At 48.9% G+C, this 71,551-nt stretch overlaps 2 protein-coding genes and 1 pseudogene across 4 annotated transcripts; 1 reads left to right on the forward strand and 2 right to left on the reverse strand.

The window, feature by feature from the left end:
* Positions 1-5,103: 5,103 nt before the first annotated feature.
* On the reverse strand, positions 5,104-11,892 carry LOC103650306 (uncharacterized). 3 transcript variants are annotated; one of them, XM_008675913.4, is made up of 6 exons: positions 10,891-11,892; positions 10,723-10,778; positions 9,775-10,599; positions 9,611-9,681; positions 9,352-9,502; positions 5,104-5,451 (listed from the first exon to the last, which is right to left on the reverse strand). In XM_008675913.4, exons 1-6 carry the CDS (start codon positions 11,841-11,843, stop codon positions 5,375-5,377), a joined length of 2,133 nt encoding a protein of 710 aa, XP_008674135.2. In that variant the 5' UTR covers positions 11,844-11,892; the 3' UTR covers positions 5,104-5,374. The 3 variants fall into 3 exon arrangements, with proteins under 3 accessions (XP_008674135.2, XP_008674134.2, XP_008674132.2); XM_008675912.4 differs by having other exon boundaries at positions 9,775-10,602; XM_008675910.4 differs by having other exon boundaries at positions 9,775-10,778.
* Positions 11,893-12,573: 681 nt separating this feature from the next.
* On the forward strand, positions 12,574-14,568 carry LOC103652059 (pentatricopeptide repeat-containing protein At1g18900-like; annotated as a pseudogene).
* Positions 14,569-27,743: 13,175 nt separating this feature from the next.
* LOC100502231 (ATPase 4 plasma membrane-type) lies at positions 27,744-33,799 on the reverse strand. The gene is made up of 21 exons (NM_001323633.1): positions 33,384-33,799; positions 32,794-32,913; positions 32,608-32,706; positions 32,378-32,515; positions 32,138-32,272; positions 31,868-32,047; positions 31,569-31,775; positions 31,360-31,479; positions 31,166-31,285; positions 30,951-31,073; positions 30,723-30,827; positions 30,413-30,557; positions 30,026-30,190; positions 29,699-29,937; positions 29,586-29,618; positions 29,290-29,371; positions 29,041-29,201; positions 28,705-28,890; positions 28,452-28,634; positions 28,184-28,362; positions 27,744-28,081 (listed from the first exon to the last, which is right to left on the reverse strand). The coding sequence occupies exons 1-21, from the start codon at positions 33,435-33,437 to the stop codon at positions 27,985-27,987; spliced, it is 2,871 nt and encodes a 956-aa protein (NP_001310562.1). The 5' UTR covers positions 33,438-33,799; the 3' UTR covers positions 27,744-27,984.
* Positions 33,800-71,551: the final 37,752 nt, after the last annotated feature.

Consider the following 71,551-nt stretch of genomic DNA (forward strand, 5'->3'; position numbering starts at 1 on the left):
GAGCCAACTTCCTCAAAACCATATGCTTTTGCATGTGATGAAAGGAAGGGCAAAAAGAAGGCTCCCACTCCAAGTTCCTCAAGTGAAGAAGAGGAAGAAGAAGAAAGTGATGATGATGAAGATAATCAACCATGCACATCATCCTCCGAGGACGAAGAAACAATCCGACGCGTCGGAAAGGTAATGAGGATGATCCGCAAGATTAATCTAATGGGTGTGCCCCTACAGGTCGAGGATCTTCTCTTTAACAATGACAGGAAAAAGCAAAGGAAGAGAGGATGCTTCGCATGTGGGGAGAAGGGCCACTTCAGGGACAACTGTCCAAATATGGCCAAACCCAAAAAGAAGAGGAGCAAAGGCAAGGCGCTAACAAGTGTTAGAACTTGGGATGATTCTTCAAGTGAAGATGAACCTCCAAGGACGCGCAACCACCGGTCCTCATCACGCTCATCACGGTCATCACACAAATGCCTTATGGCAAGATGTAACAAAAGCATTCCATCCTCTAGTGATGATAGCAGTAGTGATGATGAAGGTGAGGGAAAGCCCTCCATAGATGAGCTTGCGGAAGCCGTTGAATTTTTTCAGGATGTTTGCACTAAACAAAAAGCTCAACTTAAAACCTTGAAAAATAAGTTGGCTAGCTCTCAAAATGATTATAAAGGTTTGCTAGAAAATTTTGAAACTTTTGCAAACTTAAATAGTGAGCTATCAACTAAAATTGAGCTATTAGAATCTAGTGCTCCATCCACCGCTACCGATGATAGTCTCATTAAAAAGAATGAAAAACTTAAGGCTAAGTTAGCTAGCTCCCAAGAAGCTATTGAAAATTTGCTAGAGAAAATGGAAATTCTTAGCATACACAATAATGAGCTAACTACTAAGCTAGAAAACATTTGTAGCACCCCTGCAGCATCTTTAGTTGAAATACCTGAAATAATTAAGAAAGATGCTTCTACTTCCTGCTTTGATTTAATTGATGATTCTAACCCCTGCAACCAAGTCATTGTTGAGAATATTATTGAAGAGACATGTTCGGATGAGGTTGCAAAGGAAAATGAACAATTAAAGCAAGAAGTGGCTCGCCTTGGCAAGGCTTTGTATGACAAGAAAGGCAAAGCCAAACAAATCCGACCTCCACAGGATAACACCACTACGGGAGTGAACAAGCCTATGAAGGAAGAAACTGTGATTTGTAGGCTATGCCACAAGGAAGGCCACAAGTCTTTCCAATGCAAGGCGATGACCGGGGATAAACAAAGGCAAAAGCTCAAGCAAAAGCCATCAAGCAAAATCTCCAACACCTACATCAAAAAGGTGAACAAAAAGGATGCTACACCATATTTGACCAAGAAGAAAAAGAATGGAAAGGTGATAGCAATCAAGGCCAACAAGCAAGCCAACAAAGGAAAAGGGGCCAAACGCATCTGGGTGCCAAAGGAAATAATTTCAACCATGAAAAGCACCAAGAAGGTTTGGATCCCGAAAGGGAAGTGAGTGGACCGAAGGTCTGTGGGAAATTTGGAGACTTGGCAAAGTTGGGATGTATATCATGGAATACATCATATTGGATCAAGTTTATTGCCAAGTGGGTTAGTGAAAATTTTGGACCCAAATTTCCCACCCATGACTAAGGTAACTAGATTTATTGTATCTCTTGTTTTTAGATATGCGTATCTATTTACCTTGTATCTAGTTTACCTTTCTTGCCTAGTATTACATTTGTTATTTACCTTTGTTTTAAATTATGCATACTAGGTGAATCATATGGTAGGATTGCTTGTTTTCAATTCATACGCTTAAGCAAACCTACATGGCTTAAAATATTTATTTAAGCATGGCACATGGCTTCTATATCATTCCATAGTAAATGATGCATCAATTGAAAATTTTGATTTCTACAAGTTGTATCATTTAACTTATATGTGCCAAAGTTCGGATTATAGATAATTTGCCCCTCTTGATATCAAATCAAAGTGCATGTCTCCAACAAGTATTCAAAACTTGTATGCACATCTTCAGGGGGAGGTTACTCTATAATCTAATACTTTGAGACTAACACCTTTTCAAGTCTATTTCATGTGATAGTCTCATTATAAGGAAAATGAGGTCCCCGGAGAAAGACAACAATCTTCCACTGCAAAATCTCCAAGAACTCTCATGTCTCTCAAGCTCGCCATTGAATTTCAATCGGTATCTTTTGAGACTACATCTAGTATCATTTACATGTCTTCTCCAGTATTTGATTAGACTATATTTCATATCATATACTTCCATGTTGCTAAAAATGCATAAGTGGTTAACTCATATTCTGTTACGTATGCATAAGGGAAGTTAGTCTTTTCAAATCATGTCTTGCACCTCTAATTTTTACATGCTTTTTCCAAAGATCTCTGTCAGGGGGAGCTTTTCTTCATCTCTAAAGGAGGAGAAAAACTCTTTCTAAAGGAGAATACTCATTTAGGGGGAGTAATATTTTGAGGACAAGCTTTTATTTACTTCCTACATGCTTTTAATGTCTTCCTTTTCGGTGGTTGATGCCAAAGGGGGAGAAGTTTAGTGACCAAAGCAATGAAAACTATATCAAACACCAAACACCACAAATTTAAAATTTTATATCTACAAATGTTATTTCAAGTGGTTTTGGTTATTTGGTCCTAAAATAGGAAGTAAGTGAATTATGGAGTTAGGGGGAGGCTTAAGTCCATAATATCACTAAGTGGGGATAAAACATGCATCCTAGCAAGTAGACTGCATATTTTCATTCAAATACTTGTATTATTTGCTTGCTTTGGTTGTGTTGTCATCAATCACCAAAAAGGGAGAGATTGTAAGGAAAATGGACCCCAGGCCTTTTGGCTAATTGAGTTTTGGTGTTTGATGATTAACACAACCTGTGGACTAATATGTTTGCTAGTGTTTATAATTATAGTTCACAGGATGCGAAGAGAATTGGACCAAGGCAATGAGGATGAAATATCTCAATAGAAGACATAAAAAGATGCATAAGAGTCCAATACTCAAGAACAAAAGAAGCCCGAAGAAATCAGCGAAGGGATCCAAGAAGCGGGCTGTCAGCCAGCGCCTGGTGGCGCACCGCACAGTGCTGTCTGGTGTGCACCGGACTGTCTGGTGGAGCACCGGACAGTCTGCGCAGAGAGGCCACAGACAGGCGCTCTCTAGACGTAGCACCGGTCTGTCCGGTGGAGCACCGGACTGTCCGGTGTGCACCGGACAGATGGCAACGGTTGGATCCAACGGTCGACTGCTACAGGCGCCAACGGTCGGCTGACGTGGCGTGCATCGGACACTGCACAGTGGCTGTCCGGTGGTGCACCGGACTGTCCGGTGCACCCGATGACAGAAAGCTATTGTTTTCTGTCCAACGGCTAGTTTGGGGATTGGAGGCTATAAATACCACCCCAACCGGCCATTCTTAAGTGTGGGAGCCCAAGCAACATACCAAGGCATATAGTGCACATTTCCAAGAGCTCAAACACCCAAGTGCTTAATAGAATCACTCGGTGATTAGTGTAGGTGCTTTGCGAAGTGCTTAGGTTAGTTAGACCGCTTTAGCGCTTGCTCTAGGTGAACCCTAGTTAGTTGAGTGGGTTTTGTAAAACCACACAACCCCTTGGCTCTTGCGTGAGTCGTTGTAATTGTACCGAGCGGGGTGAGAGTCTTGCGAGACCGTGACAACCGCGTTTGTGTCACGGCCGCCACCGTGTACCGGAGGGAACGAGGCCCGCGGCGTTTCAGCCGGAAGCTCGATAGTGGAGACGGCGGGGAGCATCCGAGAGGAGCCGGAAGCGGAGCACCACTTGCGCGTGGAGAAGGCCCGCGGATCTCTACGGAGTTACTCGACCGTGGTGCTTGGCCCTCGCGTGGGCTTCCCTTTGTGTAGGGGCACCAACGAGAATTAGTCGGAACCTTGCGTGGTTCCGGATACCTCGGTAAAAATACCAGCGTCATCCACGAGAGTTTGCATCTCTACTTTGCTCTTTAAGTTTCCGCGTTTATATTAAGCATTTAAGTTTCAATCTTGTATTCATACTTATTTAGTGTAGATTGAAACTTAGCCATTGCGGTAGAGATAGCAACAATTAGACAAAACCTAGTTTGCACATTCTAGTTTGATTATTTGCATAGGTTTTGCTCTAGGGATTTAATTGTGGTCTAGTTCAGTAAAATTTTTAGAAGTCCTAATTCACCCCCCCCCCCCTCCTTAGGCGTCACCCGTTTCCTACATATGCTTTTATGGTTTGAAAACATATTTTATTTACTCAAGTATAATGTTGTCATGGCTATCGTTTGGATGACAAGTCTCATCATTGCTAATATTGATATTATGACTAGTCATTACTACTTTATATGGTTTGATTGTCATCCACTTGCATTTCTAAATATTATTGGATTCTTCATCTTCAAAAATGGATGAAACACCATGATGTAATATTTGGTATCTTATGTTCTCTTATCCTTGTTTAGCCATAGCAAATAGATACTTGAAAACTCCATGGTTTAAAAGAATCTTAACAAACATTGCTGGAATATAAACCACAAACCTATTAATCACTTGAATTGTTAATCACAATGTAGATAGATTTCATATATCTACATGGAGGTACATGTACTGCCCAGAATGCTAGTAAAGAGAAGCACCTTCCCTACAACTTGCAATATGTTGTTTGATTTTGTTATTTACTCTTAGTTGGTAACATCTTCATTTCTTTGACTTGCTATCGTTTTTAGTTATTCTTTAGATTATGTCAAAAATAGCCTAAACTCAAAGGGGTGTGTTGTTTTGATCATTTTATATAATGTTATGAATCGATTTTGAAATTTAGAAATGAAACATCTAAGTGTTCGTAATTAATTTTAAGAGTTCTTACATATTATCAACTAATTTTCCAGCTCATGTTGAGGGCAAAGCAACTCGGCGCCCTAACTTTGTGTGCACGATCCTTCTATCTTAATGGATCAAGGTACGGTAGCACAGATGGAGCTTCATGCACATGCATAGAGGATGAGACTTATGCTCCAAAGTCTAACTACAAGTGCTATCAAGCAGAAGTCTCATTCAACCCACAAAACACCTGTGCGGATTCAGCCTCCTCTACAACATTTTATTGGAGCTACTGGCCACTTAGCTTTTTTTTTGGAAACAAAGAGTTCCGGCTTTTGCATCAAATGTGTACAGCCATTACACGTCAATTATTAACTCAATGAACATGTGCTTGAATAATAAAGCTAACTTGATAGAACTAAATATCGTGACTATGTATAACACTAGCCACACTCAAGTCTTGCATTTGATCGCCATCCATGATTCGCAAAGACTTCCATCGCCACCACTTCCAAGGCTTGACACACATCAAGAATTTGTTGATGTGTTTCCTTCTTCTGTAGAAGTCTCCAGAACCTTAACCAATGAGTACCTCTGAAAATGACCTGCACAATTGATGGGATTGGTTTGTGATTAAAAGTCACCTCATTTCGAGTAAGCTAAATAGACCACAATAAAGCTGATGTTCCAGTAAGAAGTAATTTTTTGTATCTCAGATCACTATTACTTGCCCAAGACCCGATAATATGATTAATGTTAATGGGCATTTCTATTTTTAGAGCAAAGTAAATTATTCTCCAAATATTTTTGGCAATATAGCAATCAAAAAAAAGGTGTTGTATACTCTCATTTCGGTTGCAAAAGCAACAAGTCAAGCTACCTTTCCATCGTCTTCTGGCTAAATTATCTTTTGTGAGGATTGCTCCTCGACCTAAATTCCACAGAAAGACTTTTATTTTCAAGGGGATCTTAAGCTTCCAAATCATCTTATTCCGATTGTTGCTAGGATTATACATCAACAAATGGTACATGGATTGGACTGAGAAAATTCCATTTTTATGCCCGTCCCAAACAAATTTGTCGCTAGATGGGTTCAAACTAACCGAACCTAGCAAATATAGCAAGTTTTGCCACTCCACTAATTTAATTCCCGTAATTGTTCTACGAAAAGATAAATTAAGGTTTGTATCTAGACAAACTTGTGCAACCAAGGCCGACTTATTACGCACTACATTAAAAAGGTTAGGGAATCGCTCACTAAGAGATCGGCTGGTTAACCATTTATCCTTCCAAAATCTGGTAGCTTGCCCATCCCTCACTTGGAAGTGGCCCCATCTAAGGAATTGATCCTTAATAGCCATTAGACCTGACCAGAAGTGGGAATCACCCGGTCTTCTGGATATTTGAGTAAGGGATTTATCTCCTAGATATTTATTTTTGAGTAATTGTTGCCACATCCCATCCTCATTAAGTAGTTTGTATAACCATTTGCTGAGTAAGCAAATATTTTTAACAGCCAGGTTAGAGACACCTAAACCTCGTAGCACTTTGGGTTGACAAACAACATGCCACCTAGCTAGCCTATACTTCATTTTACTGCTCCCCCCCTGCCAAAAAAATCTGGACCGAATGGTATCTAGTTTCTTCAAGACGCCCACCGGTAACTCAAAGAAAGACATCATGAAGATAGGTAGACTGCTTATCACAGAATTAAGCAAGACCAACCGTCCACCTGAAGATAAAAATTTGGCCTTCCATGTACTAAGCCTCTTTTCAAACCGATCAATAACACCGTGCCAGTCACTATTTCTTAGCCTTCGATGAATCATTGGAATTCCAAGATATTTGAAAGGCAATGTTCCAATTCCACAACTAAATAGATGTGAATATTGCAATTCATATTCCTTAGCCAATCCGTAGCAAAATAACTCACTTTTATGGAAGTTTATTTTAAGCCCAGACATTTGTTCAAAAACAGTCAAAAATAGCTTGATGTTCCGAGCATGTTCAAGATTGTGGTCTAAGAAAACCATCGTATCATCAGCATACTGAAGGATAGACAAACCCCCTCGAATCAGATGCGGAACAATTCCTTGGAATTGATTTTCCTCTTTCGCTCTTGCGAACAGAATTGCTAGCATGTCAGCAACAATATTGAATAAAATTGGCGACAAGGGATCCCCTTGACGAAGGCCCTTAAAAGTGCAAAAGAAAGGACCAACTACATCATTCACTTTAACATCAACATGACCTCCGGAAACAATTTTTTGGATCCAAGCACACCAAGATGGAGAGAAACCCTTCATACGCATTGCTTGCTGGAGAGAACTCCATTTCACTTTATCATAAGCCTTCTCGAAGTCTAATTTAATGATAACTCCATCTAACTTTTTCCTTTGTAACTCATGAATGGATTCGTGGAGGATAATAACTCCTTCTAGGATATTACGACCAGGCATAAAAGCTGTCTGTGAGGGGCTGACAATTCTGTCTGCTACTAGACCTATTCGATTTGTGAGAACTTTAGTAATGATTTTGAATGACACATTAAGTAAGCAAATAGGTCTGTAATCCTGTATTTTATTTGCATTGTCTTTCTTTGGAATTAAAGTGATTATTCCAAAATTTAAGCTGTGAACCGGTAGGGAATTTTTATGAAAGTCCACAAACAGCGCAAACAGATCAAACTTAATAATTTCCCAAAACACTTGATAAAACTCAGCTGGAAAACCATCTGGTCCAGGAGCTTTATTATGTTCCATATTAAATACTGCCTTTTTAACCTCTTCTATAGTAAAATTAGCAGTTAGTATTTCATTCTCAGAGTCCGAAACTTGGGGAATATCATGAGTATTAGATTCCTCAAGTTCGATCAATGTTGTGTCTGGTTTACTAAAGAGGTTTTTGTAATAACTCGTAATATGTTGTTTAAGCTCTTCCTCGTCTGATATACAAGAACCAGCATCATCCTCCAAAGAATAAATTCATTGTCTCCGATGCTTGCCATTAGCCACTAGATGAAAATATTTTGTATTATCATCCCCCTCGAGGAGATGATTGACCTTAGCCCTCTGGAAGAGTCGAACTTCTTCCTCTCTCATAATAGTGGCTAGCCTATCATTAGCAAAATCTTTAGTGCTCAACTCGTTAGGCGATAAGCAAGTAATTTCCGCCTTTTTATCAAGTTCATCAATCAACTCAGCAAGTTGCTTCTTTTCCTTTTTTATTAACCCTGCTGAATTCTTTGCCCATCCCCTTAGATATTGTCGTAAAGCTCTAATCTTGTTCTGCCATACTTGAATGGCAGTTTCTCCTCTATTTTCTTGTTGCCAAATAGAGCTAACCATATCATGAAAACCCTCTCTAATTAACCAGCCTAGCTCAAATTTGAACTCGTAGTAATTTCCTAGGTTCGTGGAGGTTTTGCCATTAAGTAGTAATGGTGTATGGTCAGACCGAGATCTATCAAGCGCATGGACTGTGACGTTAGGAAATTTAAGTTCCCATTCAGAGCTCATTAACACCCTATCTAGCTTTTCAAAAGTAGGTGGAGCCAAATCATTCGCCCAAGTAAATTGACGTCCCACCATTTCTATTTCCCGCAATTCTAAATTTTCTATGATAGCGTTAAACAAATTAGGCCATCGATAATTAAAATTTGCATTACTTTTGTCTTCCGCTCTTCGCATAATATTAAAATCCCCCCTATGATAAAAGGGTGTGGTTCAGCACTGCACACACCTGCAAATTCAGCTAAGAAATCGCTCTTTAAGTCATCTTGAGTTGGCCCATAAACAGCAAAAAGGGCCCAAATGAAGCCATCTTCTTTATTTCGAAGTCGGAACTTACAATAAAAATCTCCTTCGTCTATAGCTCCAATGTCATAGACACCCGGATTCACGCCTAACATCATCCCTCCTGACCTCCCTCTAGGTGGCATTAGGTGCCAAAGAAAATCAACACCACCACAGAAATGTCTCAAAGTGGATTCCGAGAAAGATCTACGACCCGTTTCCATGAGAGCAATAAAGTCGAGTCTATGTTCTCTAGCAAGTTGGGATAGGTAATTATGTTTGGCCAAATCCCCTAGTCCTCTACAATTCCAAAAAAATCCCTTCATTTCAAACTAATCTTGGAGGGTGTAACTGGCTTTTTGGAAGGGCGATTAACCTTCCCCTTTAAAATAGACCTATTCGCCTTCTTTCTACGCGGCGCCACAGTAAGCTCACAACATCGATCTAAGCCACACAACTCAGAATCATCGTCCCATCTATCAGTAATATGGGATAATTCATCATCTAACACGGCCTCCTCCTCATCGTGAAAATTATTCACACTAAAGGGTAATGTAGACTTTGCGGCTACCGTGAGCCTATCAATCTCAATATTTTTAATAGAAACTACGGACTGTAGCACCTTATTTTCAGTACTACCAAGAGTAATCCCAATCTTTTCACAATTTGAAGCAATGAATTTCGGATCAAAAGGAATGAAGGATAACTCACTGGTTTCCAGATTACGTTTTGCTCCCAAGCGCTGTGCTTTTGTCAATATATCTTCATCCGTATTAGTCCTCTTGACGCTTATTCTGGAATCCCCTTGACTAAGCTTTTCGGTCTTTACCCTCTTAGCAAGAGAATTAGACATAATTGCTTCCTGCAATGCCATTATTACATGATTATCTGATTGAGCCCTTAAAGAAAGTGCTTGTCTCATTTCATTATTTGTCATATTGGCCTTGATATTAAATTCTTTACATAATACCTGGAGGACAGAGCGAGGTACCTCAGCAAAGGAATTAACATCTCCCAGGTGAATGGCTCTCTCCTGTGTATCTGATTGAAATAACGGATTATCAGTATGATCAGACACGTGACAAAGCAATGAAGGAAAATTTGCAAAACCCTTCTGGTGATTAAGTAAATTACCAGTAGACATAATTAGTTCGTCGATCAACTCGTTGTCCACCTGGGAATTATTACTGGCATCAATTAAAGCCAAACCAGCACCACCACCACTAAGTGGCTTTGATGCAGCCTGGGTCTGCAAACTGTCATCAGCCAAATTCAGCCCGCCAGCACCATCCGTCATACCAGCAAGTATCGAACAGCTTGGAACCAGATCGTAAAGGCTGCTAAGATTCGCATCCTCGCCAACATTTTCTGGTGTCTGATCAAGATCACCAGGTGAGAGATCGGTAAGGCCAATTTTTGGTTCCAGAACGAGTGCTTCGGCAGACTTAGGTACTAGCAGAGCATACTGAGCAGAACAAGAGGAGGAAGTTGGCATCAAAGTTGTCGGCTCATTGAAAGTCGAATCTTCAGACTCAACACCTGTTCCTATCGTTGAGCCATAATTGTTCTGATTCCCTTGCAGAACCACCATCCCCATGACTAAAGCTCCATCGTTTGGCTTATTATGATCACTCTGTAAGGAATTATCCCGCATGACCGTGTCTTCTGCTACCTCCTCCATTGGAAAAGAATCATTTCCATGCTTTTCAGAATAATCTTCATTCTCTCCTTGTTCCTTATCATCTCCGTCCCGATAATCCATGTTATCCTTGTCAATCCATCTCCCATCTTTGAGAACCTTATCAACTTTGAAGAAGATCTCGTAAAGCCCTTCACCAACTATTATTTCTGCAGACTCCGGAATATGATTCACATCCGTCACTGCCACCAAAATACGGACCACCCCCATTTTCCGAGTGTATCGCATATCCACTTTCTGTGTTGCACCCAAAATAGATCCTACTGCCCACAAAGGAAGAAAGGAGCGGATCTCAAAAGGAACCCCATAAACATTCACCCAAGCTTTCTGCAGATAAGAAATTGGTTCTATTTTTTGGTTAACCTCCTGAATAACTAAAATACCTTCTCCACCCAGTGTATGAACATACTTCATAGCTATCATGCGTTGAAGCTCAACCCTGCATGGAAACGGTACTAGAAAACTGTCTGCATGCTTCTGAACTGACCAATTCCACTTCACTGGTATAAGTTTAGAGAGTTCAGACTTAACAAGTTCAGCAGTAACATTACCTTCCTTCACGGTTATGAATGCAGTTACACCATCCGACCTTGGAATAACACCCTTTGCACCCCCAAGTATGAATCTGGAAGAAACCAGACTCACCACCTGCAAAACCACATAGAGCTGCCTGCGGCTTCGGTCCGTTAAACACCGGGCACTCCTCGGGGACATGATTGTCTTCGCAAATTTCACAACAAAGTTCATCCCGTCGTTTCTTCCCCTTGTCAGCAACGCCGGATGTAACGTCTGCAACCTGTTTACAAGCCGGCTCGGTCTGCATACCACTACTGTGAGCTACAATCACCCTGGCATCAGAGCCGAACGACCCACCATACGTGTGAAACCGGTTGCCGCGGCGACGCCATGAACCACGCCCTCGAACTTCCCAGTTTTCCCGACCACGGGACGACCAACTGTCAAGACCCGAGGAACGACCACGTACCTGCTGGCGTCGGCGATCCATCACTCTCCAGCCCTCAGGATCAGTTTCCTCCTTAGCCATGTCACTAGAGTTGATGGCCGACTTGAGGACGTCGGCGTACGTTTTGAGAACAGGAAATGGCGGCTGGTGATAGAATGGCGAGAGAACAGGGTTCCCAGGTTTTGGCGTACTAAAAACTTTCTGACGGAGTAAATGAAGGCCAGGATTACGGCTGGCCCAGCAGAGAGTGGCTGACGCCAGAAAACACTGCGAACCCGTTTCCTTCTGCGGGCTCAATTCTTGCGCTGGTGTCTGGCCCACAGAGTAAGAAGGCTGGTACACAACACGCGAACGTGATCCCTCAGTAAAGTCGTCCAGCACACATGGCGGAATTAGCGGCACATACTGTTTCCTTTCCAAATGAACTGGAGAGATATTTGAATTTGAACGGCATAGAGGAATCAGATCGAAATGGCTGACTTCCTTCCTCAACGTCGGCGAGCAAATGCGTCGAGCAGCAGCCTTCTTTGCTGAAGCCATCACATGGCCGAGAGTAACGACCGGTGACGAACTTTGCTTCAGCAAGGAACCTTCCCAGGGATTGATCACAGCAGCAAGTTTTTGAGTACGTACCTTAGGCAACGCATGGCGCCCAACAGTCCGGCGAAAAAAATCCTCGCACCTCCTTGAAAACAGCTTCCTTGCCGCCTGGTCCTCCTCCAGACGGATTGCCGAACGCTTAATCCGCGCAAGGCGATGAGCTTCCGTCCACCAAAACCGAGGACGAGGTCCCACAAGCCTCCCACCGACTATCGCCATCGATGTCCTCGGTTATGAGAAACCTATCTGTTTCAAATACATTGCACACGAAAACAGGGGTGTATGTTGGAGAGAGAGAGATAGAGAGAGAGGGAGAGAGAGAAAGAGAGAGAGAGGGAGAGAGGGCTACTTAGCTACAGTTGTTCATGCCACTACCTCACCTCCAGGAAAGGAGCCTGCATCTAGTAACAGAAGCAATCATCCTCACAATCATCGTTAGAATATAGAAAATGATTATGTACGGCCATCTAAAGAGACAGACAGAAGCATTTCTCAACCTAGAATTGCTAGACCTGGTGTATATTCTGAGCTGGTTAATTTCAGGTCATCTAATAATGGAAGCACTCATTAGGCAACGTAGATGGGTACTAACTATTCTTATCAGATTTTATCCGATAGCGATTCTTCTAATAACAAGGCACATAGTCAACGTAACTTTCCTGAGGGAAAGATGGCTTATAACCCTTCTCTGAACAATGAACTCAGGAAGGGGTACCCAAAAGCTGGTTATGCAAAGCCAAAGCAGAGTTTTTTAGGACCATCTGTGATGAATTCCAGTTCACCATCATAAATAAGGAGTCAAGGGCATCGTAGCCTGCCCCATGCAAAACATCATTCTAATCATTTTAATTCAGATGTCAGGCGAGATGAAGTACAAACTCGGAATCCATCAGGTCCCAATACTTTTATTGGTTCTGGCAACAAAATTTAGGGTTCTACAGGAACGATAAAAGCTCATAGTGGAGGACCTCAATCTAACTTAAGATCATTGAAGTCATTGCGGTCAGTTGAGCAGTATTACCATACACTGCAGCAAATGAAATGGGGTCCAATGACCGAGCATGTTCTGGATAATCTTCATTACAAGATAGATGTGTTCTAGGCAAATCAAGTACTCAAGCTGCTTCATGACCACACTGTCGCTCTTGGTTTCTTTCAATGGTTAAAAAGGCAACCTAGATTCAAACATGATGGTCATACTTACATGATATGCATCATTGGACAAGCCAGACAATTCATCGCTTTGAAGAAACTTCTGGATGAGATGAGCCAAGCTCACTGCAAACCAACTTTGGTGACATACAACAGAATAATACATGCATATTGCCGTGCAAATTATCTTAAGGAGGATGTTAAAGTATTTGAGGAAATGCAGGAAGCTAGTTATGAGCCTGATTAGGTTACATATTGTACATTGATTGATATTCATGCTAAAGCTGGATACCTGGACATTGCAATGAATTTATACGGTAGGATGCAAGAAGTAGGACTCACTAGATACGTTCACCTACAGTGCCATGGTTAATTGCCTGGGTAAAGGTGGCTAATTAGCTGTTGCTTATAAGCTTTTCTGTGAGATGCTTGAAAATGGATGCACACCTAACCTTGTTACTTACAACATTATGATTGCGCTCCAGGTTAAAGCAAGAAATTATGAAAAAATTGTTAAATTGTACAAAGACATGCAGGTTGCTGGGTTCCATCCTGACAAAATAACTTACATCATTGTTATGGAAGTTCTTGGTCATTGTGGTCATCAGGATGAGGCTGAGGCTGTTTTCATTGAAATGAGGTGTGATTGGGATCCTGATGAGCTAGTATATGGACTTTTGGTCGATCTCTGGGGCAAAGCTGTCAATGTTTACAAAGCACAAGGATGATACCAAGCAATGCTTCAGGATAGTTTGCAGGCTAACATGCCTACCTGCAATTCTCTCTTGAGTGCTTTTCTGAAGATGAACAGATTTCGAGATGCCGACATTGTGCTCCAGAACATGCTTGTTTAGGGGCTCGTTCCAACGGTGCAGACTTATACCTTGCTGCTCAGCTGCTGCACCGAGGCTTAGGCATAAATGGGTTTGGGCTGCTAGCTCATGGCCATCACTGGACATCCAGCTCACATGTTCCTATTGTACTTGCCTGATGCAGAACCTGGTGGCCACAACGTCAGAGATCACATCGGGTATTTCTTGGACATGATGCATAGTGAGGACAGAGAGAGTAAAAGGGGTCTAATTGATGTTGTCATTGACTTCTTGCACAAGTATGGTCTCAAGGAGGAAGCAGGCCTTATATGGGAGGTTGCTGCGCAAAAGAACGTGTACCCAAATTCTGAGGGAGAAGAGCTCGATGTATTGGCTCATCAACCTTCACTTGATGTCTGAGGGCACAACAGTGACTGCTCTGTCCAGGACACTTGCCTGGTTCCATAGGCAGATTCGGACATCGGGCACTGGCCCTGAAAGAATTCACATTGTCACTGGCTAGGGCAGGAGGAGCAGGGTAACTGGATCTTTGTTTGTTAGGCAATCAGTTCAAAAGCTCCTAAACCTGTTTTAATTCTCGTTCTTCAACACCCGTGGAAATACTTAGCTGCTTCGTCGGTTGTGGGGAGCTAATCAACAAATGGTTGCACAATCTTGCACTTGTTGTAAGCTTGCAGTGAGGTCATTGAATTATTTAATTAGGCACGGTTTTATGGAAAAATCGGCTTGGGATATATAAAGATGTAAAATTTGCTATTTTGCTACTCTCGGTTTTGACTCTATGTTATTATGACATCTCGTATCTATGATTAGTATGACCATCTGTGTCTATGATTTGTGGGACTGATTGCATACTGGCGAAGCCCACAAATAATAATGGCAAAATTGCAAATGGCTCTATGAAGATGTGCGCCATATATAGTTAGCTCCATAGATCAGGTGTAGTTTGGTAGCCAAATAGTATATCTTGGAAACTATTTATTGTGATTGTGGTAACATATAGAGATGGCATTGTTCGTTTAGCATGAGATGGAATTTCTCTCAATTAGCCACTGAGGATTATTACTCCATGAGGTGTTCCATGTTCCAATTCTTCATTTAACTTAAGTGACAGGTTGCTAAAAACAAGTATTGGTTATAGGGAGTTGAGTAAGAAGAATCATCATATTTGGATGCACATTTTGATGGTCAAGTACAATTCACAACGTGTTTAACTAGATTTGTCATTCTAGATTGCACTTTGTACACCTAGATTGTTACTACTATCATGCAGAATGCTATATGTGCCCCATCTTAGGTAGTGTTACAATTCAATAGCAAATGTGAGCATGTATCTCTCTAATCCAGGTCATCTTGGAATATCATCATCTTGATTACAAATTTTTGTTGACATTCCTGAATCATTCCCAGATAATCCAAGGGGTCTGTTCATCACAAAATCAATTTCCTTCTCTGATACTTCCATGCAAACATGACTGTTGTTCTGGGAGATCGCTAGTCGATGCCAATGTGACTATGTGTAAGGAAAATGGACCCCGAGCCATTTGGCTCAATAGATTTTGGTGTTTGATGATCAACATAACATGTGGACTAATGTGTTTTGTGAGTGTTTATGTTTGTAGTTCACAGGATACTAAAGTTACTTGGACTAAGCCATTGAGGAAAGCAACACCTCAAAAGAAGAGATTATGAAGATCACAAGTGAAGGTCAACAAGTATTAAGCAAAGTCCAAGAAACGAAGAATAGTGTTACCATGGTGGACTGTTCGGCTGAGAGCACTGGACTGTCCGATGCCACACGTCGGACTGTCCGGTGCACCAGGGAATAGTAGCCCAACGGCTAGTTCCCAGTGGCACTGGCAGAGAGAAACCACCGGATTGTCTGGTGTAAAAGCCTGCAGCGCCAACGGTCACCTGCGGTGTCAGATATCCAACGGTTAGGTGCACCGGACAGGGGCACCGGACTACCTGGTGTGCCGCAGAGCAGCAGCTTTTCTCCAACGGCTGGAATCGTGTTGGGGCCTATAAATACCACCCCCAACAGGTCATTTCAAGGTGTGGGAGCCCAAACAACATACCAAGGCATAGTATAGACATTTTCAAGTGCTAATACACCCAAGTGCTTAATAGAATCACTCGGTGATTAGCGTAGGTGCTTTGCGAAGTGCTTAGGTTAGTTAGACCACTCTAGCGCTTGCTCTAGGTGAATCCTAGTTAGTTGAGTGAGTTTAGAAAAACCACACAACCCCTCGGCTCTTGCGTGAGCCATTGTAATTGTACCGAGTGGGGCGAGAGTCTTGCGAGACCGTGACAACCGCGTTTGTATCACGGCCGCCACCGTGTACCGGAGGGAACGAGGCCCGCAGCGTTTTCGGCCGAAAGCTCGATAGTGGAGACGGCGGGGATGAGAGCACCTAGAGGGGGGGGTGAATAGGTGATCCTGTAAAAACTTCAAACTTAAGCCACAAAAACTTGTTAAGTGTTAGCACGATTATTGCCAAGTGGCTAAGGTGAAGTCTCAACAAAACACAGTACCACAAGAGAATCAAGCACAGAGTGACACAGTGGTTTTATCCCGTGGTTCGGCCAAGACCAACGCTTGCCTACTCCGTGCACACCGGACAGTCCGGTGCTGTCTTCCGACCGTTGGCACGGCCACGTGTCCCGCGCGGATTGCGCGGCCGACCGTTGGCCCTGGCCGACCGTTGGCTCACCGGACAGTCCGGTGCACACCGGACAGTCCGGTGAATTTTAGCCGTACGCCGCCGGCCAATTTTCCGAGAGCAGCCAGTTCGAGACGCGCCAGCCTGGCGCACCGGACACTGTCCGGTGCACACCGGACAGTCCGGTGCTCCAGACCGAGCTGGGTCTTGGCAGCACACAGCCAAGTCCCTTCTCCTTTTCTCTATTCTTCTTCTTTCTGTTTCTAACACTTAGACAAATATATTAGTACTTAAAACCAATGTACTAAGGCTTAGAAACATACCTTTACTTCATGATTTTCACTTTGTTCATCCATGTACATAAATTCACATTTAGGCCCTTGTGTTTGCACTCAATCACCAAAATACTTAGAAATGGCCCAAGGGCACATTTCCCTTTCAATCTCCCCCTTTTTGGTGATTTATGCCAACACAACATAAAGCAAGTGGAACAAGTGCAAAATCACTTCAAATAAAAACTCAAATTGGTTTTGATTCAATTTTGGCATATATGGATCATCCTTTGCCACCACTTGGTTTGTTTTTGCAAATCAAACTCAAATCTCTATCTCTAAGTCAAACACACATGTTGAAGTATAGAGAGAGTCATTCCAAAAGAGATTGATCAAAGATTTCAAAAACTCCCCCTATTTCCCATAATCAATACTTCTCCCAACAAGGAGCCAACTTTTGACAAGAGAGACAATAAGAGACAATAAAAGCTTTTGACAAAACAAAAACTCTATTCTACTATTTTCAAAATCTCTCAAGTGGTAGCTGATCCATTTATCACTTTGGCCTTTATTTTCTCCCCCTTTGGCATCAAGCACCAAAACGGGATCAATCTTGGCCTATTAACCCCATTGCCTCACCAAAGTCTTCAATTAAGAGCAAATGGCAATAAGATTTCATGAGATGAACTTGGAATTAGTTACCCTCTCATCGGAGTGCAGTGGAAGTCTTTCATGGTCCAAGTCCACCTTTTCCCTTTCAATCCTCCTTCGAGACTAAATTATCAAACTCAAGCACATGGTTAGTCTTAAAGGGTCAAGTTGTAACACATCTCCCCCTACACATGTGCATCACTTTGCAACGGACTTGTGAGGTCCAGGGAGTGTTTGTACAACTTGAGCACCATAATAAGCAACATAATGCAAAAAGGAACATGATCAAAAGCATAACTACATGTATGCTACAATGCAATCCAGGTTCCGCGAATCTAAGACATTTAGCTCACTACGCAACCTGCAAAAGGTCTTCTCATCTAGAGGCTTAGTGAAGATATCGGCTAGCTGGTTCTCGGTGCTAACGTGAAACACTTCGATATCTCCCTTTTGCTGGTGGTCTCTCAAAAAGTGATGCCGGATGTCTATGTGCTTTGTGCGGCTGTGTTCAACAGGATTCTCCGCCATGCGGATAGCACTCTCATTGTCACATAGGAGTGGGACTTTGCTCAGATTGTAGCCAAAGTCCCTGAGGGTTTGCCTCATCCAAAGTAGTTGCGCGCAACACTGTCCTGCGGCAACATACTCGGCCTCAGCGGTGGATAGGGCAACGGAAGTTTGTTTCTTAGAGTTCCATGACACCAGGGACCTTCCTAAGAATTGGCACGTCCCCGATGTACTCTTCCTATCGACCTTACATCCAGCATAGTCGGAGTCTGAGTATCCAACTAAGTCAAAGGTAGACCCCTTTGGATACCAGAGCCCGAAGCAAGGCGTAGCAACCAAATATCTAAGAATTCGCTTCACCGCCACTAAGTGACACTCCTTAGGATCGGATTGAAATCTAGCACACATGCATACGCTAAGCATAATATCCGGTCTACTAGCACATAAGTAAAGCAAAGAACCTATCATTGACCGGTATGCTTTTTGATCAACGGACTTACCTCCTTTGTTGAGGTCGGTGTGTCCGTCGGTCCCCATCGGAGTCTTTGCGGGCTTGGCGTCCTTCATCCCAAACCGCTTTAGCAGATCTTGCGTGTACTTCGTTTGGGAGATGAAGGTGCCGTCCTTGAGTTGCTTCACTTGGAACCCAAGGAAGTAGTTCAACTCGCCCATCATCGACATCTCGAATTTCTGCGTCATCACCCTGCTAAACTCTTCACAAGACTTTTGGTTAGTAGAACCAAATATTATGTCATCGACATAAATTTGGCACACAAACAAATCACCATTACAAGTCTTAGTAAAAAGAGTTGGATCGGCTTTCCCAACCTTGAAAGCATTAGTAATTAAGAAATCTCTAAGGCATTCATACCATGCTCTTGGGGCTTGCTTAAGTCCATAGAGCGCCTTAGAGAGCTTACACACATGGTCGGGGTACCGTTCATCCTCGAAGCCAGGGGGTTGCTCCACGTACACCTCCTCCTTGATTGGCCCGTTGAGGAAAGCGCTCTTCACATCCATTTGAAACAACCTGAAAGAATGGTGAGCGGCATATGCTAGCAAGATTCGAATTGACTCTAGCCTAGCCACAGGAGCAAAGGTCTCCTCGAAATCCAAACCTGCGACTTGGGCATAACCTTTTGCCACAAGTCGAGCCTTGTTCCTCGTCACCACCCCGTGCTCGTCCTGTTTGTTGCGGAACACCCACTTGGTTCCCACAACATTTTGCTTCGGACGAGGCACCAGTGTCCAAACTTCATTGCGCTTGAAGTTGTTTAACTCCTCTTGCATGGCCAACACCCAGTCCGGATCTAGCAAGGCCTCTTCTACCCTGAAAGGCTCAATAGAAGAGACAAAGGAGTAATGTTCACAAAAATTGACTAATCGAGATCGAGTAGTTACTCCCTTGCTAATGTCACCCAGAATTTGATCGACGGGATGATCCCTTTGAATCATCGCTCGAACTTGGGTTGGAGGTGCCGGTTGCGCTTCTTCCTCCACCACAGGATCATCTTGTGCTCCCCCTTGATCACACGCCTCCTGTTGATGAACCTGTTCATCGTCTTGAGTTGGGGGTTTCACCATAGTTGAGGAAGAAGGTTGATCTTGCTCTTCTTGATCCTGTGGTCGCACATCACCAATCGCCATGGTTCGTATAGCGGCCGTCGGAACATCTTCTTCATCTACATCATCAAGATCAACAACTTGCTCTCTTGGAGAGCCATTAGTCTCATCAAATACAACGTCGCTAGAGACTTCAACCAAACCCGATGATTTGTTGAAGACTCTATACGCCTTTGTATTTGAGTCATAACCTAATAAAAACCCTTCTACAGCTTTGGGAGCAAACTTAGAATTTCTACCTTTCTTCACTAGAATGTAGCACTTGCTCCCAAATACACGAAAGTAAGATACATTGGGTTTGTTACCGGTTAGAAGCTCATACGACGTCTTCTTGAGGAGGCGATGAAGGTAGACCCTGTTGATGGCATGGCAAGCAGTGTTCACGGCTTCCGTCCAAAAGCACTCGGGGGTCTTGAACTCTCCTAGCATCGTCCTCGCCATGTCAATGAGCGTCCTGTTCTTCCTCTCTACCACACCATTTTGCTGTGGTGTGTAGGGAGCGGAGAACTCGTGCTTGATCCCTTCTTCTTCAAGGAACTCCTCCACTTGAAGGTTCTTGAATTCGGACCCGTTGTCGCTTCTTATCTTTTTCACTTTGAGCTCAAACTCATTTTGAGCCCTCCTGAGGAAGCGCTTGAGGGTCCCTTGGGTTTCAGACTTATCCTGCAAAAAGAACACCCAAGTGAAGCGGGAAAAGTCATCAACAATAACTAGACCATACTTACTTCCCCCTATGCTTAGATAGGCGACGGGTCCGAAGAGATCCATATGCAGCAGCTCCAGGGGTCTTGAAGTGGTCATCACATTCTTGCTGTGATGCGCTCCTCCCACCTGTTTCCCTGCTTGACAAGCTGCACAAGGTCTATCTTTTTCGAAATGAACATTGGTTAGACCTATCACATGTTCTCCCTTTAGAAGCTTGTGGAGGTTCTTCATCCCCACATGTGCTAAGCGGCGATGCCACAGCCAGCCCATGCAAGTCTTAGCCATTAAGCATGCATCTAGACCGGCCTCTTCTTTTGCAAAATCAACTAAATAAAGTTTGCCGTCTAATACACCCTTAAAAGCTAGTGAACCATCACTTCTTCTAAAGACAGACACATCTACATTTGTAAATAAACAATTATATCCCATTTGACATAATTGACTGACAGATAGCAAATTATATCCAAGACTCTCCACTAAGAATACATTTGATATAGAATGCTCATTAGAAATTGCAATTTTACCTAGCCCTTTTACCTTGCCTTGATTCCCATCACCGAATATAATTGAATCTTGGGAATCCTTATTTTTGACGTAGGAGGTGAACATCTTCTTCTCCCCCGTCATATGGTTTGTGCATCCGCTGTCAATAATCCAGCTTGAACCCCCGGATGCATAAACCTGCAAGGCAAATTTAGGCTTGGGTCTTAGGTACCCAACTCATGTTGGGTCCTGCAAGGTTAGCACAAATATCCTTAGGGACCCAAATGCAAGTTTTGTCTCCCTTGCATTTTGCCCCTAACTTCCTAGCAACAATTTTCTTATCCTTTCTACAAATAGCAAAGGAAGCATTTAAAGCATAATAAATTGTGGAAGGTTCATTTGCTATTTTCCTAGGAGCATGAATAACATTCCTTCTAGGCACATGATGAATAGCATTTCTTTTAGGAACAACATTTTTCCTAGTAACATTTCTATCATACACATAAGAGGAACTAGGAGCAAACATGGTATGAGAATCATAAACATATGAATCATAAGCATCATGACTTACATTTCTAGTTTGTCTTCTATCATGATACAAAAATGCATAGTTCCTTTTAGCACTAGTAGCCATAGGGGCCTTCCCTTTCTCCTTGGCGGGAATGGGAGCCTTATGGCTTGTTAAGTTCTTAGCTTCTCTCTTGAAGCCAAGTCCATCCTTAATTGAGGGGTGTCTACCAATTGTATAGGCATCCCTTGCAAATTTTAGCTTATCGAAATCATTCTTGCTAGTCTTAAGTTGAGCATTAAGACTAGCCAGTTCATCATTAAGCTTGGAAATTGAAACTAGGTGTTCACTACAAGCATTAATGTCAAAGTCTTTACACCTAGTACAAATTTCAACATGTTCTACACAAGAATTGGATTTGTTTGCTACTTCTAATTTAGCATTTAAATCATTGTTGACACCTTTCAAAGTAGAAATGGTTTCATGACAAGTAGATAGTTCAAAAGAAAGCATTTCATTTCTCTTAACTTCTAAAGCATAGGATTTTTGTGCCTCAACAAATTTATCATGCTCTTCATACAACAAATCCTCTTGCTTTTCTAAAAGTATATTCTTTTCATTCAAGGCATCAATTAATTCATTAATTTTGTCTATCTTAGATCTATCTAAGCCCTTGAACAAACATGAATAATCTACTTCATCCTCATCACTAGATTCGTCCTCACTTGAAGAAGCATAGGTAGAGTTGCGAGTACATACCTTCTTCTCTCTTGCCATAAGGCATGTGTGACGCTCGTTGGGGAAGAGGGTTGATTTGTTGAAGGCGGTGGCGGCGAGTCCTTCATTGTCGGAGTCGGACGAGGAGCAATCCGAGTCCCACTCCTTGCCTAGATGTGCCTCGCCCTGTGCCTTCTTGTAATGCTTCTTTCTTTTCCCTCTTGTTCCCCTTTTCCTGGTCACTATCATTATCAGGACAGTTAGCAATAAAATGACCAAGCTTACCGCATTTGAAGCATGATCGCTTCCCCTTGGTCTTAGTCTTGCTTGGCTGTCCATTGCGACCCTTTAGCACCGTCTTGAATCTCTTGATAATGAGGGCCATTTCTTCATCGTTGAGTCCAGCCGCCTCAATTTGTGCCACCTTGCTAGGTAGCGCCTCCTTGCTTCGTGTTGCCTTGAGAGCGAGAGGTTGCGGCTCGTTGATCGGACCATTCAAGGCGTCGTCCACATATCTCGCCTCCTTGATCATCATTCGCCCGCTAACAAATTTCCCAAGAACTTCTTCGGGCGACATCTTGGTGTACCTGGGATTTTCACGTATATTGTTCACCAAGTGAGGATCAAGAACGGTAAATGACCTTAGCATTAGGCGGACGACGTCGTGGTCCGTCCATCGCGTGCTCCCGTAGCTTCTTATCTTGTTGATAAGGGTCTTGAGCCGATTGTATGTTTGCGTTGGCTCCTCGCCCCTTATCATTGCGAACCGTCCAAGCTCGCCCTCCACCAACTCCATCTTGGTGAGTAAGGTGACGTCGTTCCCCTCATGAGAAATCTTGAGGGTGTCCCAGATTTGCTTGGCGTTATCCAAGCCGCTCACCTTATGGTATTCATTCCTGCACAAGGAAGCTAGAAGAACAGTAGTAGCTTGTGCATTCTTATGAATTTGTTCATTAATGAACATGGGACTATCCGAACTATCAAAATGCATTCCACTCTCTACAATCTCCCATATACTAGGATGGAGAGAGAATAGGTGACTACGCATTTTGTGGCTCCAAAATCCGTAGTCCTCTCCATCAAAGTGTGGGGGCTTGCCGAGTGGAATGGAGAGCAAATGAGAATGTGAACTTTGCGGAATACGAGAGTAATCAAAAGAAAAGTTCGAATTAACCGGTTTTCTTTTCTCGTAGTCGTTGTGGTCCTCGTCCTTTTGGGAAGAAGTAGACTCGTCGCTGTCGTAGTAGACGATCTCCTTGATGCGCCTGGTCTTCTTCTTCTTCCCTTCCTTCCGTCTTTGGCCCGAGCCGGAGTCGGTAGGCTTATCGTCCTTCGGCTCGTTGACGAAGGATTCCTTCTCTTTGTCGTTGATCACTATACCCTTCCCCTTAGGATCCATCTCTTCGGGCGGTTAGTCCCTTTGTGAAGAGAACGGCTCCGATACCAATTGAGAGCACCTAGAGGGGGGGGTGAATAGGTGATCCTGTAAAAACTTCAAACTTAAGCCACAAAAACTTGTTAAGTGTTAGCACGATTATTGCCAAGTGGCTAAGGTGAAGTCTCAACAAAACACAGTACCACAAGAGAATCAAGCACAGAGTGACACAGTGGTTTTATCCCGTGGTTCGGCCAAGACCAACGCTTGCCTACTCCACGTTGTGGCGTCCCAACGGACGAGGGTTGCAATCAACCCCTCTCAAGCGGTCCAAAGACCCACTTGAATACCACGGTGTTTTGTTTTCCTTTCACTATCCCGTTTGCAAGGAATCTCCACAAATTGGAGTCTCTTGCCCTTACAAGTATATGATCACAAATGAAACACAGAGTAAGGGAGGGAAGCAACACACACAAATCCACAGCAAAAGCGCACACACACGGCCAAGAATCGAGCTCACAAGACTATCTCAGAGTTCTCACTTAGAACAGAGCTCGAATCACTTAGAAACACAAACGAATGCGCAGAGACTTAGTGTGGATGATCAAGAATGCTCAAAGGTTGCTTGTGTATCTCCTCCATGCGCCTAGGGGCTCCTTTTATAGCCCCAAGGCAGCTAGGGGGCGTTGAGAGCAAATCCGGAAGGCCACCCTTGCCTTCTGTCGTCGGGGGCACCGGACAGTCCGGTGCACACCGGACACTGTCCGGTGCCCGATTTGTTTCCTTAAACGGCGAAGACGACCGTTGCAGACCGTTGGCAGATCTGGCGCTGTTGGCGCACCGGACAGTCCGGTGCTGTCTTCCGACCGTTGGCACGGCCACGTGTCCCGCGCGGATTGCGCGGCCGACCGTTGGCCCTGGCCGACCGTTGGCTCACCGGACAGTCCGGTGCACACCGGACAGTCCGGTGAATTTTAGCCGTACGCCGCCGGCCAATTTTCCGAGAGCGGCCAGTTCGAGACGCGCCAGCCTGGCGCACCGGACACTGTCCGGTGCACACCGGACAGTCCGGTGCTCCAGACCGAGCTGGGTCTTGGCAGCACACAGCCAAGTCCCTTCTCCTTTTCTCTATTCTTCTTCTTTCTGTTTCTAACACTTAGACAAATATATTAGTACTTAAAACCAATGTACTAAGGCTTAGAAACATACCTTTACTTCATGATTTTCACTTTGTTCATCCATGTACATAAATTCACATTTAGGCCCTTGTGTTTGCACTCAATCACCAAAATACTTAGAAATGGCCCAAGGGCACATTTCCCTTTCAGGGGAGCGTCCGAGAGGAGTCGGAAGCGGAGCACCACTTGCGCGTGGAGAAGGCCCGTGACTCTCTAAGGAGTTACTCGATCGTGGTGCTTAGCCCTCGCGTGGGCTACCCTTTGCGTAGGGACACCAACGAGGATTAGTCGGGACCTTGCGTGGTTCCGGATACCTCGGTAAAAATACCGGCGTCATCCACGAGAGTTTGCATCTCTACCTTGCTTTTTAGCTTCCGCATTTATATTAAGCATTTAAGTTTCAATCTTGTCTTTATATTTAGATTGTTTAGGATTGAAACTTAGACATTGCGGTAGAGATAGCAACACTTAGACAAAACCTAGTTTGCACATTCTATATTGTTTATTTCATAGGTTTTGCTCTAAAAATTTATTTGTGACATAGTTTAAAGAAAGTTTTAGAAGTCCTAATTCACCCCTCCCTCTCTTAGGCGTCACCTGTTTTCTTCACTATGCTTGTCCCAGCTATATACCCACCGGTCCATGCATTATGTGGAAACACGAAAACTAAAGCTGGTTTCAAACCTTCTCTTCTCACATTAAATATGAAATACTCTATCAAGTTTTCGTTGTTGTTGAAAAACAAGCATCGATTATTGTACGACTTACATGAAAATTGAATCCGCCTGTGACCCATCAACATTAAGAACCTTGAACAAGACCATCTGCAACTAGTTAAATAAACTTTAAGAACGTTTTGAGTTCAAGAACGATATATTACCTCTCCCGCAAACAACAGATTTGGTTGTTTCTTTCTTTCCACATTGTTGAGTGATATCTTTAACAGCAAGCCAGAAATTCTTATATTTTCATCAATCATCAAAACCAAAATAGGACTTAGATGTTTTCAAAATCTAATGCGGCATTTTAATAAAAATAGATGGAGTATAAACGGGACTGTGTCCGCACATTTGTAAACGGGCACAGTGTTGTCCATTTATATGTGAATGGTGGTAATGGGTCACAATTCAAATGTTTCTTCCTGATTCTTTTAGACCCTTAATTAATTTTAATTTAAAAAATGAATAAAAATAGGGTCTAATCCTTAAATTTTATTTTAAAATTTAGAGCTTATTACCATTGTGTGCCTGCCCACGTGTACGTGTGTCTATATAAAGCAGGGTTAAATAAACCATTTAACACCAGCGAAAATAAGAACCCAACCAGTTTTGCCAAAATTCAAATTTCCTGACCTATTTCAAATTTCAAATTCAAAAAATTGGTTTTCGTTTATCTCGATCGAGAAACCGGTAATCCCAACCGGAAACCCGTGTTTCCTAGTCGGTTTTCGTTTTTTTCTCAAAAAATTTAAATTTGAATTGGCAAATCGGGCAGGAAGTTCGAAATCCTCTGACAAATCATGAATCCTAGCCGAGAAATCGTGTTTTCATGGCGAATTTCGTTGTTTTTTAACAAAAAATGTTGATTACTTTTAAAAACTAAATAAATATGGGATATATCCGATTACTCAGAAAAAACATGTAGTTTTATCCAATTTTTTCCGAGCAGGCTAAACCAGCTGTTTCTCATGATTTTTTTAAACCCTGATATAGTAAAAGAAAGAATAAGGCCCCGTTTCAATTTCACGGGATAAACTTTAGCTTCCTGCTAAACTTTAGCTATATGAATTGAAGTGCTAAAGTTTAGCTTCAATTACCACCATTAGCTCTCCTGTTTAGGTTACAAATGGCTAAAAGTAGCTAAAAAAAAGCTGCTAAAGTTTATCTCGCGAGATTGAAACAGGGCGTAAGAAGTTGTGGTAGCAACTATCCTTACCATCGTTTGATTGATTCTCCGTACCATCACATTCTAGATCACTGCTTGCATTGACTTCACGTGAAGCGAACTTATCACCCAGATTGTATCTGTTTGGTTCGCTTCTCTAGACAGCCTGGTTGTGTGTGCCAGGACCGTCGGAGCCTAGCTCTGAAGATGCAAGCAATCTGCTCATATCTACAGAGTCTGGCCCAGAGTGCTTTAAGGATCGTACAAGCCTAGATCTAAATCTAGGTGCAGACAACTAAACACAGAGCTTGCACACGTAGAGCCTGGCTCACGGCAACCAAACAGTAATTACCAACATCCCGTAATGCAAGCACATCACGTAGGCTGGTCACGGATGCATGGCGCCATCGCTACAAGGGTCTTGTCGTCATGACTCTCAAACTCCCAAGTGAAGGACACGAATGCAGTCAAGAATAATCACAGAGATCAAAGTTGACTCTTTGATTGACTAGCCATGAACTTCTCTCAGACGATATCTTTGACCAGGATATTAGTCTACTAGTTGCATGACCCAAAAAATACAATAGTAAATGCATAGAATACCCTTTCCAGCAATCACACAGGACAGCTCAGAGCAAATCTAGCAGCTGGCCTAGCCTGCCCCAGCCAGTTGCAGCCGTCTTGCATTGCATCTTTGGCAGCAGGCAACATATGAGACCTAACTACAGTCTACAGGCCACAGATCTGCAGATCTGGAAGGAAAACCACATCAGTCCAGGGAGGAAGCATCTCAAGCTCACCTCCATATGCATGCAGGTGCAGGCAGGCACTCATTCATTGAAGCTCACATGCTACACACAGGACACAGCTGAGCCAATGGTACCATCGGCAGGTCAGGTTGAATTGAGTTCGACAGCAAGACAAGGATGAAGATGCACAGAATCTCTCTTTCTCATCAGGGAGGGAGCGACCGTCCTCTAAGTATTATATTAAGAGACCGAACCATGATTCTGGCCAAAAAAAAATCCCCGAACTCTAGCCCCCTCACTAGTGAACCGTCATCGCCCACTCTGCAACGGCCCCAGACGGAGGGTGGCGAAACCTAGGGACACAGCGAGAGGACTTTTTTTAACCAAGCCAGAAATTCGGCCTCGAGGAGATCAAACCTGGGACCTGAAGGTGCTACTCATAAGCCTTAACCATTATGCTACAGACCCTTTCGCAGAATCTCTCTTTGTGAAAACAAGCATGCACTCATTCCCATCAGTGGCCCAAAACCCTGCTCCCCTCTTCAAGCACTTATTTATATAGCCGAGCAAAGTTCATAAACTGGTTGGCATACCATGTGAGGAGAGGACAGAAGAAATCAGGGATTACAGCGAGGGGTCTGTCTGTCTCATTTCAGCTACTTGTCGGTGCTTGCAGCTCGGTTAAATAAATAAATAAAACAAAGAGAAGCCAGCCACCATCAAATTCACACGCCGGTGGGTAAAAAGAACAAGAAACTTCCTCTGGGAAGGGCAGGCAAAGTTACACTGTGTAGGACTGCTGGATGGTCTCGATGTCGAGTCCCTTCAGCTTCACAACAGACTCCACATGCCCCTTGAGTGTGTGAAGCTCCCGCAGCCTGTAACACAACACAACCACATGAATATGAATCCAATTCGCATCGCTGTAAAGCAACTTTAATAGCACACATAAGAATCCACAAAGTGGTCTGTGATCTCACCTTGCAATCTCGGCCCTCCTCTTCGCCTCTTCAGCCATCTGGTTCAGCTCATTGTACCCAGCCTTCTCTGGGAACATCTTGGCATCAGGTGCCTGTAGCCCATGGAGGGTCCTCTGTGCATGTGCCCACTTCAGCTCCCTCTCCTCCCTACCAAAGTCCTTTTTCCTTGTGAACGCAATCTAGTACAGAACGACGGTGCAAGTTAGTCACACACGTTCATGGTACCCAGACACTCTGATCGACACATGTGCAGCAACTAGTTTATTACCCTCTGCTCAATGACAAGATCCCACGCTTTCCCACTAAGAGCATATCTGATGAGGAACTTGATGATATCGAGAGGGAAGTAGAAGATGATGTTGTACAGCCACACAATGCCAGCCCAGCCCCACCCAATGCCTTTGATCGAAGTGAACGCCCAGTCGGCGTACACAGCAATCAGTGTGGCAATCTGCAATTAAACAGGAGATTTTAGCTGTGAATGCAAAAATACTTCACAAGGAAAGCGAGTAAGAGCTCACCAGCTGCGCAACCAAGAAAGCAAAGACCAATAGAAACCCTGGGCGCTCGACAAATGACCAGCTCCGGGACCTTGTCACGAAGATGAGGGCCTGGCTGATGGTGCTAACTTGCAGGTAAACAGCAGATGCAAGCTTTTGGAAATCATCTTGAGCTGTCTTCTCAAGGCTTTCCACATGAAATATTTTCTGAAATAATTCCATACCAGTAAGCAGAAATAAGGCACTAGAAGTAAACATAAGTTCCCTAGCCAATACTAGTGTTAAGAATAGAATTTACAATTGAGCTAAGATTCATCATCAATCCAAATGCAGCTAACCATTTGCAGGAATCCTTACTGGGAAAAAGTTTGTCTTGTATGCAGCCCAAAAGAAGATGACAGTCATCATTGCCTGATATCCACCAAGGACAACTCCAGTTGTGAAAATTTCAGCCAACTTCCAGCTGTCAGGTAATGGGGATGGCTTTACACGATCCTTGGATATAGTCATTATGGTACCTAAGTATCACATCAAATTGTCAAATAGCATTATAACCTTTTTGGGTTCGTACTTAGGCTTCTTTCAACGACAGAGAGAGGAAAGTACCATCATTTAGAATTGCAATGATTAGGACCATGAATGGGGGGAAATCAAATTTCCAAATGAGGGCAAGGAGCATAAATCCAAGCTGTCAAGATTAAGGGAAAAAGTGATAGTTAAACCCTCAAGCAATATTGCAGGATCCCTGTGTAATTTCAATGCTACATGAGTATAGGTATGCATGGGAATATCAGACAGTTTAGCTTCTGTTGAATTCAATAGAAATGTAATCCCAAACAGAATCAGCATGTGATGATCTAAAAGTTGCAGCTCAGAAGTCCTTACAGACAAATAAGACTTACCACAATACGAATGGTGATAGAGACAGCATAGATCTGCCATAATAAAAATGCATTATTCAAATAGCAGAAGGAAAAACATAGCATAATTGAGTGCATTTCAACTTCTAGCATACCGTGTAATTCTTCATACGCTGGAAAATTGCACGACTAGTAAGCACAGCACTAATGATCACACTAAGTCCAGGTTCTGTGAGGACAATATCTGAAGCACTCCTGGCTGCATCAGTTGCATCGGCAACAGCAATACCGATATCCGCTTTCTTCAGGGCTGGAGCATCATTTACTCCATCCCCAGTCATTCCACAGATATGCTTCCGTGCTTGTAGACGTTTCACGATCTCATACTTATGTTCTGCAACAAACATAATTTACTCAACTAATCCAGAATAAAAATGTTATGCCTCTTCCCAACAATATTTATTCCTCCTTAAAAACCATACCAGGGAATACACCAGCAAAACCATCGGCTTTCTCAATGAGATCATCAACTGGTAAAGCAGCAATAGACTCATCCTTGTTCTGTCCTAATAAAGCAGAAGAGGGGTACATATTTGTACCCATTCCTAGACGACGTCCTGTTTCCTTTCCGATTGCCAACTGATCCCCTGAACATGAGAAAATAAATCAAAACACTCGGACCGAGAGAGACAAAGAATAATATTGCCAGTGTAATGAAGCCACCAGCCCACCACAAGGCAAAATTGTACTTCTATCAAGATATGTTCTATGAATGGATATGATTATATCGAAGGTGCAGTCACTGAGAAATATGGAGCCCAATAAATAGAATGTGAAATCATTTTGAGACCATTCAGTTGGCAGTATACCTGTGATCATCTTAACATTAACACCAAGGTTGAGTGCCCTTCTAATTGTTTCAGCACTGTCATGTCTTGGAGGGTCAAAAAGTGGCATGAGACCAACGAAGTGCCATGGACCACCAGGACTTTCTTTCCTCCCCTCAGGCACTTCCTATATAAGAAAAACAGAACAGTTCGCCACTAAGACAACATATGCATAAAACTGGTGAACATATGCAAGTGGTATGAATGATAAGACAAAATGGTCCTTTTCACACAAAAAAAGATAATGGACCTAAGATAGCAAGACAAGGTAGAAGTTGCATTGTCTTCTCACCTGATATGCTACAGCAAGTGATCTAAGTCCACGCTCTGCAAATTTATCAATCATAGCATGTACTCTCCTCTCTATATCTGACTTATTGTGAGCCAAGTGGAGAATCTGCATCCAATGGCATGAGGTTATATGCATTATGCAATGATAAACAAATCTGAATGTAATGCTTTCATAAGGCAATGCTGAGATATCAAGACGTCACTGGTTGATTATTGATTCTTGTTGTACCTGCTCAGGTGCACCCTTACTAACACGATACATTTTCCCATCACCATCAATGTATGTCAGTGCTGTTCTTTTGTCAGTAGGATTGAATGGCAGGAAGTGAACTTCTTGGATTCCAGCGCGTGCCTTCATGAAAACATGGACAAAGAGGCATCTCATCATTTAGTAAGTAATATAATCCTCATTATCTGCTTTGAGCATATAACAAAGCAACATACCTCTTTAGGATCAGCTAGCATCCCAACTATAGCAGTATCAATAGCATCTTGGTTTTCTGTGCGAGACGCTCTGGCAGCCATGAGAATCACTTGGTCCTGAGTAGTGCCCCTTTCAAAAACCTGCATTGAAAAATTTAAAGTTAATTAAAACAGACATGAGAGAGCTAAGAGAATATTAGAAGTTCTTGTCTCACCTCAACAAGGTTCCTATCCACAGTAAGCTTATTCAGGGTCAAGGTTCCTGTTTTATCGCTGCAAAGAACATCCATGCCAGCCATCTCCTCGATTGCAGTCATTCTTTTTGTGATAGCCCCCTAGGGAAACATTATTCAGTTGTTAAATATATATAAACAGAGATTGACAGGAAACAAAAATGCAATGGATGTCTGATCCATATACGAACCTGTTGAGACAAACGATGGGACCCAATAGCCATAGTTACAGATAAGACGGTCGGCATGGCTATGGGGATGCCTCCAATGAGAAGGACGAGGAGGTTGTCGATCCCAGGGCGGTAAGCCCTGTGCTGGATAGGATACATGACAATGATCTCAACAAACATCCCCACAGCAATTGAGCAAATACAGAAGTTCCCGATAGCCGTCAGGACCTGCACCAAGAAAGTGATATAATGTAAACAACTAAGTATATTGACAATTCAGTCCAGAGTATATGCATAGGAGACAGGGTGTCCAATATTGCCTTCTGGAAATGGCCAACTTGGTTTGTGGAGTCAACAAGGTGAGCAGCCTTTCCGAAGAAAGTGTGGACACCTGTGGCAATCACAACAGCTTCGATTTCACCTTGCTTGACCGTCGAACCAGAATAGACACCATCACCGGGACCTTTAGTGACCGGCAGTGACTCTCCGGTCAGAGCAGACTACAATGCAAGAGAAGTATAAGGAAAAAGATCACTGGAGCTCATCAAAGGCCAAGTTATTTTACAACAGGTGTTGGCAATGGGAAGAACCTGATCGATCTTCAAAGGATCCCCCTCAAGGAGGCGTGCATCTGCAGGTATAATATCTCCGAGTTTAATACTAACAATGTCTCCTGGTACAAGAATGGCTGCGTCTTCCTCGGTCCATCGGCCATCACGAAGAACCTGAAGAAAGGAAAGTCAGTTCAAACTTTTTGGAAGGGCTCAGCAAACGCATGAAGCTTTCCTTGGGAACACAGTGAAACTGCATAGAGGTTGTCTGTGACAAACCTTGGCTTTAGGTGCGAGGCGAGCCATGAGGGCTGCTGCAGCATTACCAGCATTGTTTTCCTCGATAAAACTGATTGTTGAGTTGATGACAAGCAGAGTTATGATACCGACAAAGTCCTGCCAATCTGGTGGCTTCCCCTGATGACATAATCAAAAGACAACTACAACTAAGAATACAGCACAATCATAGATGAAATTTTGAAGTCTGTTAGTAGGTTTCTGTGTCTTACCCCTCCATTGGCAAGAGCAATGGCCATGATTGCTGCAGCCTCCATGACCCAGGACAGTGGGTTCCACATGAAACCCAGAAACTTGAGGAATTTGCTCTCCTGTGGCCATCAAAATCCCAGCTATAAGCAACTATTATATATTTATACGCGTTCTACCCAGCAAGTTGGGGTAAAAAGGAAACAAACCTCCTTCTCCTCGAGCTTGTTTGGGCCAAAGATTTCGAGGCGCTGCTGCGCCTGCTCGGTGGAGAGACCCTCGCGGCTGCATCTCAGATTCTCGAACACTTCCTCGAGGGGGATGTTCTCCTGCAGAGAAGAGAGAAGAAAAGCAACACAATTGCTTATGATGCCGCGAACTCTTCTGAGAGAATTTTGCCTACTACTGTTGCTACTACGTGGAACGAGTATGGCCCAAATGCTTACTCTCTAGGATGTACCAGTTCCTAGAGAGAAGCGAAAAGGAGAAGCGAAGGAAGCAGATTTGATGGGGGAAAAAAAGCTAGGTAGGTAGAGAAATGGAACGTCACTATGCCAAAATGTCAGTCACCTAAAATTCAGGACCACAAACCAGCTAGCATAAAGTTTTCATTCTTTCTTTCTTCTTCGGCTAGACTCTAGACTAGAGAGATGCGAATTTCGTAGAAGAGGAGCAGCAATCTGGTCTAGGAAAATGGGACTAGAAAGGCGGAAGCTTTCATTTTTCTTCCTTCCCAACAAGACATCGTGCAACACACACACACACAAATTGGTGGGGCAGAAGGAGAGGAGAGACATACCAGGTCGACGGCCTCCTTGAGGACGGCCTCGAGGTTGCCCTCCTTCTCAGCCATGGGGGAGGCGCCTCCTCACGGATCTCCTTTCACCTCGTGTGTCCTGTGGTGGGTTGTCCTTGCAGTTACAGATTTATATGGAAACGAGAATGAGGCGGCCGGAGGAGGGCAGGGGAAGCTTGCTCGCTGGTGAATGTGGGTTTGGTTTTCAGACGGGTGGATGGATGGATGGATTGGGGTGGGTGGGAAGTGCGAGGGCGGGATGGGGATGAGGTTGAGGGGGGAGTGAGGAAGAAGAAGGTGTCAGGCGACACCGCGACAGACAGACAGGGGAGTGGGAGTCCACAACGGTAACAGGATTGAGATGCGATGGAATGCCAAAGGAAAAGAAGAAAAGCGAACCAAGCGGATAAAGAAGGAAGGGAGACTGGGAGAGAGAGAAGAAAAAACATGTAGAGCACTCTCGTCCTGCCTGCTGCCTGCTGGAGCTCGGTGACGGCTAGGCGTGTGAACTGTGAAGGGTTGCCTGCTCTACTCATGCATGCAACACAGAAAAGCTAATTAAGGTCAAATTAAAAAAATGGCAGCTGATATAATCTAATCCTCTGCTGGATGTCCGGCGCCATCTGTTCTGTCCTGCTTTGGCGCCGGTAGAGAATAATAGAATAGAAGGGTAGCTTGTGGTAGGTCACAAATGAGATGTACGTGACGTGAATTAAGCAGCACACATCAATCCACACTTTTAGCTGGCAAATCAAACCTAACTGATTCTGAGTATATATGTGGATTTTTCTTTTCTTGATGAACATCTTGAATTAATGAGACTTGTATACTTCTTCTCTCTCTCTTGGATTTGTTTCTTGATGAACCACATGATATATATATATATACATGTGATGGAACTGAGAGTGATGTACATGCAATGCAAGTATGCAACTGAGACAAACCTAGCTCACTTCCTCCGACCAAACTACTACTGCTGTTTGGTAGATAAAGAAATCAAGCCAGAGCGAGAGATCAACAGAAAGATTTACTAGCTAGTACCACAACATGTAGGCCACAAAACAAGGTCAGAGGAGTTTTGATTAGACTGCCAGCGACAGCTGAAAACAACTCGCGCGCAATCGATATCGCCAGTGGTCCAATTAAAAAAAATACAGGGAGAACAAATTAAACCTGGTCAGATTTCAGACCTTGCGCTTTTTTTAAGAGAGAGAGAGAAGGAGAACAGATGGAGATTTTTCCCCCTCTTCTTTTCATTTCAGAAAGGCAATGATTTCAGAAAGGCAAGGGGGTAAAGGCAAACCATGCATGCAACAAAGGTGGTGGTCTGAAATGCAGGCACACAACCAAAGCAAGGCAAGCAAAAAGTGCAACTGACGACAAGGCAGGCAGGCAGGCGCTTTACGGTGGTGCAATCACAGTCATCAACTTTATTAGGCATAGGCAACACCAATCTGTATCTACTGCGACGACAATCATCAGCGCACCAGTCTGGCATCAGGCACGTACTACTGGCATAGCACGAAGTTTGGAGCTGAACGTGTCCGAAACAGGGTTTAATTTAATTAAGCATTTTTTTCATACGGAGCGAACTTTATTAATTCCCTTGCTCTGAACTTACATCTACATACAATCTGGCCACAAGATGAGTTGCAATTGATGCCACAAAACGCCACATGCGTCACGTGTGGGCGGCTGTAGATGAAGATGCTGGACATGTATTCCTCAAATGCAGACACGTAACGTAAGACATGCATGTGTGGAGAGATCGAGATGGGCGGGGCTGATCGAGGGTGCAGGGTGCAGCTTTCTGGGAGATGCTCGCCTCTGATGCTAGTCCAGGAACTGGAACACTGTCAAGGCAGTTTTGTTTTTTTTTTCCGCCGTACAAAATATAAAAATAGGTCAGGAGACATATAGTATATATAGATAAAAAACAATCTAAAATATATCCGATCTATTCTTATATTCTTGTTCTCTCGTACTATCTATTTTAAAGTCGAGATTTCACAAAATAATAAACAACATTTATCTTTTTATATTATTTATATTAAGAAAACTCAAAAATTTGAGGATCTAAAAATTTAGAGGCCCTATGCCATCAGTCCCATCACTCCAATTGCGCTGGGCACCTGAGGGCCCTGACACTGTTGATCTACTTCTGTTAAGCCTTAAGCGGCAGTTGGTACGAAAGAAATAGAATCAGAGAAGGCCGATTTGGTGCAGTGCTCCCGTTTGTAATTTGCTTGCGGTTGCCGGTGATTTAGCTGGGTCGCGGCTACAATCCGTGGATTCCCTCTCAAATAAAAGAAGTATTCACAGCCAATTTTTTTATTGTCTACTTTAATATAATTATGATTGTTAGCATTCATAAAAAGATAAGGGCGTGTTCGCTTGTCCAGGAATGGATCAGGATTCGTTCTAGCTCATCAAAATCTATATAAATTAGAGAAGTAATCCGGCTAGAATTCATTCCGGAGCTCCAATCCGTGAAAACCGAACAGGGCCTAAGGGGGTCTTGGTTCTGCTTCACTCGACTCAGCTTCACAAACCTCTAACCAAACAATACCACTTCAAACAAACTCAACTTAACCAAAAAAAATGTGAAGTTAGCCCCAACTTCACCAAAAAACGTGAAACGGTTAAAGGGATATGTCGGAGAGTAAACTCTAGCCGATTAGCGGAATGCACCCACCTAATTCTAAGAACGGGGCAGTCTAGGATGTCTGATGAGATAGACGAACACAAGAACACGCAAGGATTTAGAGTGATTCGGTCTGCCGGAGCGTAATACACTACTCCACTGTGAGTTGTATTGATGAGTGTTTAAGAAAGCTTGAATCTAGATGAAGACGTCTTCAAGTGAGGATGTCCCGTTCTGCGAGTCCCAGGGTGGGCTCAAGAGCGGTCTGTCTATTGTAGCGCATGTACCATCCCTTTTATAGCTTAAGGGAGACACGTACATGTGCACTGGGCCCCGACAGGTGGGCACGAGAATATAATAATATGAAGCATGGATAAACGAATAAAGCTGGTGGAGCGAAGTCCTCTCTTGGTTACTGTGCTGATTTCCTGACCAGATTCACTTTCACCTTGTCTTGTCAGCATGTGGGCAAAGGCTCTAGTGTAGACTGCGGCGTAGCTATCACACCAAGTTTTAGGGCCAAAACCGAATGCATAGCATATGTGTGCCAGGATCCATTATTCACACATATGTTGACGTCACAAGTGTAATATATCAAAAGACAATGCAATAAAAGCATAAAAGATAGTATAATAACTTTATTACATCATCCAGACTTTAAAAGTTTTAAATAGTAACATCATCAAAGTACAGCGGATATAACATGGGCAACCTTCCACACGAAGATGACTGGCGCATCATTAGACTCAGTACTCGTCATCACCATCGTCACAGTCTTCCTCATCAGCTTCTGATCCAAAAATTTAGCAAGGGGTGAGCTCACTTATGGCAGGGGCTCAGCAAGTGGGAGGAGTTATGCAGGGTTAATAAGGTAGGCTAAGGTTAAGCGGTAAGCATTTTAGTTGGTCAATATTTTATTAACAACGCCTAACTTACTACTTGTAAGTGTATTCCAAAATATCCCAATTAATCATAAGCATATGATTATATCTCAAAAACACTTAAGTGAAACCACTTAAGTAAACCATATAAAAATAATCGGATCACGATTTATTCTCCATCTTTAAGTTTAATTATCATGTGAGGGCCCAAGTTGCTTTTAACCATGAGCACGACTGACATATCAGTTTTACACTCTTCAGAGGTGGTACAACTTTACCCACAAGGTTGTACAGACCCTTAAACACTGCCGAGGTGAATGGCTAGGGATCCATTATGAGGCTTTCACAAAATATCCTTAGTACAAAGCCACCAGCTAAGGTTTCCACGTTAGTATTGGTGACCCTCTGGGCGAGGTAACTTAGCTAAGACTACCACTCCATGTTAACATTAGCTACCACCAAACCATTGTCGCTCCCTCTTGCCCATCTTTCAGGTAGGGTTGCTAAGCACTAAGTCTATAAAACTATTTACTAAAACCAGAGCCATGATAGTACTCGTGGTTGCGCTGTTATCCTGGCTGGTCACTCCATGTTCCATTTAATATGAAATGATCTTGTTTAACCATCGGGTTAACATCATAATACAAATTTCATTTCTGGAACAAAAGTATCATTAAAGAGTGACATCATGATGATCAAGTTGAGCAATAGCACATTTACTAAGCATGGTATTTATCCTAGGTTAATTAAGGAATAGGGTTGGTATTTCTAGGTAATCCTATTTAGGCAAATCCCATCAAATTTATGCAAATATTCAAAAGTTGTCGGAGACCATAATTAGGGGTACCCTCAAGGCTCCTAATTCTCAGCTGGTAACCCCTATCAGCATGAAGCTGCAAAGGCCTGATGGGCGCGATTAAGTCAGGGATCAGTCCATTCGAGGGACTCGATCACGCCTCGCCCGAGCCTAGCCTCGGACAAGGGCAGCCGACCCCGGAGGATTTCCGTCTCGCCCGAGGCCCCCCTCCAGCGGCGACGTATTTCCGGCTCGCCCGAGGCCCTGCCTTCGCCAAGAAGCAATCCTGACTAAATCGCCGCACCGACCGACCAAATCGCAGGGGCATTTAATGCAAAGGTGGCCTGACACCTTTATCCTGACGCGCGCGCCCCGGCCGGCAGAGCCGAAGTGACCGCCGTCACTTCGCCGCTCCACTGACCGGCCTGACAGAAGGACAGCGCCGCCTGCGCCACTCCGACTGCGGTGCCACTTGACAGAGTGAGACTGACAGGCAGTCAGGCCCTGCCGAAGGCACCATAGGAAGCTCCGCTTCGCCCGACCCAGGGCTCGGACTCGGGCTCAGCCCCGGAAGACGGCGAACTCCGCTCCGCCCGACCCAGGGCTCGGACTCGGGCTCAGCCCCGGAAGACGACGAACTCCGCTCCGCCCGACCCAGGGCTCGGACTTGGGCTCAGCCCCGGAAGACGGCGAACTCCGCTCCGCCCGACCCAGGGCTCGGACACGGGCTCAGCCCCAGAAGACGACGAACTCCGCTCCGCCCGACCCAGGGCTCGGACATGGGCTCAGCCCCAGAAGACGACGAACTCCGCTCCGCCTGACCCAGGGCTCGGACACGGGCTCAGCCCCAGAAGACGACGAACTCCGCTCCGCCCGACCCAGGGCTCGGACTTGGGCTCAGCCCCGGAAGACGGCGAACTCCGCTCCGCCCGACCCAGGGCTCGGACACGGGCTCAGCCCCAGAAGATGACGAACTCCGCTCCGTCCGACCCAGGGCTCGGACTTGGGCTCAGCCCTAGAAGACGACGAACTCCGCCTTGCCCGACCCAGGGGCTCGGACTCGACCTCGGCCACGGGAGACAGACTCGACCTCGGCTTCGGAGGAGCTTCCACATTGCCCGACCTAGGGCGCAGGCCAGCCACGTCAACAGGAGGCACCATCATCACCCTACCCCGAGCTGACTCGGGCCGCAGGGAACAAGACCGGTGTCCCATCTGGCTCGCTCCGCCAGATAGGCAATGATGGCGCCCCGCATACTCTGTGACGACGGCGGCTCTCAGCCCCCTTACGGAAGCAAGAGGACGTCAGCAAGGACTCAACCGCTCCGACAGCTGTCCCTCCGCCAGGCTCCATCGCTCCTCCGACGGCCACGACATCACACCATCTGGGTGCCAAAATCTCTCCGGCTGCCACAACGACATGTACTTAGGGCGCTAGCTCTCCTCCGCTAGACACGTAGCACTCTGCTACACCCCCCATTGTACACCTGGATCCTCTCCTTACGCCTATAAAAGGAAGGACCAGGGCCCTCTTAGAGAGGGTTGGCCGCGCGGGGACGAGGACGAGACAGGCGCTCGCTTGAAGCCGCTCGCTCCCTCTCCCGCGTGGACGCTTGTAACCCCCTACTGCAAGCGCACCCGACCTGGGCGTGGGACGAACACGAAGGCCGCGGGATTCCCACCTCTCTCACGCCGGTCTCTGGCCGCCTCGCTCTCCCCCCTTCGCGCTCGCCCTCGCGCTCGACCCATCTAGGCTGGGGCATGCGGCGACATTCACTCGTCGGCCCAGGGACCCCCCGGTCTCGAAACGCCGATAGTTGGCGCGCCAGGTAGGGGCCTGCTGCGTGTTGACGAACAGCTTCCCGTCAAGCTCCAGATGGGCAGTCTCCAGCAACCTCTCCAACCTGGGACGGTGCTCCGTTTCGGGAGTCTTGAGTTCATGTCCCTCGACGGCAGCTACGACATGATACTCCTTCCACCGCCTCGCGACAACGACAATGGCGGCCGATAGCCCGCCCGCCGGCGGCGGAATCGACGACGTCTTCCCCGCGTGGTGGAAGAACAACCTTCAAGCTCATCCCGCCCTCTTCCCCGCCGACGGAGGGGAAGGCAGGGCAACCAAGGCCAAGCAGGAGGCAGCGCCTTGTCGGCTGTCGAGCGAGTCGACAGTGCCGGCACCCCAACGGGGGGCGCACCGGGTATCGACTTCGCGCTTGAGACGAAGACGAGCGCCGTCTCCCCGCGACACGCCAATCCCGAGCAAGCGGACGACGCCAGCGCGCTCGCGAAAAGCTTGCTGGACGTCACCCTCATACCTGAGACGACGGTGCAGTCAGTCCCCGATGTGACTTTATCACCGCTCGTCGACCAAGAGGTACCGACCGATTCCCATCCCACGTCATTTGGATTTAGCCTCAACCCGCCTAGCGACCCCGCTTTGGCGGGCGCTCTCGTAGAGGCGAGTCCAAACCCTCTGGGGTTTCGCATGCGGTCGCCTTGGGACCGGCTGACGAACGTCTCGACCTACGGGCCCTCTAGGTCCGAGGAAGACGACGAGCCCAGCATCTGTTGGGATTTCTCTGGACTTGGCAACCCCAGTGCCATGCGGGACTTCATGACCGCATGTGACTACTGCCTCTCCGACTGTTCCGACGGTAGCCGCAGCCTCGGCGACGAGGACTGCGGCCCAAGCCGCGAATGTTTCCACGTCGATCTAGGGGGTCCCTCCGAAGGCAATCATCTCGGTATGCCGGAGGACGGTGATCTCCCTAGGCCGGTGCCCCGCGTTGACATCCCACGGGAGCTAGCTGTGGTCCCCATTCAGGCGGGGGGCCATGACCCACAGCTCGAGCAAATCCGTGGGGTGCAGGCCAGGCTCGACGAGGGAGCAGGAGCGCTTGAGCCGATCCGTCGGGACGTCGGGCAGGCATGGGCGGGCCAACCCCCGGCCGGAGAAATACGTCATCTGCCCCAGGGCTTCCAGCACCGCGGCGCCGACGACGTCAGGGTCAGGCCACCATCCGCATCTAGTGGGGTCGGCCAGAACCTGGCTGCAGCAGCGATGCTTCTCCGCGCGATGCCGGAGCCATCAACCACCAAGGGCCGGCGAATCCAGGGGGAGCTCAAGAATCTCCTGGAAGGCGCCGCGGTCCGACGGGCCGAGAGCTCTGCCTCCCGAAGGCAGGGGTACCCCTCGGAACCTCATGCCGCGACTTCCCGATTCATGCGGGAAGCCTCGGTCTACACCGGGCGCACGCGCAACACCGCGCCTGCGGCCCCGGGCCGCCTCGGCAACGAGCACCATCACCGTGACCGTCGGGCCCACCTCGACGAGAGGGTGCGCCGAGGCTACCACCCCAGGCGTGGGGGACGCTACGACGGCGGGGAGGATCGGAGTCCCTCGCCCGAACCACCCGGTCCGCAGGCCTTCAGCCGGGCCATCCGACGGGCACTGTTCCCGACCCGGTTCCGACCCCCGACTACTATCACAAAGTACTCGGGGGAGACGAGACCGGAACTGTGGCTCGCGGACTACCGTCTAGCCTGCCAACTGGGTGGAACGGACGATGACAACCTCATCATCCGCAACCTCCCCCTGTTCCTCTCCGACACCGCTCGCGCCTGGTTGGAGCACCTGCCTCCGGGGCAGATCTTCAACTGGGACAACCTAGTCCAAGCTTTCGCCGGCAATTTCCAGGGCATGTACGTGCGCCCCCGGGAATTCCTGGGACCTACGAAGCTGCCGGCAGCAGCCGGGAGAGTCTCTCCGGGACTACATCCGGCGATTATCGAAGCAGCGCACCGAGCTGCCCAACATCACCGACTCGGATGTCATCGGCGCGTTCCTCGCCGGCACCACCTTCCGCGACCTGGTGAGCAAGCTGGGTCGCAAGACCCCCACCAGGGCGAGCGAGCTGATGGACATTGCCACCAAGTTCGCCTCCGGCCAGGAGGCGGTCGGGGCTATCTTCCGAAAGGACAAGCAGCCCCAGGGCCGCCCATCGGAAGATGCTCCCGAGGCGTCGACTCAGCGCGGCGCCAAGAAGAAAGGCAAGAAGAAGTCGCAAGCGAAACGCGACGCCGCCGACGCGGACCTTGTCGTCGCCGCCGAGTACAAGAACCCTTGGAAACCCCCCGGAGGTGCCAACCTCTTCGACAAGATGCTTAAGGAGCCGTGCCCCTATCACCAGGGGCCCGTCAAGCACACCCTTGAGGAGTGCGTCATGCTTCGGCGCCACTTCCACAGGGCCGGGCCACCCGCGGAGGGTGGCAGGGCCCGCGACGACGACAAGAAGGAAGATCACCAAGCAGGAGAGTTCCCCGAGGTCCGCGACTGCTTCATGATCTACGGTGGGCAAGCGGCGAATGCCTCGGCTCGGCACCGCAAGCAAGAGCGCCGGGAGGTCTGCTCGGTGAAGGTGGCGGCGCTAGTCTATCTAGACTGGTCCGACAAGCCCATCACCTTCGACCAAGCCGACCACCCCGACCACGTGCCGAGCCCGGGGAAATACCCGCTCGTCGTCGACCCCGTCATCAACGACATCAGGCTCACCAAGGTCCTCATGGACGGAGGCAGCGGCCTCAACATCATCTACGCCGAGACCCTCGGGCTCCTGCGTGTCGATCTGTCCTCCGTCCGAGGAGGCGCTGCGCCCTTCCATGGGATCATTCCCGGGAAGCGCGTCCAGCCCCTCGGACAACTTGACCTTCCCGTCTACTTCGGAACACCCTCCAACTTCCGAAGGGAGACCCTGACATTCGAGGTGGTCGGGTTTCGAGGAACCTACCACGCGGTACTGGGAAGGCCATGCTACGCGAAGTTCATGGCCGTCCCCAACTACACCTACCTGAAGCTCAAGATGTCGGGCCCCAACGGGGTCATCACCGTCGGCCCCACGTACAAACACGCGTTCGAATGCGACGTGGAGTGCGTGGAGTACGCCGAGGCCCTCGCCGAGTCCGAGGCCCTCATCGCCGACCTGGAAAGCCTCTCTAAGGAGGTGCCAGACGTGAAACGTCATGCCGGCAACTTCGAGCCAGTGGAGACGGTTAAGGCCGTCCCCCTCGACCCCAGCGGCGACGCCTCCAAGCAGATCCGGATCGGCTCCGGGCTCGATCCCAAATAGGAAGCAGTGCTCGTCGACTTTCTCCGCGCGAACGCCGACGTCTTCGCGTGGAGTCCCTCGGACATGCCCGGCATACCGAGGGATGTCGCCGAGCACTCGCTGGACATTCGAGCCGGAGCCCGATCCGTCAAGCAGCCTCTGCGCCGATTCGACGAGGAGAAGCGCAGAGCCATAGGCGAGGAGATCCACAAGCTAATGGCGGCAGGGTTCATCAAAGAGGTATTCCATCCCGAATGGCTTGCTAACCCTGTGCTTGTGAGAAAGAAAGGGGGGAAATGGCGGATGTGTGTAGACTACACTGGTCTCAACAAAGCATGTCCGAAGGTTCCCTACCCTCTGCCTCGCATCGATCAAATCGTGGATTCCACTGCTGGGTGCGAAACCCTGTCTTTCCTCGATGCCTACTCAGGGTATCATCAAATTAGGATGAAAGAATCCGACCAGCTCGCGACTTCTTTCATCGCACCCTTCGGCATGTACTGCTATGTCACCATGCCGTTCGGCTTGAGGAATGCGGGCGCGACGTACCAGCGGTGCATGAACCATGTGTTCGGCGAACACATTGGCCGCACGGTCGAGGCCTACGTCGATGACATCGTAGTCAAGACGAGGAAAGCTTCCGACCTCCTTTCCGACCTTGAAGCGACATTCTGATGTCTCAAGGCGAAAGGCGTTAAGCTCAATCCCGAGAAGTGTGTCTTCGGGGTGCCCCGAGGCATGCTCTTGGGGTTCATCGTCTCCGAGCGGGGCATCGAAGCCAACCCGGAGAAGATCGTAGCCATCACCAGCATGGGGCCCATCAAGGACTTGAAAGGCGTACAGAGGGTCATGGGATGTCTCGCGGCTCTGAGCCGCTTCATCTCACGCCTCGGCGAAAGAGGTCTACCTCTGTACCGCCTCTTAAGGAAGGCCGAGTGCTTCACTTGGACCCCTGAGGCCGAGGAAGCTCTCGGAAACCTGAAGGCGCTCCTCACAAAGGCGCCTATCTTGGTGTCTCCAGCTGCCGGAGAAGCCCTCTTGGTCTGCGTCGCCGCGACCACTCAGGTGGTTAGCGCCGCGATTGTGGTCGAGAGGCAAGAAGAGGGGCATTCATTGCCCGTTCAGGGGCCAGTTTACTTCGTCAGCGAGGTACTGTCCGAAACCAAAATCCGCTACCCACAAGTTCAGAAGCTGCTATATGCAGTGATCCTGACACGGCGGAAGTTGCGACACTACTTCGAGTCTCATCCGGTAACTGTGGTGTCATCCTTCCCCCTGGGGGAGATCATCCAGTGCCGAGAGGCCTCGGGTAGGATTGCAAAGTGGGCGGTGGAAATCATGGGCGAGACAATCTCGTTCGCCCCTCGGAAGGCCATCAAGTCCCAGGTCTTGGCGGACTTCGTGGCCGAATGGGTCGACACCCAGCTACCGACGGCTCCGATCCAACCGAAGCTCTGGACCATGTTTTTCGACGGGTCGTTGATGAAGACGGGAGCCGGCGCAGGCCTACTCTTCATCTCGCCCCTCGGGAAACACATACGCTATGTGCTACGCCTCCATTTCCCGGCGTCCAACAATGTGGCTGAGTATGAGGCTCTGGTCAACGGGTTGCGGATCGCCATCGAGCTAGGGGTCCGGCGCCTCGACGCCCTCGGTGACTCGCAGCTCGTCATCGACCAAGTCATGAAGAACTCCCACTGCCGCGACCCGAAGATGGAGGCCTACTGCGATGAGGTTCAGCGCCTGGAAGACAAGTTCTACGGGCTCGAGCTTAACCACATTGCTCGGCGCTACAACGAGACTGCGGACGAGCTGGCTAAAATAGCCTCGGGGCGAACAACGGTTCCCCCGGACGTCTTCTCCTGGGATCTGCACCAACCCTCCGTCAAGATCGACGACACGCCCGAGCCTGAGGCGCCCTCGGCCCAGCCCGAGGTATCCTCGGCACAGCCCGAGGCACCCTCCGCTCGGCCCGAGGCGCCCTCGGTTCAGCCTGAGGTACCCTCGGCCCCCGAGGGTGAGGCACTGCGCGTCGAGGAGGAGCGAAGCGAGGCCACGCCTGATCGAAACTGGCAGACCCCGTACCTGCAATATCTCCACCAAGGAGAGCTACCCCTCGACCGAGCCGAGGCTCGGCGGGTGGCGCGGCGCGCTAAGTCGTTCGTCTTGCTGGGCGATGAGAAGGAGCTCTACCACCGCAGCCCCTCTGGCATCCTCCAGCGATGCATCTCCGTCGCCGAAGGTTAGGAACTCCTGCGAGAGATACACTCGGGGGCTTGCGGCCATCACGCAGCGCCTTGAGCCCTTGTCGGGAATGCCTTCCGACAAGGCTTCTACTGGCCGACGGCGGTGGCCGACGCCACTAGAATTGTCCGCACCTGCGAAGGGTGTCAATTCTACGCGAGGCAGACCCACCTGCCCGCTCAGGCTCTGCAGACGATACCCATCACCTGGCCCTTTGCTGTGTGGGGTCTGGACCTCGTCAGCCCCTTGCAGAAGGCACCCGGGGCTACGCGCACCTGCTGGTCGCCATCAACAAATTCTCCAAGTGGATCGAGGTCCGACCTCTGAACAGCATCAGGTCCGAGCAGGCGGTGGCGTTCTTCACCAACATCATCCATCGCTTCGGGGTCCCGAACTCCATCATCACCGACAACGGCACCCAGTTCACCGGCAAAAAGTTCTTGGACTTCTGCGAGGATCACCACATCCGGGTGGACTGGGCCGTCGTGGCTCATCCCATGACAAATGGGCAAGTAGAGCGTGCCAACGGCATGATTCTACAAGGGCTCAAGCCTCGGATCTACAACGACCTCAACAAGTTCGGCAAGCGATGGATGAAGGAACTCCCCTCGGTGGTCTGAAGCCTGAGGACAACGCCGAGCCGAGCCACGGGCTTCACGCCGTTCTTCCTAGTCTACGGGGCCGAGGCCGTCTTGCCCACAGACCTGGAATACGGCTCCCCGAGGACGAGGGCCTACAGCGATCAAAGCAACCAAGCTAGCCGAGAAGACTCGTTGGACCAGCTGAAGGAGGCTCGGGACAAGGCCTTACTACACTCGGCGCGGTACCAGCAGTCCCTGCGACGCTACCATGCCCGAGGGGTCCGATCCCGAGACCTCCAGGTGGGCGACCTGGTGCTTCGGCTGCGACAAGACGCCCGAGGGAGGCACAAGCTCACGCCCCCCTGGGAGGGACCGTTCGTCATCGCCAAGGTTTTGAAGCCCGGAACGTACAAGCTGGCCAACAGTCAAGGCGAGGTCTACGGCAACGCTTGGAACATCCAACAGCTACGTCGCTTCTACCCTTAAGATGTTTTCAAGTTGTTCATATACCTCGCACCCACGCAAAATTTAGTCATCAAGGAAGGGTCGGCCTCGCCTCGGCAAAGCCCGACCCTCCCTCGGGGGCTAAAAGGGGGGAACCCCCTCTGCGTTGAATTTTTTCTCGAAGAAAGATCTCTTCTGCCAGAATGTCTTTCGTGCTTTTTGACTACTTCGAAAAGTGGATCCTGAAAACGACAGAGTACACGTAAGCAGTCAAGGCTGACCGAGCCGAGGGACTCCTACGCCTCCGGGATACGGATACCTCACTCATCACCTTCTGCGATAAGCAACTCACGTTCAGATAAGTGATTCCGCGGACCGAATAAGTCTTCACGTTCGAAAGCTGTTCTGCCGAAGCGATCCGTCGAGCCTTCTCGACTGAGTCGGTGACAGAGCCCCATGGACGGGTAAGAGTGCGCGTAAGCGGCAAGGCCGACCGAACCGAGGGACTCCTACACCTCCGGGATACAGATACCTCACTCATCACCTTCCGCGAGAAGCAACTCTCGCTCGCACAAACATCCCTGTTACCGACAAAGTCCAGATACTCGAAACAAGAGGAAAAGAGACGCAGCTTTACAACACAGCGAGGGTGTGTTCTAGCCTCGGCGGCCGCAGGAGACACACGCTACAAGACAATCCGATCCTGCAGGCTCGGGTCTTGACGCTGGAAGGGGGCAGCAACACCCTCGGCATCGACGACACCTTCGGCGAGGTCCGACCTAGCCTCGGACGGCGACGCGGTCCGAGGATCTCCACTCTAAAGGACGACGTCATCGCCACGCCCGGGCAATCGCTGCCAGGGTCTTCTCCGGGAATCCGGCCCGAGCAGGCGGCTCGGCCGGTCACCCCGAGGCCTCGGCCAGCCGTCCTCCAAGGACGTCAGCCCGACCCGAGGCCTCGGCTGGTCAACTCCGGCGTCGGTCCCGCTAACGGACGACCCGGCTAGGCTCCGGCCAACCAGGTTTCCTTTTCGAGCCAACTCTGCCCCTTTTCACGCTGATACCACTACCCCTGGCCTCGGCTCATCGAAGAGCGGCCAAGGGGTCCCTTTAACTAAGCTAGAGAAGCCTCGGACAACAAGGCCGACCGAGCCGAGGGATTCCTACGCCTCCGGGATACGGATACCTCACTCGTCACCTTTACACGGGGCGACTCACGCTTGGTGAAGCGGTTCAGACAACCAACAGGCGAGTCTTAGTGCTCAAAAATGAGGAAAAAACACGGCTCCGTGCCAAAATTACATACATGTTCAGGCCTCGACAGCCACAATGAACAAAAACACTGGCATTCAAAGTGCCATTACAAACGGAACTCCGGTTCCACCTCCGCAGGTACGAACAACCCCACTCGATGGGGGGGCCTGCGGAGCAACAGAAGACCGACGAACGGCGCGCCGTCGCCCGCTCCAGCAGCGGCGACGACGACGACTTCTGCTCCGGGGGGCCGAACAGCGGCAGCACTGACCTCAGGGCGGATGCTGCTGCCAAGAGGCCCCCGCCCATGCCCAAACTCGTGAGGCAATGACGGGCAGAAGGCCGTAGAGTTGGAGGTCGGTCCGTGGGCGGCCCTGGCTATCTCGTCGGTGGAAGAACCTCTTCCAGCTATCGTGGCAGACGCCGGCGCCGCGAGCGGCTCTGAAGCCACTCGCGTCCGAGAGCCAGGCACGCTGCAGCTGCCGGCGCCACGGACGACGACCGCCCTTCCCTCCGATCACTGAGGGAAGGAGCGGGCCACCGCCCACGCAGGGGCCGACCCCAACTCGGCACACTCCCCTCCCCAGCCCTGGTGATGAAAATCCTTGAGGCTGAGGGAGGGGCAGAGGCCGCAGCCCGGCTCGCTTTCCCCCACCATCAAACTGGAGGTCACCATCTTGGGTGACCGCCGGTGGAGGGGTGCAGCCGGGCTGCATGATGAAAATCCTTGAAGCCGAACGATGGCTGAAAGGTACCAACTCCCACGGAGTTGCGTTCCTCCAACGATGAGGCGGAAAGACGGCGGGTATCCCCCATCTGGGGGCTTGGAAGGTGGAAAGACACGATGCATAAGGGAGCGCGAAGACATGGTCGCCTTCCAAAGGGGGTCACCCTCCTTTTAAAGGCGACTCTCCCTACTTGCGCCCCCAACCGTCATGGGCTGAGTCTTCTCCAACACACTCCAAGGTCCTCCCCTGCGGCGCGGGGGCTGGGTCCCACACGTCATGCAAACCGGCTCAGAGCAGAAGAAGCCAAACCGCCGTGCGCAGTGCGCACAACCGCCCAGCGGTTACAAATGACCCTCCACTTTTGCCCAGACCAACGGGCAAAAGGGGCGGGCAGCCATGCAGGCGGCATGCAACCGCGCCAAGTGGGCGCGCTTCTCCGACTCCCAACACGCCCAGCATGGAGGCCCAGGCCCACGAGTCATGCAACCGGCGCACCGAATGCTTCGTGCATGCAACTGCACCGCCACTTGCGCCACCACCGCGCCTCCTCGACTGCGGAACCAATACCGCGACTCGAGGCGACCCAGCGCACGACCCAGCAGCGCCAGCCTGGCGCGGCGGTCAGTGCGACCAAAAATGGGCCGGCAGTAATGACGGTGGCAGGCGGGCAGGAGCAGCAGTCACGTCGTCAGCCAAGCTCATGTCCCATCCGGGGCCAGCGAGAGAACCCTCTCTAACTGTGTGAAGACAACGCGCCCGTGTTCCGTTCCTCGAACGGCTCGCGCATGCGCAACGGCTGCCCCGCCAACCACTCGCCCCATCGCATTAACTCCGCGGCGGGACAGGCGGCGCCTCTAGCAGGAGAAGCAGGCGACGCTTCGCCTTCGCCATAATGGCCGCGTCAGTAAAGGTACGCCGCGTCGTTCGATTTCGTATCCTTTTCCTTTTTTCCTCTTTCTCTCTCTTGCAACAGGGACCGGGAAAGGGGGATACCCCGAAAAGGATCCTTCCCCCGGAAGGAACCAGGCTCCGAGCCTCCCTACTGATCAGAGGTTCGAAGGCTGCCCCCCCGGAAGGGTTCGACAGCCGCCTCAAATCGTGTGGGCCCTACACCCACTACTGGTCAGAGGTTCGAAGGTCGGCCCCTCGAAAGGGTCCCACGGCCGCCTCAGGCTACTCGGGCTCCGCGCCCATTACTGATCAGAGGTTCGAAGGCTGGCCCCCGAAGGGTTCACAGCCGCCTCAGACGCCGAGCGAGGGATGACCATGGGTACGTTCGATACATAACCAAGGCTCGGGCTGCGCTCCCGAGGTACCCTAGGACATTTCCGAGACCAGCGGGAACGATCTTGTAACGGAATCCCATCGGAGGGAGGCATCGAGCCCTCGGACCCCGTCGCCAGGGGACCAGGTCCGGCAGATCACCCGCAGGTACTTTTGGGCGTGCCTCTGGGCCCCTAGCCGACCCCTAACGAACGGGGCACGGACGTCCACTCGGATTACCCGCTTGCAGCTCACCGGAGACACCATGTTCGACGCCCATCCAGGGCAACATGGCGCTTTCCCCCCTCCTCCTTGTGGAAAGGCGACGCAGGGGCGTATGTAAAAAAGCCGAGTCTGTCCCTGATCGCCCTCTCGCCCTGTGCAGAGGCTCGGGGGCTGCTCTCGCAAACCCGGCTCCGGTCGAACCGTTGATAGCGTCAACATACCAGCCCGAGAACTTGGGACCCGACCGTACACCCGGGCTACGGCCAGCTCGCATGAGGGAACAACCAGACCAGCCGAAGCATTACGCGAGGCATTAAGACCTCGAAGGAGTGAAACCACTCCTCCGAGGCCTCGGGGGCTACACCCGGCGGGTGCGCTCGCGCGCACCCACCGGAACAAAACGCAACCGAGAAAGGCTGGTCCCCTTGCAAAAAATTGCGACGAAAGCCTCCAAGCGAGTGCTAACACTCCCTTCGAGGCTCGGGGGCTACTGTCGGGGACCATAATTAGGGGTAATCTCAAGGCTCCTAATTCTCAGCTGGTAACCCCCATCAGCATGAAGCTGCAAAGGCCTGATGGGCGCGATTAACTCAGGGATCAGTCCATTCAAGGGACTCGATCACGCCTCGCCCGAGCCTAGCCTCGGATAAGGGCAGCCGACCCTGGAGGATTTCCGTCTCGCCCGAGGCCCCCTCCAGCGGCGACGTATTTCCGGCTCGCCCGAGGCCCTGCCTTCGCCAAGAAGCAACCCTGACTAAATCGCCGCACCGACCGACCAAATCGCAGGGGCATTTAATGCAAAGGTGGCCTGACACCTTTATCCCGACGCGCGCCCCCTGGCCGGCAGAGCCGAAGTGACCGCCGTCACTTCGCCGCTCCACTGACCGGCCTGACAGAAGGACAGCGCCGCCTGCGCCACTCCGACTGTGGTGCCACTTGACAGAGTGAGACTGACAGGCAGTCAGGCCCTGCCGAAGGCACCATAGGAAGCTCCGCTTCGCCCGACCCAGGGCTCGGACTCGGGCTCAGCCCCGGAAGACGGCGAACTCCGCTCCGCCCGACCCAGGGCTCGGACTCGGGCTCAGCCCCGGAAGACGGCGAACTCCGCTCTGCCCGACCCAGGGCTCAGACTTGGGCTCAGCCCCGGAAGACGGCGAACTCCGCTCCGCCTGACCCAGGGCTCGGACACGGGCTCAGCCCCAGAAGACGACGAACTCCGCTCCGCCCGACCCAGGGCTCGGACACGGGCTTAGCCCCAGAAGACGATGAACTCCGCTCCGCTCGACCCAGGGCTCGGACTTGGGCTCAGCCCCGGAAGACGGCGAACTCCGCTCCGCCCGACCCAGGGCTCGGACACGGGCTCAGCCCCAGAAGACGACGAACTCCGCTCCACCCGACCCAGGGCTCGGACTTGGGCTCAGCCCTAGAAGACGACGAACTCCGCCTTGCCCGACCCAGGGGCTCGGACTCGACCTCGGCCACGGGAGACAGACTCGACCTCGACTTCGGAGGAGCTTCCACATTGCCCGACCTAGGGCGCAGGCCAGCCACGTCAACAGGAGGCGCCATCATCACCCTACCCCGAGCTGACTCGGGCCGTAGGGAACAAGACCGGTGTCCCATCTGGCTCGCTCCGCCAGATAGGCAATGATGGAGCCCTGCATACTCTGTGACGACGGCGGCTCTCAGCCCCCTTACGGAAGCAAGAGGACGTCAGCAAGGACTCGACCGCTCTGACAGCTGTCCCTCCGCCAGGCTCCATCGCTCCTCCGACGGCCACGACATCACACCAGCTGGGTGCCAAAATCTCTCCGTCTGCCACAACGGCATGTACTTAGGGCGCTAGCTCTCCTCCGCTAGACACGTAGCACTCTGCTACACCCCCCATTGTACACCTGGATCCTCTCCTTACGCCTATAAAAGGAAGGACCAGGGCCCTCTTAGAGAGGGTTGGCCGCGCGGGGACGAGGACGAGACAGGCGCTCGCTCCCTCTCCCGCGTGGACGCTTGTAACCCCCTACTGCAAGCGCACCCGACCTGGGCGCGGGACGAACACGAAGGCCGCGGGATTCCCACCTCTCTCACGCCGGTCTCCGGCCGCCTCGCTCTCCCCCCTTCGCGCTCGCCCTCGCGCTCGACCCATCTGGGCTGGGGCACGCGGCGACATTCACTCGTCGGCCCAGGGACCCCCCGGTCTCGAAACGCCGACAAAAGTAAACATTATTATATGCATTATTTGGGTACAAACAAAAATGCAGAGGGAGAATCCACTTGCCTTGGTCAAATGTGTCCTGCGGATCGTCTTCAAACGTATTTTGGTCTTTTACCACGAAATCAACTTTTAATATAGATTCGCATATCGTATATACAAAAGGAAACATTCACCAAATAAATAAACATACACCATTATATGAATACACATACACCATTACATGAACAAACATATACCATTACATGTATAGATATATGCCTAACAAACCATACTTATAAAAAAGTCTAGAATAAAACTTAATTCATATTATATTATTAGTCTACACGTATTGACATCTATTTGCTACGACATAAAATATAAGTTTTATTTTGGGTTGTCAAAGCTATATGGCAATTGACTACGAAAGTAATTTACATAACATAACTTAGAGGTAGCGATTTAACGAACTCTATAGAAATAAATTAATTAATTACTTTTACCATAACTAGGGGTGTAATCTTAACAAATAATATCCGTCATTCGAACCGTCTGAAATGGTCGAATGGAAATTCGGATGTATTTTTCTGGATATGTGGACTTATTTTCGAATAACAAATACAAATACGGATATTTATATCTAATATTGAATATAATATAACAAACATCCGACGGATACCAAATATCCGATACATTTTTCGAATACATTCGAACAGTATATCCGATAAATATCTAACCAAATTTTATTTATATTTTATATTTTATTTAAATACGACATCGAGGTCGCACACACATACAATCTTGCTCTGAGGTCTCGTGTTGAGGTCTCGTGTTCCTGTTATAGAGCAAGTCACCCCAACGAAATCAGCTAGGCGAGGTGGGATTAAAAGTGGCTGCAGACTTGCAGAGAGTAGGTCACGCTAAAGCGCGTGGGCCATCAAGGCCAACCAGTTCGAAGCTAGTTGGACCATTCGACTCAAACATAGCGTATTTTTTTGTTTTGATATTATTTCCCCTTTTTATGTGATTTGTTTTTAAATAATAATCCATTTGGATTTTGAACTTTGTAGGAACGTGTGCGATATACTGTGTGATTTGCTTCTTAAACAATAATTATTTTTATGTGATTTGTTTCTTAAATAATAATTCTTTTTATGTGATTTGCTTCTGAAATAATAATACATCATTTCTTCCAATTCACTTCCACTTGTTGCATGACTAGTCGATTGCCCGTGCGTTGCGACGGCTTACAATAATACCCACGTAAATTGTCCACCAAAAAGATTTCAAGATTTTTTATTGACTGTCTCCGCTCTCTGTATAATATTTTTTTTGATTTGACTAACTGATGTTATTGTTTACTCCATGCAATATGTCTTGGTACAACACGGCCAATGAAGTAAGCGATTAGAAGAGAGTTCACACGACTGACTGAACGAACAAAGATTATAAAATGATATAATTCCACCATACAGAGACCAAATAAGAGAAATTTGTGAGCTCAAGTTTCTAAAATAAGTCACATGAAGTCAAACTGATAAAAAAGATAGAAACTGATTGCTAAAGTCAGACATCAATAAAAACTGGATGCGCTCCATATAAATTATGCTACATCGTAGCAATTACTAACGTTTAAAACCAACAAATAACCTTTCATTTTACTATTAGTGTGACAAATCATTGTTGATCCATCTGATTCAGCAACCTCAAACACCATGTAATCCATTGCGCCAATATGGTTTCAGAAACGGCCTAATGCTTGCAAGAGCCAAAAACGCAGTGTCGTGTTTGGCTATAGCCTCGGCCCGTGGTGCTGGTAATCACTCCATATTTTGATCTATATTTTTCATGAGTTTGACTTCATGTGACTTATTTTAGAAACTTGAGCTCACAAATTTCTCTTATTTGGTCTCTGGGTGGTGGAATTATATCATTTTACTGTTAGTGTGACAAATCATTGTTGCTCCATCTAATTTAGCAACCTCAAACACCATGTAGTCTGTCGGTACCCTAAATCAGGGGTACCCTCTCCTGCAGCATGAAGGCATCGCACCCATGCGATGTCCCCTAGCCGCGCGGAGGACCGCGCCTGACCCCGCCGGATGGGCAGGCCAAAGGACGCCACGCGACAGGGAAAGACACCACACCCCGGTAAGGCCGGACCCCCACGAAAGAACACCGGACCCCTATATACGAGTCCGGAGCCTCCGGGTAAGTCCGAACTCCAGCAGGGTCCCGGAGCGAGGAGGACCCTGGTGTGTGCAGGGGTCCGACGCTGACACGTGTGCGGGCCTCGCCTCCGCTTCCCGCTCAGGCGGAGACCCGCTGCTTGTGGCCCATGACATAAGCTACCGGGCCGACCCTGACGAAAAGCCGCGCAGCCCCTGCATTTATTGAGGAAAAGACGCACCGCCTGCCACTCCGCTGACGGGCGACGTGCCCTCTCAGCATTAAATGTGTCCCGTCCCATCCGCTGGCAGGCGGTGTCAAGGTCATCCAGCAGACAGCCCGCCTGCCGAGTTTGCTGGTGGACAGTATGTCTGTGCTGAGCGGCGCGCTATACTCACCTACTCTTCCGCCAGAAGCTTCCCCTGTACACCAAGGATACGCCGATCTTGGGCGTCAGGCCGCAGGAGGATTGTCTCGACAACAGATATTAGAGGATCCAAGCACTATATTCTTTATGTCCCTGGGCCCACATGTCGGGGCCCAGTCCCTTTGTGCATGCCCCCCTTCAGCTATAAAAGGGGAGGCATGCGACGTTACACACACGCAATCTCAGACTCGCTAACTCATACAAGCCTTCAAGCAATACATCTCACAGTGGAGTAGGGTATTACGCTTCGGCGGCCCGAACCACTCTAAATCCCCGTGTGTTCTTGTCCACTGCTCCTTCTCTCCATCGATCAAGCAAACGCCTAAGCCCCTCCTCATCTCATGACTTAGGGCGGGTGCACTCCGCCACCCGGGCGGAGATCTACTCTCCGACATTTGGCGCGCCAGGTAGGGGCCTGGGCATTAGGTTTTCGCTTGATTTCTTGCCCAATCATGATGGTGCAGATCGTAGAGCATCGCGCCGAGACTTCGGTAGATTTCGCGGTGGAGGGAGAAGCTGCTTCCTCCACACCGCAGGCTCCCAGTCGCCCGGCACCAGTCACTCATGCCGTGCACGCTGCACGGCAACACACGGTGGTGCAAACATCCCGGACTCCATCAAGGGCGTCTTCGGGGGCGTTGTCAGCAGCCAGGGAGTTATTGCGACACCCTCCAAGCTCCACGACATCACCAGGAGCCATGAAGCAGAGGCGGGACGACGTCGACCGACTGCTCAGTATGGCGCATTCTACCTCGACCCGGTCGAAGGCGCGGTCATCACGACGCCAACACGAGGCATCAGCATCGGTGTGCTCGCCCTCAGTGAGGGGCACGCAGGCCAATGATCTCCGGGCAGAGCTCAACCGCAGGCGTGCAGGAGAGGATGCCCGGGTATCTTTGGAAAGGGTGCGCGAGCGTCGCCAAAACATCAACGGGCGTGACCTCGATTAAGACTTCGTCGCGGTTGCACCGCAGACGCCAATGGGCACCGGGTCCCAGATGGGTGTCCCCTTGGCCGGAGTAGGCTGTGCCGCTCTGGCGGATCACCTCCGCGTGACATCCTGGCCACCCAAGTTCTGGCCACACCTGTCGGATAAATACGACGGAACATCAAACCCGTCGGAGTTCCTGCAGGTGTACGTTACCGCCATCACAGCGGCAGGTGGAAACACCACTGTGATGGCAACATACTTTCATGTGGCCTTGTCTGGACCTGCCCGGACCTGGCTCATGAATCTCACCCCGAGATTAGTCTATTCCTGGGAAGAACTCTATGCGCGGTTCGTAGCGAACTTTGCCAGTGCTTTCCAGCAGCACGGTGTGGAAGCCCACCTCCATGCAGTGAGGCAGGAGCCCGGGGAAACCCTCCGGAAGTTCGTCTCCTGCTTCACCAAGGTACGAGGTACGATACCTCGTATTTCTGATGCTTCTATCATCACGGATTTCTGACAGGGAGTACGTGATGAGAAAATGTTGGAGAAGTTGGCCACACATGACGTGGAAACTGTCCCTACGCTCTTCGCCCTGGCCGACAAATGCGCCAGAGCCGCCGAGGGCCGTGCATGGCACTCGGCCCCGCAAACTGGGGCTGCCCAGTTAGGTGGCTCGGGGGCCGCTCTCCGGGATGGAAAGAAGAAAAAGAAGAAGGACCGCGACTACTAGAGGCCACGGTCCACTGCTCTGGTGGCCACAGCAGTGACCAGAGGCCAGTGCGACCGCAACAAACACCCGCGACCACAGAAGAGTGGCAGCGGTCCATGCCCTGTGCACCCGTATGGTCGCCACAGTGCAGCGGAGTGTCGCGAGATCATTGAACTCGCAAAACGCGTCAGCGAGCGGCACGAGCGGTCTTCCAAAGACGGCTCCCCGCCTCACCGTTGGCCCGACAAAGAGAAGGAGGACGACGGTGAGGTAGTCGCGGCTGAGCGGAACCTCGGGTACCAGTCGCCCGAGGGGGACCTGAAAGATATCTTCACCGGAGGCTCCTACTCTGGTGAAGACAACTAGACGAACCCCAAAGGGACCCCGTGTTCCCCGGTCTATGGATCTGGAGCACGCCTTTCCTCTGGAGGCCCTTCCGGACCCCCCACGGGTCCGAGCTGCAGACAGGTATATGCAGAAGTGATCACTGCTAGAGGCAAGGTCTCCCGCGTCGAAGACATATGGGAACCCTGGGTCGGGGCTTAGCCCCACGGCAGATACCATACCAAGAGGGGTTCCGCAACTCTCCCCCAGCTGGGAAGGATCCTTCAAGGTAACGGGAGTGCACCGACCCAAGGGGAACCATCTAGCTATGACTGGAGGAGCACCTTACCCCAAGACCAAGTATCTCTGTAAGTTCTATCCATAGAGCAAGACTAAGGGGTCGAGTCTGTTTCCTTTTCTTGTGACTAGATAATGCATACGTGTACGACGACCCGGTGGGGCCTGCCCCCATGAACCCGGACTATTGGTCTGCACACATGCACAACAAGTTATAAAGAGAAACTACCCCCCTCAGCGGCGCTCTTGCGATAGTTCCATCTTGCTGCTCCATGGTCCTACCTCGCAGTTTTCCAGATAATACTTTTTAGCTAACCCACCCGTACGGTTTCCATCTGTCTGACATAGCGGCGTCCAAATTGAACAGCCAGGCTTGCAGTTTAGGACCCCTAATGCGAAAGTAGGGAGGTCCGACAGCCTGGGGGCCGGCTCTGGAGAACGGGACCATGATCCATAGAGTGGTCCGAAGCCCATGTAGCCGCTCAGCCAGGTCCTGTACCGTGGGCCTGCATGCTCCGCCACCCCGTGACAAGGACTTAGTATCTAGAGTTATAAGTCCTGCGGGTCCAAAAACCTCAGGACCGGAGCTAGAGAACGGACACTAGTCTCCTGGGGTGGTCCGGAGCCCATGCAGCCGCTCAGCCTGGTCCCGTACCGTGGGCCTGCACGCTCCACCGCCCTGCGACAAGTGTCCTAGTATCTGGAACCGCGACCCAAGGGGGTCCAGACACGCAACTTGGCCACCCGGACTAAAACCTGCAGGTCCCGAGCAAGTATCAAAGGGCGACTAATGTCAGACGGAGAACCCTATGAGGTGTACTACTAATGCTTCCTAGCTAAAAGTTGTGTACAGATCCAGATCCCGGCGAGTCTGCCTCCCGAGGATTGTTGACGACCTTTTCAGGAACGCTGGCATCCAACCTCAACACATCAAGCCTGCATCCCAGGCGGGGGGCCAGGTACTAAGGAGGAGTCAACAACATCACACACAACAGGAACAGGCGTTGCACAGATAAGTGTTAAATGCAGTTCAAAAGACGATATTTATTTATTTACAAAAACAGGGGAAGGCCTGGGGGCCAGTTCTAAAGAACGGACGCCCGCTCCATAGGGTGGTTCGGAGCCTGTGTGGCCGGTTAGCCTAGTTCCATACCCAAAATCCCGCACACTCCACCACCCTGTAGTGAGTGTCCTAGTATTTAAAACTAAAGTCCTATGCATCCAACAACCTAGAGGTCCGGCTTTGAAGAACAGGCACTCGTCTCCTGGGGGGTCCGGAAACCATGTAGCCACTCAGCCAGGTCCTGTACCGTGGGCCTGCATACTCCACCGCCCTGCGGCGGGTGTCTTAGTACTTGAAGCCACCATCTAGGAGGTCCGGGCACATAACTGGGCTTCCCAGGCTAAAATCCTGCGTACATACGTTATTACATTTTGCTTTCAAGCAGATGTCATTACATTCCCTTACAAGCGGGACTCCAGCTTCATTTCTGCAGGAATGAACTACCTCCAAGAGCCACGCTGGAAGCTGGCTCCGGACAGCCCCACCAACGACGTCGACCACCTCTGCACCAGCAGCGACAACGACCTCCGTCCCGGGCGGCTAGACAGCAGCAGCGATCGCCTCAGGGCAAGCGCTACTGCGAATAGGACCTCACCCCTGTCCTCCTATGGGGGGGTAACAGCAAGGCTATTAAAGCCAAAGAGCCGAAGGACCAGCAGCAGGTGGCACTGACGGTCTCGCCAGCGGAGGCAACCACCTCTGTTGTGGGTAGCCTCACCAGCGGAAGCGACCACATCAGCCCCGCTGGGGGCGGCGATCACCTCAGCACCGGTGGGCAGCGGCTGCACCAGTGCGCACGAAGAGGTCTTCGCTCCCGTCCTCGCTGCGGGAGTGAAGGCAAGACCATCAAGAACGTCGTCGCCGCCCCCATGGCGTACGACGTCTTGTACAACCTCCCAGTGCAGCTGGAGGAGCGGGAGAAGTCATGGATGTGGTCGACCCGCGCACAGCGCCACCATCGCCCGTGCGGTGGACGGGCAGCCATGTTCCGCCCCAGCGGCAGGGTGCAGCACCGAAGGCGGTGCCAGAGCCACCCAGGCCGAGAAGCCAGACATGCGGCAGCTGACAGCGCCACAGACGGCGAACGCCCTTCTCCCCCGGACACTGAGGGAAGAAGCGGGTCGCTACCCACGCGAGGGTGGAGCCTCAACCCGGCACACTCCCCTCCCCAGCACGGATGATGAACATCCTTGAAGCTGAGGGCAGGAGGGAGGCCGCAGCCCGGTTTGCTTCTACCCACCATAAGGCTGGTAGTCATCCTTCTGGATGACCACCGGCGGGGGACTGCAGCCGGGCTGCATGATAAAAATCCTTGAAGTCGAATAGTGGCGAAAGGATGCCAACCCCCATGGGGTTGCACTCCTCCAATGGCGGCAGGAAGAAGTGAGAGCACCTAGAGGGGGGGGGGTGAATAGGTGATCCTGTAAAACTTGAAAACTTAATGCCACAAAACTTGGTTAGGCGTTAGCGCAATAATGCCAAGTGACTATAGAGGAATCCCAACAAAACACAATAACCACAAGAGATCAACACAGAGATGGCACAGTGGTTTATCCCGTGGTTCGGCCAAGACCAACTCTTGCCTACTCCACGTTGTGGTGTCCCAACGGACGAGGGTTGCAATCAACCCCTCTCAAGCGGTCCAAAGACCCACTTGAATACCACGGTGTTTTGCTTTGCTTTTCTATATCCCGTTCGCGAGAAATCTCCACAACTTGGAGTCTCTCGCCCTTACACTTGAAGTTCACAAAGAAGCACGAAGTAAGGGAGGGATAAGCGATTCACACAAGACACAAAGATCACAGCAAATACGCACACACAAGACCCAGACTTGAGCTCAAGACACTATCACGAGTTTCTCACTAGAACGGAGCTCAAATCACTAAGAATGTCGAACAAGTGCGCAAGAACGAAGTGTGAGTGATCAACTATGCTCAAAGAATGCTTGGATATCTTCTCCATGCGCCAAGGGGTCCCTTTTATAGCCCCAAGGCAGCTAGGAGCCGTTGAGAGCATTGTAGGAAGGCAATTCTTGCCTTCTGTCGACTGGCGCACCGGACAGTCCGGTGCACCACCGGACACTGTCCGGTGCGGATTTGTTTCCTTATTTGGCGAAGCCAACCGTTGCAGATGTAGAGCCGTTGGCGCACCGGACACTGTCCGGTGCCCCTCCCGACCGTTGGCTCTTGCCACACGTCGCGCGCGGATTCCTCTGCCGACCGTTGGCCCGGCCGACTGTTGGTTCACCGGACAGTCTGGTGAATTTTAGTCGTACGCCGCCGATGAAGTCCCGAGAGCAGCTAGTTCGCCAGAGCCAGCCTGGCGCACCGGACACTGTCCGGTGCACCACCGGACAGTCCGGTGCACCCAGACTGAGCAGACTTTGGCTGAACAAAGCCATGTCCTTTTCAGTTTGATTTCTCCTGTTTCTAGCACTTAGACACAATACATTAGTCCAAAAAACAATGTACTAAGTCTAGAAACATACCTTTTGACTTGATTTGCACTTTGTCCACCACTTTGCATAGATTAACACTTAAGCACTTGTGTTGGCACTCAATCACCAAAATATTTAGAAATGGCCCAAGGGCACATTTCCCTTTCAATCTCCCCCTTTTTGGGGATTTATGCCAACACACTAAAAAGCAACTAAAAGAAGTGCAACATCAATACAAATGAGAACTCAAAATTGTTTTGATGCAAATTTGGCATATTTGGATCATTCTTTGCCACCACTTGGTTTTGTTTTTGCAAATTAACCTCAAATTCCTATCTCTAAGTCAAACACACTTGTAGAGACATACAGAGAGTTGTTCCAATTGAAATTGATCAAAGATTTCAAAAACTCCCCCTTTTTCCCATAATCAACCATTTTCCCACTAGAGGCCAACTTTTGACAAAAGAGACAACAAGAGAGTTTTGACAGATCAAAAAGCTTTATTCTACTATTTTCAAGATTTCTCAAGTGGTAGCTGATCCATTTATTGCTTTGGCCTTATTTTCTCCCCCTTTGGCATCAAGCACCAAAACGAGATCAATCTTGGCCCTTGAACCTCATTGCCTCACCAAAATCTTCAATTAAGAGTACAAGGGCAATAAGATCATAGAGATGAACTTGGAGTAAGTTACCCTCTCATCGGAGTGCAGTGGAAGTCTTGCATGGTCCAAGTCCACCTTTCCCTTACAATCCACCCTTGAGACTAGATCAGGCAAACTCAAGCATACGGTTAGTCTCAAAGGGTCAAGTTGTAACACATCTCCCCCTAAATATGTGCATCACTTGCAAAAGGACTTGTGAGGTCCGGGAAGTGTTTGTACAACTTGAGCACCATAAATAAGCAACAAAATGCATATGGAACATGATCAAATGCATAAACACATGTATGCTATAAATCAATCCAGGTTCCGCGAATCTAAGACATTTAGCTCACTACGCAACCTGCAAAAGGTCTGCTCATCTAGAGGCTTGGTAAAGATATCGGCTAGCTGGTTCTCAGTGCTAACATGAAACACTTCGATATCTCCCTTTTGCTGGTGGTCTCTCAAAAAGTGATGCCGGATGTCAATGTGCTTTGTGCGGCTGTGCTCAACAGGATTTTCCGCTATTCGGATAGCACTCTCATTGTCACATAGGAGTGGGATTTTGCTCAGATTGTAGCCAAAGTCCCGGAGGGTTTGCCTCATCCAAAGTAGTTGCGCGCAACACTGTCCTGTGGCAACATACTCGGCCTCAGCGGTGGATAGGGCAACAGAAGTTTGTTTCTTAGAGTTCCACGACACCAGGGACCTTCTTAAGAATTGGCACGTCCCCGATGTACTCTTCCTATCGACCTTACATCCAGCATAGTCGGAGTCTGAATATCCAATTAAGTCAAAGTTAGACCCCTTTGGATACCAGATCCCGAAGCAAGGCGTAGCGACTAAATATCTAAGAATTCGCTTCACGGCCACCAAGTGACACTCCCTTGGATCAGATTGAAATCTAGCACACATGCATACGCTAAGCATAATATCCGGTCTACTAGCACATAAATAAAGTAAAGACCCTATCATGGACCAGTATGCCTTTTGATCAACGGACTTACCTCCTTTGTTGAGGTCGGTGTGTCCGTCGGTTCCCATCGGAGTCTTTGCGGGCTTGGTGTCCTTCATCCCAAACCGCTTTAGCAAGTCTTGTGTGTACTTCGTTTGGGAGATGAAGGTGCCATCCTTGAGTTGCTTCACTTGGAACCCAAGGAAGTAGTTCAACTCGCCCATCATCGACATCTCGAATTTCTGCGTCATCACCCTGCTAAACTCTTCACAAGACTTTTGATTAGTAGAACCAAATATTATGTCATCGACATAAATTTGGCACACAAAAAGATCACCATCGCAAGTCTTAGTGAAGAGAGTTGGATCGGCTTTCCCAACCTTGAAAGCATTAGCAATTAAAAAGTCTCTAAGACATTCATACCATGCTCTTGGGGCTTGCTTAAGTCCATAGAGCGCCTTAGAGAGCTTACACACATGGTCGGGGTACCGTTCATCCTCGAAGCCAGGGGGTTGCTCCACGTACACCTCCTCCTTGATCGGCCCGTTGAGGAAAGCGCTCTTCACATCCATTTGGAACAACCTGAAAGAATGGTGAGCGGCATATGCTAGCAAAATACGAATTGATTCTAGCCTAGCCACAGGAGCAAAAGTCTCCTCAAAGTCCAAACCTGCGACTTGGGCATACCCTTTTGCCACAAGTCGAGCCTTGTTCCTCGTCACCACCCCGTGCTCGTCCTGTTTGTTGCGGAACACCCACTTGGTTCCCACAACGTTTTGCTTGGGACGAGGCACCAGTGTCCAAACTTCATTCCTCTTGAAATTATTGAGCTCTTCCTGCATGGCCAACACCCAGTCCGGATCTAGCAAGGCCTCTTCTACCCTGAAAGGCTCAATAGAAGAGACAAAGGAGTAATGCTCACAAAAATTAACTAATCTAGAATGAGTAGTTACTCCCTTGCTAATATCACCCAATATTTGGTCGACGGGATGATTCCTTTGAATCGTCGCTCGAACTTGGGTTGGAGGTGCCGGTTGTGCTTCTTCCTCCCTCACATGATCATCTTGTGCTCCCCCTTGATCACACGCCTCCTCCTGATGAACCTGTTCATCGTCTTGAGTTGGGGGATGCACCATTATTGAGGAAGAAGGTTGATCTTGCTCCAATTGTTCCTGTGGTCGCACATCGCCAATCGCCATGGTGCGCATTGCGGCCGTTGGAACGTCTTCTTCATCTACATCATCAAGATCAACAACTTGCTCTCTTGGAGAGCCATTAGTCTCATCAAATACAACGTCGCTAGAGACTTCAACCAAACCCGATGATTTGTTGAAGACCCTATACGCCTTTGTATTTGAGTCATAACCTAATAAAAACCCTTCTACAGCTTTGGGAGCAAATTTAGAAGTTCTACCTTTCTTCACAAGAATATAACACTTGCTCCCAAATACACGAAAATAAGACACATTGGGTTTGTTACCGGTTAGCAGCTCATACGAAGTCTTCTTGAGGAGGCGGTGAAGGTAGACCCGATTGATGGCGTGGCAAGCCGTGTTCACGGCTTCTGACCAAAACCGCTCGGGGGTCTTGAACTCTCCAAGCATCGTCCTCGCCATATCGATGAGCGTCCTGTTCTTCCTCTCTACCACACCATTTTGCTGTGGTGTGTAGGGAGCGGAGAACTCGTGCTTGATCCCCTCCTCCTCAAGGAACTCCTCCACTTGAAGGTTCTTGAACTCGGACCCGTTGTCGCTCCTTATCTTCTTCACCTTGAGCTCAAACTCATTTTGAGCTCTCCTTAGGAAGCGCTTGAGGGTCCCTTGGGTTTCAGATTTATCCTGCAAAAAGAATACCCAAGTGAAGCGGGAAAAATCATCAACTATAACAAGACCATACTTACTTCCTCCTATACTTAGATAGGCAAAGTGTCCGAAGAGGTCCATGTGAAGCATCTCCAAAGGTCTTGATGTAGTCATCACATTTTTGGTGTGATGAGAGCTTCCCACCTGTTTGCCTGCTTGACAAGCTGCACAAGGTCTATCTTTTTCGAAATACACATTAGTTAGACCTATCACGTGTTCTCCCTTTAGAAGCTTGTGAAGGTTCTTCATCCCCACATGTGCTAAGCGGCGATGCCACAGCCAGCCCATGCAAGTCTTAGCAATTAAGCATGCATCTAGACCGGCCTCTTCTTTTGCAAAATCAACCAAATAGAGTTTGTCGTCTAGTACACCCTTAAAAGCTAGTGAACCATCACACCTTCTAAAGACAGACACATCTACATTTGTGAATAGACAATTATATCCCATATTACAAAGTTGACTTACAGATAACAAATTATATCCAAGTGACTCAACTAAAAACACATTAGAAATAGAGTGCTCGGACGAAATAGCAATTTTACCTAACCCTTTCACCTTGCCTTGGTTCCCATCACCGAATATTATTGAGTCTTGGGGATCCTTGTTCTTGACGTAGGAAGAGAACATCCTCTTTTCTCCCGTCATGTGGTTTGTGCATCCGCTGTCGATAATCCAGCTTGAGCCCCCGGATGCATAAACCTGCAAGGCAAGTTTAGGCTTGGGTCTTAGGTACCCAACTCTTGTTGGGTCCTACAAGGTTAGTCACAATGGTCTTAGGGACCCAAATGCAAGTTTTATCTCCCTTGCATCTTGCCCCTAACTTCCTAGCAATCACCTTCTTATTCTTTCTACAAATGGCAAATGAAGCATTGCAAGCATGATATATTGTAGAAGGTTCATTAACTTTCCTAGGAACATTAACAACATTTTTCCTAGGCATATGATGAACAACATTTCTCCTAGACATATCTCTACCATGCATATAGGAAGAACTAGAAGCAAACATGGCATGAGAATCAAAAACATCATAACTTTTATAGGTATTCCTAGAATGTCTCCTATCATGATACATGAAAGCATGGTTCTTTTTAGCACTACTAGCCATAGGGGCCTTCCCTTTCTCCTTGGCGGAGATGGGAGCCTTATGGCTTGTTAAGTTCTTGGCTTCCCTCTTGAAGCCAAGTCCATCCTTAATTGAGGGGTGTCTACCAATCGTGTAGGCATCCCTCGCAAATTTTAACTTATCAAATTCACTTTTGCTAGTCTTAAGTTGGACATTAAGACTAGCCACTTCATCATTCAATTTGGAAATTGAAACTAGGTGTTCACTACAAGCATCAATATTAAAATCTTTACACCTAGTGCAAATCACAACATGTTCTACACAAGATGTTAATTTACTAGATTTTTCTAACTTAGCATTCAAATCATCATTTATGCTCTTTAAGCTAGAAATTGTCTCATGACAAGTAGATAGTTCACAAGAAAGCATTTCATTTCTTTTAACTTCTAAAGCATGAGATTTTTGTGCTTCTACAAATTTATCATGTTCTTCATACAACAAATCCTCTTGCTTTTCTAGTAACCTATTCTTATCATTCAAGGCATCAATTAACTCATTAATTTTGCCAATTTTAATTCTATCTAAACCTTTAAATAAACTAGAATAGTCTATTTCATCGTCATCACTAGACTCATCATCGCTTGAAGAAACATAAGTGGTATCCCGAGTACATACCTTCTTCTCCTTCGCCATGAGGCATGTGTGATGCTCGTTGGGGAAGAGGGATGCCTTGTTGAAGGCGGTGGCGGCGAGTCCTTCATTGTCGGAGTCGGAAGAGGAGCAATCCGAATCCCACTCCTTTCCAAGATGTGCCTCGCCCTTGGCCTTCTTGTAATTCTTCTTCTTTTCCCTTTTGTTCCCTTGTTCCTGTTCACTATCATTATCAGGACAGTTAGCGATAAAATGACCAATCTTACCACATTTGAAGCATGAGCGCTTCCCCTTTGTCTTGGTCTTGCTTGGCTGCCCCTTGCGACCCTTTAGCGCCGTCTTGAAGCGCTTGATGATGAGGGCCATCTCTTCATCATTGAGCCCTGCCGCCTCAACTTGCGCTACCTTGCTAGGTAGTGCCTCCTTGCTCCTCGTTGCCTTGAGAGCAATGGGTTGAGGCTCATTGATTGGACCATTCAACGCGTCATCCACGTATCTCGCCTCCTTGATCATCATTCGCCCGCTTACAAACTTCCCAAGAACTTCTTCGGGCGACATCTTGGTGTACCTAGGATTTTCACGAATATTGTTCACCAGATGTGGATCAAGTACAGTAAAAGACCTTAGCATTAGGCGAACGACGTCGTGGTCCGTCCAACGCGTGCTTCTGTAGCTCCTTATTTTATTGATGAGGGTCTTGAGCCGGTTGTACGTTTGGGTTGGCTCCTTGCCCCTTATCATCGCGAATCTCCCAAGTTCGCCTTCCACCAACTCCATTTTGGTGAGCACGGTGACGTCGTTCCCCTCATGAGAGATCTTGAGGGTGTCCCAGATTTGCTTGGCATTGTCCAAGCCGCTCACCTTATGGTATTCGTCCCTGCACAATGAAGCTAGAAGAACAGTAGTTTCTTGTGCATTTTTGTGTATTTGCTCGTTAATGAACATGGGACTATCAGTACTATCAAATTTCATTCCACTCTCTACTATCTCTCATATGCTCGGATGGAGAGAGAACAAGTGACTACGCATTTTGTGACTCCAAAATCTGTAGTCCTCTCCATCAAAGTGAGGAGGTTTGCCAAGTGGAATGGAGAGCAAATGGGCATTTGTATTTTGCGGAATACGAGAGTAATCGAAAGAGAAGTTCGAATTAACCGTCTTTCTTTTATCGTAGTCGTTGTCATCGTTGTCCTTTTGGGAAGAAGTGGACTCATCGCTGTCGTCGTAGTAGACGATCTCCTTGATGCGTCTCGTCTTCTTCTTCTTCCCATCTTTGCGTTTGTGGCCCGAGCCCGAGTCGGTAGGCTTGTCATCCTTCGGCTCGTTGACAAAGGACTCCTTCTCCTTATCGTTGATCACAATTCCCTTCCCCTTAGGATCCATCTCTTCGGGCGATTAGTCCCTTCGTGAAGAGAACAGCTCTGATACCAATTGAGAGCACCTAGAGGGGGGTGAATAGGTGATCCTATAAAACTTGAAAACTTAATGACACAAAACTTGGTTAGGCGTTAGCGCAATAATGCCAAGTGACTATAGAGGAGTCTCAACAAAACACAATAACCACAAGAGATCAACACAGAGATGGCACAGTGGTTTATCCCGTGGTTCGGCCAAGACCAACTCTTGCCTACTCCACGTTGTGGCGTCCCAACGGACGAGGGTTGCAATCAACCCCTCTCAAGCGGTCCAAAGACCCACTTGAATACCACGGTGTTTTGCTTTGCTTTTCTATATCCCGTTCGCGAGAAATCTCCACAACTTGGAGTCTCTCGCCCTTACACTTGAAGTTCACAAAGAAACACGGAGTAAGGGAGGGATAAGCGATTCACACAAGACACAAAGATCACAGCAAATACGCACACACAAGACCCAGACTTGAGCTCAAGACACTATCACGAGTTTCTCACTAGAACGGAGCTCAAATCACTAAGAATGTCGAACAAGTGCGCAAGAACAAAGTGTGAGTGATCAACTATGCTCAAAGAATGCTTGGATATCTTCTCCATGCGCCAAGGGGTCCCTTTTATAGCCCCAAGGCAGCTAGGAGCCGTTGAGAGCATTGTAGGAAGGCAATTCTTGCCTTCTGTCGACTGGCGCACCGGACAGTCCGGTGCACCACCGGACACTGTCCGGTGCGGATTTGTTTCCTTATTTGGCGAAGCCAACCGTTGCAGATGTAGAGCCGTTGGCGCACCGGACACTGTCCGGTGCACACCGGACAGTCCGGTGCCCCTCCCGATCGTTGGCTCTTGCCACACGTCGCGCGCGGATTCCGCTGCTAACCGTTGGCCCGGTCGACTGTTAGCTCACCGGACAGTCCGGTGCACCACCGGACAGTCCGGTGAATTTTAGTCGTACGCCGCCGATGAAGTCCCGAGAGCAGCTAGTTCGCCAGAGCCAGCCTGGCGCACCGGACACTGTCCGGTGCACCACCGGACAGTCCGGTGCACCCAGACTGAGCAGACATTGGCTGAACAAAGCCATCTCCTTTTCAGTTTGATTTCTACTGTTTCCAGCACTTAGACACAATACATTAGTCCACAAAACAATGTACTAAGTCTAGAAACATACCTTTTGACTTGATTTGCACTTTGTCCACCACTTTGCATAGATTAACACTTAAGCACTTGTGTTGGCACTCAATCACCAAAATACTTAGAAATGGCCCAAGGGCACATTTCCCTTTCAAGAAGACAAGATCGGCGACACCACCACAAGCGCACGCTCTCCGACGGTGAAGTCGCCGGAAGAGATGGCCTTGACACGGATCCTTCCAGAGAACACCGGCGCACCCCATCTGGAGGCCTAGAAGGAGGAAGGGCGCGATGGTCGCAAGAGGAGCGAGGCATGCCTACTGCCCGGGGGATCAACCCCTTTTTAAAGGCACATCCCCCACTCGCGCCCCTGAAGCATCACGAGTGAAGTCTCCCCCGGCGTGCACCAGGGATCTCACCTAATGACACGGGGGCCAGGCCCCGCATGTCATAAAAAAAACCCAAAGGAGGAGCGTACGACTGCCCCGCGGTTACGCGCCCCTCCATTGCCGGGGCAACCAGCGTTCCGGAAGGCGAACTGCCGCGCAGGGGGCATGCAACCGCCCCACGATCAAGCGCCCCTCCATCTTCGCCGTAACCAGCGGTCAAAGAGGCGAACCGTCGCACGAGAAGCATGCAAACGCCCCACGACTGAGCGCCCCCTCAGTTCCGCCACAACTGGCGGTCCAACTCAGGGGCCCAGGCCCACACGTCATGTAACCGGCGCGCCGGTTACTATGTGCAAAGAAGCCGCACCGCCGCCTGCGCCAATGCCTTGTCTTCTCGGAACTGTCACGGATTCTGAAAAGGTAAATTTTTTAGAACCAGTGCAGCGACTCGAGGCATCCCCGCGCATGTCCAAACAGTACCGTTAAGTACGACGGTCATGGGTCAGTCAGCCATGGGAATAGGCACGGTAGTTGGCGTGGTCATAGGCGGGCCGACAGTAATTGCGGCAGCAGGTGCACGAAAGCAGCGGTCTAACCAACAATGAGACTCTGGTCCCACCTACAAGCTCGCATCCTCCCCTGAGGCGGGACCGGGGGCCACTGTCGGTACCCTAAATCAGGAGTACCCTCTCCTGCAGCATGAAGGCATCGCACCCATGTGACGTCCCCTAGCCACACGGAGGACCGCGCCTGACCCCGCCGGATGGGCAAGCCAAAGGACGCCACGCGGCAGGGAAAGACACCACACCCTGGTAAGGCTGGACCCCCACGAAAGAACATTGGACCCCTATATACGAGTCCGGAGCCTCCGGGTAAGTCCGAACTCCAGCAGGTTCCCGGAGCGTGGAGGACCCTGGTGTGTGCAGGGGTCCGGCGCTGACATGTGTGCGGGCCTCGCCTCCGCTTCCCTCTCAGGCGGAGACCCGCTGCTTGTGGCCCATGACATAAGCTACCGGGCCGACCCTGACGAAAAGCCGTGCAGCCCCTACATTTATTGAGGAAAAGACGCGCCGCCTGCCACTACGCTGACGGGTGACATGCCCTCTCAGCATTAAATGTGTCCCGTCCCATCCGCTGGCAAGCGGCGTCAAGGTCATCCAGCAGACAGCCCGCATGCCGGGTCTGCTGGTGGACATTATGCCTGTGCTGAGCGGCGCGCTATACTCACCTACTCTTCCGCCAGAAGCTTCCCCTGTACACCAAGGATACGCCGATCTTGGGCGTCAGGCCGCAGGAGGATTGTCTCGACAACAGATATTAGAGGATCCAAGCACTATATTCTTTATGTCCCTAGGCCCACATGTCGGGGCCCAGTCCCTTTGTGCATGCCCCCTTCAGCTATAAAAGGGGAGGCATGCGACGTTACACACACACAATCTCAGACTCCTTAACTCATACAAGCCTTCAAGCAATACATCTCACAGTGGAGTAGGGTATTACGCTCCGGCGGACCGAACCATTCTAATTCCCCGTGTGTTCTTGTCCACTGCTCCTTCTCCCCATCGATCAAGCGAAACGCCTAAGCCCCTCCTCATCTCAGGACTTAGGGCGGGTGCACTCCGCCACCCGGCCGGAGATCTACTCTCCGACATAGTCCATTGCGCCAATATGGTTTCAGAAACGACATAATGCTTGCAAGAGCCAAGAAGGACGTGTCGTGCTTGGTTGTAGCCTCGGCCCGTAGAGCTGGTCCGACCCGAAACGATTATATTTTTTCTATTTTACAAAAAACGTATATACATATATACAAATTATATTCAATATTAAAAACATCTGAGCATGATGTTCTACACAGTTTCACCCAGTGTCTCTCGCCCTTCTTCCATCAGGGCATGTGTTCGAACCCCACCTCCTGCATCGTTTTTTAACATTTTACGCTGATTTAATCAAATGGGCCGACGGGCTAACGGGCTAGCCCAGCACAGTCATCAGGCCGGCATGACGTGCCTGGACCATAGTTATGGCCCGCGTGCGTCTGGCCCGTGTCGGGACACCGTTTGGTCATTTATAGGCGTGCTGAAAGGGAATTAGGCTTACACCTAGTCCCTAATTAATTTTGGTGGTTGAATTGCCCAACACAAATAATTGGACTAACTAGTTTGCTCAAGTGTATAGATTATACAGGTGCAAAAGGTTCACACTTAGCCAATAAAAAGACCAAGTATTGAGTTCAACAAAAGAGCAAAGGAGCAACCGAAGGCTCCTCTGGTCTGGCGCACCGGACTGTCCGGTGTGCCACCGGACAGTGTCCGGCGCACCACCGGACAGTGTCCGGTGCACCAGAGGACTTCAACGCGAACTCATCGCCTTCGGGAATTTTCCAGAGCCGGCGCGCTATAATTCACCGGACTGTCCGGTGTACACCGGACAGTGTCCGGTGCTCCAACGGGACGCGACTCTGGAACTCGCCAGCCTCGGGATTTCACGAAGACTGCTCCGCTATACTTCACCGGACATGTCCGGTGTGCACCGGACTGTCCGGTGAACCAGCAGAGCAACGGCTACTTCGCGCCAACGGCTACCTGCAGAGCATTTAATGCGCGCGCAGCGCGCGCAGAAGGCAGGCGCGCCCATACCGGCGCACCGGACACTGAACAGTTCATGTCCGGTGCGCCACCGGACATCGAGGCGAGCCCAGAAGTCAGAACTCCAATGGTCAGATTCCAACGGCACTGGTGACGTGGCTGGGGCACCGGACATGTCCGGTGTGCACCGGACTGTCCGGTGCGCCATCGAACAGACAGCCTCCACCAACGGTCAAGTTTGGTGGTTGGGGCTATAAATACCCCAACCACCCCACCATTCATTGCATCCAAGTTTTCCACTTCTCAACCACTTACAAGAGCTAGGCATTCAATTCTAGACACACCAAAGAGATCAAATCCTCTCCAATTCCACAAAAGGCTTTAGTGATTAGCGAGAGAGATTTGTCGTGTTCTTTTGAGCTCTTGCGCTTGGATTGCTTCTTTTCTTTCTCACTTGCTCTTGTGATCAACACTCAATTGTAATCAAGGCAAGAGGCACCAACTGTGTGGTGGCCCTTGCGGGGAAGTTTTGTTCCCTGCTTTGATTTAAGAAGAGAAGCTCACTCGGTCCGAGGGACCGTTTGAGAGAGGGAAGGGTTGAAAGAGACCCGGCCTTTGTGGCCTCCTCAACGGGGAGTAGGTTTGCGAGAACCGAACCTCGGTAAAACAAATCCGCGTGTCACACTCTTCATTTGCTTGCGATTTGTTTTGCGCCCTCTCTCGCGGACTCGTTTATATTTCTAACGCTAACCCAACTTGTAGTTGTGTTTATATTTGTAAAT

This window comes from Zea mays, chromosome 3, assembly GCF_902167145.1.
Source record: "Zea mays cultivar B73 chromosome 3, Zm-B73-REFERENCE-NAM-5.0, whole genome shotgun sequence".
NCBI lineage: Eukaryota > Viridiplantae > Streptophyta > Magnoliopsida > Poales > Poaceae > Zea > Zea mays.

Bases quoted from the DNA above. Each gene is read 5' to 3' on its own strand.
- LOC103650306 (XM_008675910.4), bottom strand. From the start codon at position 11,843: ATGGCTTCAGCAAAGAAGGCTGCTGCTCGACGCATTTGCTCGCCGACG. The intron at 10,779-10,890 runs GTAATGTTACTG...GTTTCCATGCAG, and splicing joins ATTCATAACCGTGAAGGAAG to GGTTGAGCTTCAACGCATGA. The intron at 9,503-9,610 runs GTATTATGTAAA...ATGGCATTGCAG, and splicing joins TACCTCGCTCTGTCCTCCAG to GAAGCAATTATGTCTAATTC.
- LOC100502231 (NM_001323633.1), bottom strand. From the start codon at position 33,437: ATGGCTGAGAAGGAGGGCAACCTCGAGGCCGTCCTCAAGGAGGCCGTC. The intron at 31,776-31,867 runs GCAATATTGGAC...TTCTTGGTGCAG, and splicing joins AAGTTGGCCATTTCCAGAAG to GTCCTGACGGCTATCGGGAA. The intron at 28,635-28,704 runs GTGAGCTCTTAC...GTTTAATTGCAG, and splicing joins CTTTCTTGGTTGCGCAGCTG to ATTGCCACACTGATTGCTGT.